Source organism: Rhinopithecus roxellana, chromosome 10 (genome assembly GCF_007565055.1).
Source record: "Rhinopithecus roxellana isolate Shanxi Qingling chromosome 10, ASM756505v1, whole genome shotgun sequence".
Lineage (NCBI taxonomy): Eukaryota > Metazoa > Chordata > Mammalia > Primates > Cercopithecidae > Rhinopithecus > Rhinopithecus roxellana.
Genome location: NC_044558.1, coordinates 79,020,899 through 79,092,987, shown reverse-complemented (window position 1 = coordinate 79,092,987; position 72,089 = coordinate 79,020,899). Strand labels below are relative to the sequence as shown.

General features: G+C 40.5%; 1 protein-coding gene and 1 long non-coding RNA gene across 2 annotated transcripts; both read left to right on the top strand.

Annotated features, from left to right (window-relative positions):
• Window positions 1-18,192: 18,192 nt before the first annotated feature.
• Window positions 18,193-26,260, top strand: LOC115900094. The gene is made up of 3 exons (XR_004059775.1): window positions 18,193-18,249; window positions 19,244-19,311; window positions 25,909-26,260. It is a non-coding gene; the product is annotated as an uncharacterized LOC115900094 (long non-coding RNA).
• A 6,085-nt stretch (window positions 26,261-32,345) lies between these two features.
• On the top strand, window positions 32,346-55,593 carry LOC104666367. The gene is given in 7 exon segments (XM_030939704.1): window positions 32,346-32,382; window positions 34,029-34,091; window positions 37,059-37,141; window positions 46,951-47,067; window positions 47,069-47,149; window positions 52,223-52,324; window positions 55,555-55,593. Coding segments are annotated over 7 exon segments (522 nt in total).
• The last annotated feature ends 16,496 nt before the right edge of the window (window positions 55,594-72,089 follow it).

The following is a 72,089-nucleotide window of genomic DNA, read 5'->3' as shown; positions in this document are numbered from 1 at the left end:
TAGAGCTCAAAAGTCTTCAAATCTATTGGCCTCCTGTTTGTCACTGTTTATTGTCTCTTCAACAGGCACTCTCCCCCTTCTTTCTATGACAAGGACCCTGATTTGACAAGGCTGCCCGTGTTCGCAGCGCCAGGGCATAAATGAAGTCAAACCTAAGCCACTCATGACAAACTTGTCTCCTGTGTAATTGGTCTAGGCACAAGCACATGAGCCATTTATAGACAATGAGACAGGACAGGAAGTCTTAAAGCACTGGAAATATTTTTTTCCTTGACACATAGAAAGTAGTCACACCTAGTAAAGACCTTCAACTGTGCTCACAGTCTGTCCTGCTTTGTGGGGACCACGTGATGGTGCCTGAATCTGAGGCAGCCACCTAGGGACCATGAATGACGAAGCCTTAAATAAGCTAAAGAAGGCAGGACAGGATGGAAAAAGACCTCCAGTAATTTCCAAGTCAACCCTGGGAGTGCCCACCATGGTAGGCTAAACAATGGTCTATCAAAGATGCCCGTGTTCTAATTCCCAGGACTGCTAGGTCAGTCCCTCTATATAATTGAACCTCTGTGGAATTGAAGGATCCATGGAAGAAAGATGAAAATCATTTGTTTATGTAAAAGAGAGAGCAAGTATACTAAAATCACAGAGCGGTCACTTAATAGTAGGTTTTGAAAAACTAATTTGCACGGGAAAATACTATACATAGTTTTAAAATCAAATTGATACTGTCTTGGTGCCATTTAAAAAAATCAGAACAGAATTCTAAATTTGCAGATCTGATAACTCTGTAAGTATGGTTTTATGGTAGAGTATGGTATTTCTTTATTCCATACTTTTAAAGCAATAGATAAATACAGTTTCTGTAGTCTATATGGTGAATTATATTAATAGGCATGTATATGTTGTTTACATTATAATTACATTTCCCATATATTATGTCATTGAATCTTTACAAAAACCTGTGTTAAGTATTATATTTCCCAGTGAATTCTAATGCTTAAATGCTTAGTATCTAGAAAAGTTCAGGAAACTTTTTCCGTAAAGAGCCAGAGAGTAAATATTTTATGGTCTCTATTACGACTACTCAACTCTGCTCTTGTAGCAACAAGGCAGCCTAAAAAATATGTAAATGAATGAATGTGGCTGTGTTCTAATAAAAACTATATTTGTAAAAATAAGCAGCTCCCCTAGGCCATCATTTGCCCAACTCTGACCGAGATAATTTATTCCACACTGCTTTGTGTTTGGTGATCTTTTATGTATGGTGATCTTGTATTCTGCCACCTTGCTGAACTCACTTAGTAGTTTTCATCTTTTTTTGTACATTTCTTGGGATTTTCTACATAGACAATTAAATACACACTCCTAAGTGAAATAAACCAAATTCAAAAGGTCAAATGCTGTGTGACTTCACTGCAAAAGGCAAAACTATGGGAACAGGAAATAGATTCGTGGTTGTCAGGAGGTAGAGTAGGGCATGAGGGAGGTTTTGGAGGGATGAAACTAACCCCATGTCTTTGTAGAGGTGGTTAATTTACATACGGTGAAATTCACTGTTTTAATGTATGGTTCTGCAAAATATATCAAATTTGTCAAATTTTGTAGAACCAAACATTAAAACGATATATTTCACCGTATGTAAATTATATTCTAATTGAAAATTAATTCAAAAATCAGATCAATTGACTTGTTCTGTTCTGTTCTTGGATAAAATCACAGGCACAGTTCAGAGTCTTGCTGTTTATTTTTATTACATAAAAAATCTCATTGTAGTAATTGGAGTCTTGTGCAGTATAATACCAAAATTCTGCCTTTTCATTCAATTTAACGTCTCTTTTTTTTCCATTTCAGGCCCTTGTTGAATTAGAACACTGCTGCCAAAATCGAAAGCATGGTGAGTTTTTCTCTTTCTCATTCCTTCTCCATGTCCCCTTCCTATAAAATTGGATAAGAGGAGAGAAAAGGAGGTAAGTGAGCAGAACATGTCTTACTTCACCTGCACAGTAATGACCTGGTGTCAGCACCTCTTAGCTAAAGTGAACTCACCTTTTCTCTTGTTATATGCTTTTGTGAGTTTCTGGAAGAGCATTATGCAATCTCTGGACGTTTTGAGAAAAGTCAATCAACATGTGTTTAGGGGAATCCCACTGTGGTGGGTCATCCTCAAAGGCGGCTCCAACCTCTCCTCCTGCCATGTATGCTCACCCCGCTCCTCTGATTGAGACAGGGAGTCTCGTGCCCCTCCCATAAAACTTATACTGTCAGTTTTCAAATTTAAATTGTATTTCATTAAAGTTACAAATTAAGTGTCTCAATTGCACTAGCATCATTTCCAGTGCACCATTTCCGGTATTCAATCTACCTTATAAATATAGATGTTCAGTGTCTACCTTATTGAGGCAGATGTACCAACATCTTCCTGGAAGAGCAGGAACTCACAAAAGTAGTTTTGTGTCTAGGAGGATCACAAGTAATACCTTGGAATTCCAGTAGAGAGGCTCCTTGGAGTTTCTAGTGTGATGGCCACACACAGCATTCGACTAGCATTGTTGATGGAGGTTTTTCCATAAGGCAATTCCTCTTCACAGAACTCCAGTTATTTTGAAAATTTCTGCAGCCCAGGGTTCAAGCTGGCTCTCTCTGATTTGGGGTCCTACCCCATAATACTTATTTGGCTTGTAAAATCCCTCGGTTCCTTGTCACCATCAAAGTGGAGTGGCTGCAGAGCAGTGACAGTTGTGAGACCTATGAATAGGGGTATTCTGTTGGCAAAGGCAAATGCTGTGTGGTGGAGGTGAGCACAGGTTTCTCATGGAATCCAGATGTCCAGCCTCACAGAGGGATGACTTCCTATAAGACTACCCTTGTAGGGTAGTCTATGTGCAAGGCTTGCTCTATCATCCTCTTCTCCCTGGACATTTGAGCCTTAACCACATCCTCCTTGTGAACAGTTAAGTCCTGAGCTAACTTTAGAGAAACCCCGTGCTTCTCTCCTGAGCAGCCCATGCCTGCCTTGCTCTGTGGACCCCGATGCATTATGGCACTTGGTACTCAAGGAACACATTCTCGGCCATGGGCCATGGGTCACTCATTCAGTTTCTTGGTTGCACTGGTATCATTTCCAAAGCATTGCTTCTGGTGTGTTCAACATCTACGTTATTGGAAAACGCCTGGTTGGAGAGTCACTCATGCTTCTTACAAGTAATGCTATTTAGGTGCTTCCAAGACAGCCATGCCTTGGTCACTCTGCATGGACTTAGAAGACAGGAGCCTGCCAATTACAGAGAGTTTACTTTTGGCAAAAGAAAGTCTATTTTTGTCTTTCCTCTTTCAGTGTTTCTCAGTGTTGACATTTGTTCACCCTAAATACATGTAATATGTAGGCAATTTAGCTCATTTTCATCATTGTCTCATGATTTAAAATGTCTTCCTTGATTGACCAAGTTTGAAAGGGAGAGGCGAAGCAATGCTGTTTGTGTTTGGTTTGTTTTTAGCTCTTAGAAATAGAACCTTTAGAAAGTTAGTGGGTGCTAAACAGACAGGCTCAGTCCTCCACCTTCATATGTTCATATTGTTTCTGTAAACTAAAAGTAAAATCCTAAGCCCTCAAACTGACCAAGCAGTCTTGGCCAAGAGGACCCCAGAGAAATCTGAAAAACATAGTTCTGTATGTATGATGGAAGGTCGGACATACCTCTCTATATCCCCTTTTGGAGTTTAGACAAAACTGACCAGCATTAATGTTAAAATAGAGATTATGTGACCGACAAAACAGACTGTTTGTGGCAATAAGATACCAAATCATAAACAAGACGTAAGACCCTGCAAAGTAAGAGTTAATTTGTGCCTGCAGACCATTAGCCTTGCTATGTATCATCTTTATCTTACAACATTTCCTCTTTGGGAGGCCAAGGCGGTGGATGGGTTGAGCCCAGGAGTTTGAGACTAGTCTGAGCAACATAGTACAACCCTGTCTTTATAAAAAATTTTAAAAAATTGGCTTGGGGTGGTGGCACATGCCTGTAGTCCTAGCTACTTGGGAGGTGTAGGTGGGAGGATTGCTTGAGCCCAGGAGGTCGAGGCTGCCATGAACTGTGATTGCACCACTGCACTCCAGCCTGAGCGACATAGCAAGACCTTGTCTTAAAGACAAAATGAACAAACAACAACAAAAAAAATCTTTTTTTCAGACGTCTCTTTCTAAAAAGAGCCTTACTCCTTTAACCCATTGCAAACTGAAGAATCTCTGAATCCACCTTATAATCTATAACCACCCCCCACTTCAAGCTATCCTATCTTTTAGGGCAGAACAAATGTATACCTTCCAAGTATTGATTTATATCTTTGCCTGTAACTCCTGCCTCCTTGAAATGTAAAAAATATACTGTAATTCAGGCAGGGCATTGTGGCTCATGCCTGTAATCCCAGCACTTTGGGAGGCTGAGGTGGGCAGATCACCTGAGGTATCGAGTTTGATACCAGCCTGGCCAACATGGTGAAACTACTTCTCTACTAAAAATACAAAAATTAGCCAGGGGTGGTGGCACGCACCTGGAATCTCAGCTACTCGGAAGGCTGAGGATGAGAATAGCTTGAACCCGGGAAGCAGAGTTGCAGTGAGCCGAGAATGTGCCACTGCACTCCAGCCTGGGTGACAGAGCAAGACTCTTTTGTTCTGTAAAAAAACAAAACAGAAAACAAAAAAACTGTAAAGTGACCTGCCTTCGTTGAGACTGTGGTTCCCAGGGCCATGGTCACTCATACGGGCTCAGAATAAACCTCTGTAAAACATTTTACAAAGTTTATTTTGTCTTTAATATTTTCATTCTCAGAGGATCCCCAGGAACCTATGTCAGTAATTCCCTGAAGCCTGTTCTGAAGTTTTATGGAATCACCCCTGTTGGCTCCATGTAGGAGAATGACACAAGGGCAAGCTACTGTAAAACAGAGACATAGAGTCTTCTCTCTACCTGGGATGCAGCCCCACACCCATCAAGGCCTCCCCTTGGGGAACGAAGCCAGGCAAATATGCAACAACCTTCTTTGTGAGTTTAGATGAATGATGTGGGTCAGTCTCCTTCTGCCTGGCTAAAACCAGAGAGTCATTTACTTGTTTGGAGCAGTAGAAACAAAGGCAATTTTGAGCTACTGGAGTGTGAGATTTTGACTTCCTGTTAACACCGATCTCTTCCCAAGTTGCATCCCCATGCTCCTGTTAAGATGCTTAGATTGATCTCTGAGAGGAAGGCACAGCAGGTCCTTCATTTCATTTTCGCAGAGCAACTTGAGAGCACTGTTGTGAGTGGATGAGGAGGTAAGAGTGAGTTTGGCTCTCATTCCCATGGGCTATGTTTGTGTGTGACTATAGAGGCTGGATGTGTGCAGTTGCCCTTGCTGGAACATAAACCTGTCCAGGGGTGGTCAATTCTTCAAGTGTGATCTGACACAGAGTTGTTAGAGTTCTGACACAAGAGTGATCTGACACAGGGTTGTTAGAGTTCTAACTAAGAAAATGTATAAAGTGGAGAAACTTGGAAAACTGAATGTTTGAAACTAGATACATGTTGGTTTCATTGAATTTTCCTTTGCTCTTTTTTTTTGGAGGAATTTAGATTTTTAAAGCAAAGCAGAAGAACAGAAAATGTCTGTCATGGAGAAGAAAAATAAGAGAGAAGTTCAAAATAAAGTGATGGGGAAAGGGTCAACTTCTGCAGCACAATGGCCAGGATTATCACTGAGAGAAGGCAGTGAAGGTCTCTCCCTTTGACCTCTATTACACAGACAGCATCCAGAGGGACAGTCAGTAAGGAAAGGTGAAAAGCTGAGAGACACACGATTGGGCTAGGTACAACGATCTCTGCAACTGAAGGTTAGGAACACGATTTCACTGACACTCTTATGAGGACTAGAACAAGTAGATGAGGTAACACCATTTTGGAAAACTATGTGTCACTATTAACTAACAGCAAAGCAATATTATCCAACACCTGCAGTTAGAATCTATTCATCAGTACTACTCGCGATTATTGGCCAAGAAAAATGGGTGCATATGTCCATCAAAACACATGCACAAAACATGTTTATAGCAGCCATATTCATAACACCTATACCTAGAAATAATCCAAATCACCACTTAAAGTTGAATGGATAAAAAATGTTGTGGTGTAATACTATGGTGGAATACTGTGCTGGAATTAAAAGTAAAAAGTTAAAAATGTGTTATTGATATACACATAGCAACCTGGATGATCACAGAGAAATAATGTGCAAAAGATGTCACCCAAGGGCCAGGATTTGTATTGTTTCATTAGTAAGAGATTTAAGAACAGGTAACAATAAAAAACATGGCGATAGACGTGAGTGCTGAGAAGATAGAGTGCTGAGTATTTAAAAGGGCAATAAGGAGCCTTCTGGGGTGTTTGTGTGTGTGGCTGTGTATATATATGTATGTGTGTGTATATATGTATGCATATGTATATATTTGTATATACGCATGTGTGTATATATGTGTATACGTGTGTGTATGTGTACATATGTGTGTGCATATATGCATGTGCATATGTGTATGCATGTGTGTATATATGCATGCATATATGTATGTGTATATGTATATATGTGTATGTATGTGTGCATATATATGTGTATATGTGCATGTGTGTTTTGTATTTGTGTGCATATATGTGTATGCATATGTGTATATATGTATATATGTGTATATATGCATGTGTGTATTATGTATATGTACATGTCTGTGTTTATACATAAGTATATATAAATATATACATAATATATACACATATATTTAGAAATACACTTGAGATTCCACCGTACATATATTATACATTTATACATTAATAACTTTGTTAAATAGTGAATTTTCTTTTGAATTAGAAAAATAAGCAGTAATAAAAATAGGCCATAGCTAAGAATTATTGAATCTTTATGATGTCAGGCATTTTATATTTATTTGCTCATTTTCTCCAAACAATAAACTTATAATGTACTGAATTTTAATCCCTATTGTATAACGAGGAGACCATGGCTCATGAAGGCTAGTAAAGAATTTGTCCAAGACTTATCCACAGCAGATGAAGTAGCAATGTCGACACTTGAACTAGCACTTCACAGCAGAGTCTGAGAAGGAAAGAGACTGAAGCAGAGGGAATACTAAGAAGGATATTATATAGAGGAAAAAAGACGAAAAGGAAAGTGGAAGGAGGGTGTCAACTCTGCCCCCGTGTTTGCAAATCTCTTCCAAGGTGCTTTAAAAATCCCGTTCTAGGATGGCCAGCCATCCAGGTGTGGCATTGAAAGTTCCACATCCTTGGAAATCCTCCTCAGGCTGTGAACAATCCTGAATTTTACTAACGGGTGTAAAAGACTTTGGAGGACAGTATAAGACTCATATGGCAGCCCCCAAATGGGTGAATGAACAGTACTGATTTGAGTATCAAAGGGTCTCAGCATGGCTTATCCACCTCTGCCATGGCTGTCTCTTTTCCTTCGCCAGACCACCCTGGGTGCTGGCAACCATCGTCTGAGGTTCACACTAAGGGATCATTCATTATTCCATTTCCCTCTCTCCCCATGATGCAACTTCAGTGCATCGAAGTCGTCAGCACTAATGGTTCTCTTTAACTTTGCCTGTGGATTAACTACTGTGCTTTTTATAGAAATAGTGCTCATTTATTTTTTTAACATGGTGACTATTGTGACCATGTTTTGTAAAAGTACAGATCATAAAAATGAGAATGAGTATGATACTAACACCATCATGGCCCAGGCACAATGTTTTAAAAAGGTGCTATTTCAATGGCAGACACATAAAAATAGATAGGGAGATAAGTCACCAAAACAAAGCACCCTGTACATTATGCAGAAAAGGATTGGACATGGGCATTGTAGAAAAGAGGATGTGATCCAACGCATGGAGACTGAATCTCACAAGTCTTGGATGGGACAGGTAAGCACTTGTAAATCAATCACATTTTCTCATCTCCTCAAAAGACACTATTGTCAATTGAAAAGAGTGGCTACTGAGTGAGCCTGGCAGATGCCACAAATGAACATACCTGGTTTTATGGTTCCCTTGTCCTGTCTAAGAAACTGACTAATGTTCCATATCTCAATCCAATGGTTGAGACTACAATGGCTTACAGGCAAACGAACAGGGGAGTCTGATGACCAACGTATGGGCCCTCACCTGTAGAGCCGATTCTGTCAGCTCTCATCAAAGGTCCTGCTTTCTAAGCTACGTCAAGAGATGTGGCCAATTGCAAAGACGAAAAAATGTTCCCCTTAGCTCTTAGGTACATTGCTTTGAAAAATGGAAGCTCAGATGTCTTTTTGATTCCACAAAGATTTTTTTAAAACTGTGGAAGATATTAAATATATGTATTACATACATACATACACACATACATCATGTTCAGATGCAAACTAGAATTTCCTAACTTAACTACATATTTGCACAAGAGTGCAAATGTAAATCTTGGTGAATCCCATTCTATCTATAAAGATCTTACGGTAAATATCCAGTATGTTCCATGCACACTGATACGTAGGGATGTGCTTTGCCTACCTATAATATGAGGTTTCCAAAATGAAAGTGTCAGTCTATTTTTCTGTTTCTTTAAAATGTGCTGAAGGACTTAAGGAGATTATTTTACTTTATAGAAATGGAAGGACACAGCCTTCTTAGATATTTACCTACAAGATGGCTATTAGGCTTGCTCTAGAAAAGGTGTGAAATTTTTGGCTTGCCATGAAATAATATTTTCAAAATGTAGGAGAAAAAGTATGTTTTTCTCTAATGTGGAAATACATAGGGATGAGAACAGAGAGAACTATCATTTAAACAATCTATATGTTGTTTCTCTAAAGCTGTTTGATGCGATTTAAGAAAGCCATGGGAGCTAGAAAAAATGAATTGATCCACCTGAAATATTTTTGTTCTATTTGTAGCTTGCAACAAAAACTCATACAGTGAAATAAATGTCGCCTATTTTTGGAAATAAGCATGATTCGGAGCTACAGATTAAATAAAAGAGCAAAGCATAAAAGGTCATCTGTAGTATACTACCATCATGTAAGAAGTGAATATAAGAAAATATGCATGAATATGTCATTTGTACAAAAGAACTACAGGAAGGAACAACTCGAAATAAATGAGGTTGTCTGCAGGGTGAGGGTAGAAGCAGAACGTGATGAATGGAGGATGAGGATGAGATTGCAGGTATCAGGAGAAGTGGCGTTCCTCTGAGTACACTGTTTTTTAATTGCCGCCCTGTAGAACAAAGGTAGTGTTTTACGTACTTCCTAAATAAACAAAAAATAAAATAAAATCAACCAAAATGTGTGTGGTTGGTGGGGAAGGGCAGAAAGAAAGGAATGCAAACAGTACATAGAGACATCCATATTACAAATGAAAAACATCAACCTACTGAGAGTGAAAATGCAAAGAGCTAACCTAAGCAACCTGGAAAACAGCATTTTCACAGTGCACTAAAAGGCTGAAGACTAAAAGAACTGTACACAGATGTTTTCATATAGCAGTACCTTTGTTTCTCACAAAGGTGTAAGTTAGCAATTCTGAAAACTATCTATGAATTCTGAAGCAACTTTATATGTATACTAGGATTGCACACACGTGTAAATATATGGTAGAGCCAGGTTTCTCAACAATGGAGGAAAACTACACATATGGAAATGGAGAAGGCTAGAGTGAACCCAGGCATGTTAGATCAGAATGTGAGGTATTAGAGCAATTGCCCTTGAACCTGTGTGGGTTCACTCATATGCAGAATATTTTCAACCAAAGATAAAAACAATATTCATGGGATGTGAAATTCAGGTATGTGGAGGGCTGACTTTTCCTATATGTAGGTTTCATGGAGCCAATTGCAGGACTTGAGTATGTGGAAATGTAGTATATGCAGGAGTCCTGGATCCAATTCCTTACCTATATCTAAAGGCAACTGTATTAACTCACACACATACACACAAACACACACCCACGTGCAGATGAATAGATACATAAAGATGCATGTACACATGACTTAATATACACGCATATATTCCCTAGCCCTGTCTTTTAAGAGGACCTAAGAAATGGCACCCCAGTAACAATGAGACCTCCTATTTCCCAGATCTTGGTCTCTAATACCATATTCCAATAACAGAAATCAGAGTTTCCTGGAAAAAAAAAAAAAAGGTGATTATTGGGCACAATAATCACAATTTGAACAAAATGTGGTAGTATTGAATAACTCAAGAAGAAAATATGACATTAATGTTAATCAATAAATCAATAGTGGGGAAAATAGAGCTTTTTAAGGAGTAGAATTCACCATGAAAATGCAGAAAAAATATGTGAAATGAGAAATCATCTTGAGACCAATTGTACAGTAACAAAATTATTGGCTAATGTCAGTATACTTTTGACTTTTAAAGTTGAAAGTTTGAAGAGAAACGTAGTATTTGCCAAGGCTCAAAGTATCTGTCTACAAGACATTTATTCATTACAAAGAGAGGCCAGTAATTTCAAATGAAGACACTTGGCAGATACCACTTTAAAGCAATTCAACTTAGCATCACTAATAAAGCAAAATATTGGCTGGGCACGATGGCTCATGCCTGTAATCCCAGCACTTTGGAAGGCCAAGGGGGAGCGGATCACTTGAAGTCAGAAGTTCGAGACCAGCCTGGCCAATATGGCGAAACCTTGTCTCTACTAAAAATACAAAAAATGAGCTGGGCATGGTGGTGGGTGCCTGTAATCCAAGCTACTTGGGAGGCTGAGGCAGCAGCATTACCTGAACCCGGGAGGTGGAGGTTGCAGTGAGCTGGGATCGCATCACTGCTCTTCAGCCTGGGCAACAGAGAGAGACTCTGTCTAAAAAAAAAAAAAAAAAAATCAATGCCCTGCACCACCAGATATGATGCACTGAGAATGGCACAACCTCTGTTACGTGGATTTATATCAAGATAAACAAGACATGGGAAAAAAGCAAATTGAGGGCCATTCTTCAAAGCAATTGACCAGTACTCTTCAATAGTGACAGGCCATGAAAGATAAAGCAGTGTGTGGAGCTACCACAGATTGGATGAGACCAGGGAAATATCATAAACTTAGTCCAAAATGGATCCTGAACCAGAAAAAAAAAGCTGGTGTGGGAGGGAAAGTAAACTTGTGAAATTTTGATAAAGTTTACTGATTAGTTAATAGTATTGCATCAATGTAAATTTCCTGATTCTAAGCATCAAATATGATTATGTAAGTAACATCAGGAGAAATTGGATGAAGAATATTTTGGAACTCTCTGTACTAATTTTTAAGCTTTTCTGGGAGTCTGAACTTCTTTAAAAAGTGATTTATGCTATTTGGTATGAGCTCTTCCAAAGATTCAATGCTCTTTAAAGTTGGTGTATCTCTGGGTCTCGAATAATTCAGTGGCTGGGTTTGAGTTACATTTTACCTGAATTTGCAAGAGCTATACGATTTTTAACACAGAATATGAAATGGGGTATGAATTTATGTTTTTGTTGCTATGGTGATTTATATTGTTACTATTTTAATAACCTCATCAAATGCAGGCGTTCCATGGCAATATGGCACCTCTACATAATTTAACACCAAATCATGCATAACAAAGTGTGGCACCATTTGCAAGATAAAATGAGGAAATTAAAAGCAAATAGAAGTATATTACCCAAGTCCAAAACCTATAAATAATTGAACAGTAAGTGTGAACACTCTATAAAGGAGATTTATTGATAAGAATTGATATGTATAGTAAATAGTGCAAAACTTTTATTACTAATAAAGGAAATACCTTTGAACACCCACTTTTCAAAATCTCTAACTCTCTACTAGAAAGAAAGGAACACATTTTGGCTAATTTTCAGGACATGTGGCAGGGAGAGGTTTTACACAGAGTTTAGTGATGAATGTTTAAATCATTGACTACTGGAGTATTAGCTTTTGGTAAGAATATTGTCATATAAATATTATCATTTACTGCAGACTGAATCTTTATCCAAAAAATTCCAACCGGTTAAATCAGATGGTTGATGTAGCTTTCTTGTAATTTTCTTATTTTAGTTATTTTTCACTTAATTCAAATGTCTACTATTAAGAAAACTGCATCAACATTTTTCTCTGTTGTTTCATTAACACAGAGAATCATGGGGAAGTTGTTTTGCTTTTATTAATGAGGAATTTCCACTGCTATTGGTGCTTTTCTGGGTCAGGGGAACTGCACTGATGTAACCAAGGGAAGTTTGTTTTCCCTGGAGCCCAATTTGAGGAGGAAATGTGGCCTGGAATGAATTTCAGAATTAGATCAGAAACCAGTTCTTTATCATTCCATGAACAAATCCTTTTCCAAATTGCACATCACAAGCCACATTCATATATCAGGCTCTCAGTCAGCTCCTTAATGGAAGTATTTCCTAGGAGAAGAAAGTTGTCAAGGGCAACAAACTTTCCATATGCAGACATTTCAAGGTAGGATTTTCTAATTGCCCTGTGGTACTGTGAGAATTGTCACTGTTGGCATGCAAATTAAAGTACGAGTGAATTCCCATATTAATTCAACAAGCCTTTGTGGAATGGTTACTAAATATAAGGCTGTAAACTTGGTGTTTTTGGATAAGCTCTTAATCTCTCTGTACCTCATTTTTCTTACATATGAAATGATAACAGTAATACCCACCTTAATACAAGTTAACTGCTTATATCGGTTCCTGGCACTGGAACTTCATGCATGGTGGGTTGTCATGCAGCAACAGAACATTAACACAATTATTAACTATTATTGTCATGATGATGATGATGATGATGATTCTATACTCCCCTCCCTTTTCTATGTGGATGAAATTTGTTACCATATTTAACAAAAGGGAGATTATCCGGGTGGTCTAATCTAATTGCAGGAGCCCTTTAAAAGCAGAGAGTTTTCTCTAGCTGAGAGCAGAAGAGGAAGTCAGTGACTCCAAGCCCGTGGGGGATTTGATATGCCATTGTTGTTCTGAAGGCCAAGAGGGGCCAAGGAATGTGAGCAGCCTTTAGAAATCGAGAGTGGTCCCTGGCTGATGGCTAAGAAAGAGACAGGGACCTCAGTCCTACATTTTCAAGGACAAGATTTTAACCAAGAACCTGAATGTCACTGCAAGCATATTCAACCCCAGTGCCTCCAGAAGGGAGCCCAAGTAACTGACCAGCATTTCGATTTTGGCCTTATGATTCCCTGGGACGGATCCAGTGGCGCCCCCTTCAGACTTGTAACCTACAGCACTGTGTCATCATAAATAAGTGTTGTTTAAACTACTGAATTTGCGGGAATTTTCTAGGTATCATTTAGAAAAATCATATAGTAATGATGCTACACGCTACTTTAGGAGGGATTGAAATGACAGTTTATCACTGTGAACACATATTGAACATGTACATCTACCAGACCCTGTGATAAGTGTTTTGCTTGAATTGTTTTATTTAATCTCTCCACAATGGCATAGGGTGGGTTCTCTTACTAATACCATTTGATGTAAGTGAGGCACAGATAGGTTGGGTCACATGAGGAACGTGAAGTAACTAGCAGGAAGCTGAGCAGGAATGTGGATTCAAGAGTGCCTGGTCCGGGGCGCACATTCTCAATCTTTGGGCAATATGGACCCATCTTTGTCTTTACTGGAATTTGAAGTCCAGGAGGCCAAATATGACAAGCATTATGTGAGGCATACAGGCAAAGTGAGGCAAGAATTCACAGGGGTCTTGGGCTTTTCTTGGGGCACAAATAGGAAGATGCTGTTATTTTTGGAAAAAATTTATAAGGCAGTGTATTTCAAATTGCATTTTTTGTTTTGTTTTTTGAGACGGAGTTTTGCTTTTGTTGCCCAGGCTAGAGTGCAGTGGCGCGATCTCGGCTCACCAAAGTCTCCACCTCCCGGGTTCAAGCGATTCATTCGCCTCAGCCTCCCAGGTAGCTGGGATGACAGGCATGAGCCACCACATCCAGATAATTTTGTATTTTTAGTAGACATGGGGTTTCTCCATGTTGGTCAGGCTGGTCTCAAACTCCCGACCTCAGGTGATCTCTGCCTGCCTCGGCCTCCCAAAGTGCTGGGATTACAGGCGTGAGCCACCGCCCCCAGCTCAAATTGCATTTTAAAGACTGCAAGCAAAAATTGCTTTATTTGGGAGTTTCCATTTTGATGACACAGCAAAAATCTTAGTGTATCCCCTACCATCTGGTTCAACACCACCTGACTGAGTCCAGCCCATTTTAGCATGGGGCATTGAGTGTGTTTTTATAACTGTTATCAAGAAGTATTTTTATATGCTTCACACTAATTAAAAGATGATAAAATTTGATATGAGACATTAAATGACATATTTGTGCTGGGTAATATTCCAGTGGCCTCTTGGCACGTAATATGGCTAATATTTCATTGTGTTCAATTAGAGAAAGGGTGTAAGAGAGTTGAGTCACTAAAACATGCACAGGGCTCTAGACTAGCAGAACTAAAAATAGCAAACAAGCAGCATAATGGCCACAACCACAATCATATTGCAAGCAGTAGACAAGTTTCAGAAAAAGCAATACCATTATCATGTTTAAATTGAACTGAAATTGCTGTGCAGTTTGGTTTTGCATTTAATTTTTAAATACATCCTAGTTGTATACTTCTGTAAGGGCAATAAACATGAGATATCTACTCCCAATTATATGGGTATAAAGATTAGGTACTATAACAATTTCAAGGCACAATTAGGGTCTATACAATTTTTCATTTTTGTAAATTCATGGGGTACACATGCAATGTTGTTACATGCATAGATTTCATAGTGGTCAAGTAAGGGTATTAAGGCATCCATCACTCAAATAACACACATTGTACCCACTGAGCAATTTCTCATTATCTTCCCTCCTCCCACCCCCTCATCCTTTCTAGTTTCATCTAGTCCATCATTCTTTACGTCCAACTGTGTACATTTTTTAGCACCCATTTATGAGTGAGAACCTGCAATATTTGACATTCTGTTTCTGGCTTGTTTCAGTTAAGATAATGACCTCCAGTTCCATCCATCTTGCTGTAAAAGACATAATTTAATAACATTCCATTGTGTGCATATACTGCATTTTCTTTATCCATTTTCCCCTGGATGGACACTTACGTTGATTCTTGATTCCGTATCTTTGTTATTGTGAATAGTTTTGCAGCAAACATATGTGTGCAGGTATCTTTTTGATGTAATGATGTATAATTTGATATAATAATTTATTTTCCTTTGAATAGATATCTAGTAGTAGGATTGCTGGATGGAATGGTAGTTCTATTTTTAGTTCTCTGAAAAATCTTCATACTGTTTTTTGTGGATTTTGTACTAATTTACATTCTGACCAACAGTGTATAAGGATTTCCTTTTGTCTGCATCTTCATCAATATCTGTTGTTTTTTGTCTTTTTAATAATAATCATCAGGGAAATGCAAATGAAAACAAAAAATGAGATATCATCTTATTACCTCTGTCAAAATGGCAACTAGAATTTTTTTGAGGGGAGTACTGATGCATTTAAAAGAAGGATGAAGTAAATGGCTTTAGACACAGGTCCACAAAATCAGGTGCTTCTGAGCAGGGCCAGGACTGTGCCCATTTCTCATCTTGTCTCCTTCACTAGAAATACGCTTTCATCCTGCTTGATCAGGGGCCTGGGCTTGCCACAGTTAAAATTAAAGTGATGGTAGGTTAGCAGCCAATCGAATGTAGGGCCCTCCAGGATAGACTACAGAGTGGGAGGCAGGAGAGGGGAATGGAAGTGGGTGGAATAGGGAGCTTAGAGTAAGGTGGCCTGATGAGTCACAACTGCAACTGACAAATCTATTCACAGCCGTTCCCAGTACTTCCTGCAAGCTAAAATCACCCAGAAAGATTAAAGAAATCCCATAACCAAAGTTGTATCAGTCAGAGTTCTCTAGAGGGAAAGAACTAAGAAGATAGATGTACATATGAAAAAATGTTTATTAAGGAAAATTGACTCACGCAATCACAAGGTGAAATCCCACCATAGGCCATCTGTAAGTTGAGGAGCCAGGAAGCCAGTAGTGGATCTGCCCAAGTCCCAAAACCTCAAAAGTAAGGAAGCTGACAGTATAGCCCTCAGTCTGTGGCTAAAGGCCCCAGAGCCCTGGCAAACCACTAATAATAAGTCCAAAAGCCCAAAAGCCAAAGAACTTGGAGTCTGATGTTCGAGGGCAGGGAGTATTGAGCACAGGAGAAAGATGGAGGCCGGAAGACTCAGCAAGTCAAGTCCTTCCAGCTTCTTCCGCCTGCTGTATTCTAGCTGCACTGGCAGCTGATTGAATGGTGCCCACGAGGGTGGGTCTGCCTCTCCTAGTCCACTGACTCAAATGTTAATCTCCTTTGGCAACACCCTCACACTAAATAGCACTTGAGCAGTGTGCTTGGGGGTCATTTATAACAGTAAAACCATCAACAGAAAGCATAAAAATGAAAAAAAAAAGTGACATTAGATAGATCACAAAAAGACATTTATGTACGCCGTGAAAGCTTAAACAAGAAGGCTGAGTTTCGCCTTATTCAAAGATAGTGATCTTGGGGTTACAAATAAATTTTAGCATGTAGGCAAATTTGCAAATGCAGAATCCATAAATAATGAGGATCAGTGGGTAGGCCAATTATAGGGAAAGCCAAAATGCAGTATCCTGAGCACAAGAGCAGTAAGGAACATTGTTGTCATCCCTAGTTCTAAAGGGACAAGGGCTCAGGGAAATTTCTGGAACCAGGAGAAGAGGACCATAAAGACAGTGCTGTGTAGACAGGGCCACCTGGTGGGAGCTGGCCATGATTCAGTCAGGAGATAAAGTCAGCTTGGGTGACTAATCCCCCAGTGAAATATAAATGTTATTATGAATCCCATTCTACGTGTGAGTAATCAAGACACAGAGAGATTGAATAAATTATCTAAGGTCTCACACTGAGCCAGGAAGTTACAGAATAAACACAGAAACCCAGGCAATCAGGCTCTGAACAAAACCCTCTTAATAACTCCATTGATAGAATTGTGCAGTCTCTGGGAAAACAAGAAATGGTGAGTGGAGACACACACACAAGACCCCTTTAAATGACCCATGGCAGCCACAGGAAGATGTCTGTTAGGTTTTGAAGGGAAGGTAGGGGTTAAAGAAAGGCACAGAGAGAGAGTTGGAGGCTCTGCGAAAAGTGCAGGTGCTATGTCCAGCATCAGACTGGCAGGGGTGGGGGACCAGCTTAATGCCCACTGCTGCTTACAGGCTGGGGCAGTTATAGGCCTGGATGAGAGGGCTCTCGGAGAGGAAGGGGCATGGTCTGCTGCCTGGAAAAATGTTGATAACGAGTGCCCATGATGAGGCGGTTTGGCCCCTGTTCTGACAGAAGGTGATGTTCCTTGGACTTTTTCCCCTCCAGAATGTGACAAAGTCAGGCAGTTGGGCAAGCTGTTATAGCCCGAACCCCTGTGGAATGTTTCACTTTGACCAAGGTCTGTGAAATGGTGGGGGTCGGGGGGTGCTTAGAAAATGGTGCAGCTTAGACTAGAAGTGTTTCCCTATTGGTTTGGGAGCAACGCATTGACATCCCCATTAAAATTTATTGAGTATTTTGAATTGTTAATATCTAAGAAGGTAGAAAAAAGCAAAACCAACAACATATATTTTTTCTTCTCATCACAGGGGCTTTCATTTATGCATGGACACATTCATTATTGAATCCCACTTATGTGCCATGCACTTTGCCAGGCGCTCAGTAAACATGCTAATAAAGCAGGCATGGTTTATCCCCTCAGACCACGTGAACTGAGAAGAGGCTCGTATTTTCCAGCAGGAGCACAGTTCACCTCAGCACTCGTTCAGCATGGGCCAATTCCATGCCCTGATATTGCAGGACACTGCAGGAGATTGCAAAGCCTCCACCTGGGTCACAATGACCCTCGGTACCTGTTGATTTATGCACCTTCATCATGAACTCGGAGTATTAAACAACAAATGAGGCTTCCTGTAGTCATTAAGGATCACAATTCTAAATAAACCTGGGAAGCTCAGTAACAGAGGTCCCCCGCACCGGGAGCAGTCCTCGATGTCTGTAACAAGGCTTCACATCATCTGGCATTAAACTACGGGGCTGCTTGAAGGCAAAATTTATCTTATTCTGACGTAGGATGACCAAAACATCTGGAGAAACAAATTGGGGTGAGCCCTCTCCAAGTGCGTTAATGAAATACTAGTTGTCAGGATAAGACAGGCAACAAGGCAAGGTCAGCAAGGCCTGGGGCTTAATGGATTTGTCTTCCAGGAAATTAAGGCAGTGAGCACAGGGACTCGCACCCAGATATCAGGTGGAGCAGTCATTAAAAGCCTATTAGAGGAAGAGATCCAGTCAAAAGACCCAAAATAAGCAAAGAGAGAGGATAAAATTGTTCCACCATAAGCTCTGTCTCAATCTACTTCCTCATACAAACATCTTTTTTGTTTTACTGTGCTTGAAATAATTAATAACTTGAAGTGCAAAAATTCCTGTGTCTGAAGCCAGAGGCTACTGTATAAATGAGAGAAAATCAAGTTCTCAAACTCTAGATTCTAGAATCTAGAAGACTGAAAGGGATTTCTTCTCCAGGCACAAGATTTATTCCAGGTGAGATGTTAGAATTCATATGATTGCCGAGTGTGGAGGCTCACACCTGTAATCCCAGCACTTTGGGAGGCCGAGGCAGGAGGATTGCTTGAGCCCAGGAGTTCAAGACCAGCCTGAGCAACATAGTAAGACCCTGTCTCTAAAAAAACATATTAAAAAGTAGCCTGGCAGAGCAGTGCATGCCTGTGGTTCCATCTACTCAGGAGGTTGAGACGGGAGGATCATTTGAGCCCAAGAGGTAATGGTTGCAGTGAGCTGTAATCACAACATTGTACTCAGCCTGGGCAATAGGGCAAGATCCTGTCTCAAAACAAACAAACAGACAAAAAAACATTAGAATGTGTTTTATAACGTCTCAATATCTGGAAATGTGTGGCAGGGATAGAAACATACACATATCAATGAGATCTGTATTTCTCAGATTCACCCACAGCTAAACTGGGGGTCACGTGACTCACTCTGGGAGAGCAAGTGACACCTACCACTTCTGGAATGAGGTATTTAAAAGCTGGTGTACTTTTTTGTCTCTCTCTCTTTTCCCTTGCTACAAAGACCCAGAAGCCACTTGCTCTATGTCTGCAGTTACAAGGCAGAACACAGTTGCCAGCACCAAGCTACAGGTACTACTATGAATTTAGTGTGTATTGGTAGTTAGGGATAAACACCCTGACTAATCCAAAATATGTCTTTCCACATCCTTCTCAAAAGCCCAAACCAGTAATATAGAAATGGCTGTTTTTCCAGGACACAATCCAGAAATATAGTTTCTCTGTTTCGGCCCGAGGCTACTGTATAGGTGGCAGAAATGTTTGTTACCAGATTCTAAAATAGTAACGATACATCCATGGTGGCACAATTCCCAAATCTGATGGAAGGTCGGAGCTCTCTGGGCTTGTAGTGATGAATTATGTTCACACGAGCTAAGCAGATTCAATAAATCACAAGAAGATTCTATTGACTATACTGTGAATAGAGCTTGAGCGAGAAGCCTGACATTCTATACAACTTAAACTAAGAATAATAGTTCTTTCTCTGGTCATTTATCCGATAGGTAGAATAAAACATCAGAGGTGAAGGAGCTTTCAAAAATGATCCTAATGAATCCCCTTGGTTTAGTCCAAAGATTTATTATGTTCCATGTGCTTTGATGGACACGGAGATAAAGGATACATGACACTCAACACCTTTCCGCAAGCTTATAGTTTACATAAAGCAAATTCAGAAACATTGACAGATGCATACATTAGGTTTATATAAAGGGTACTATGCAGATTTGGAAGAGGGGTACCTAGCTCAGCTTGGAGTTCAGATAAAACTTCCAGAAAGAATGAGAACCAAGTTAGATTATGAAGAACGTCAGGCAGAAAATATAGAGATTTTCCAGAAAAGGCAATCTGTGAGTGAAGGAGTAAAACTATGAAACAGCATGGCATAGAAACATCAAATGCAGGCATGGCCCTTTCTGTGTGTCACAGGTTGATCTCAATTCTTTCTACATCATGTTTATTTGGATATTGCTCAAGTGTAAAATGGAGAAATAGTGGTGTACAAAGTTGGATAATATAGACCCGAAGGGAAATCTACTTAGTGAAGGTAGGCTATTAGCGAATGTTTTATTTGTTTAAAGGGCTTTAGAGGCATTAGTATGTGGTAATATAAGAAACCTAGTATAATTTTAAATAGAGTGTATTACATTAGTAGGTTTAGGGGAAGACATCTTAGTGAGAAATGATATGAAAATACAGGCAAGAAAATAAAGAAGCAATATTGGGGAGACTACACCCTTCTAAGGACAAAATTTACCGGATACAAGTATGTTAGTTGAGTCTAACCTGGTGGGTGAAGATACCTCAGGATGAGTAGTTACGTCTACATCAGCTTCACTTAAAAGATCCCCTCCTCGTGATAATGATATTATACACCAACCCCAATGCACAGGAAATAAATAAAAGTGAGTGGTGCCATGATACCTGGTGTTGCAGGTTCCACTTTGGAAGAGGGTCTCAGCTAAAGTTTGGGAAGGGTTTTTGCAAAAGATAGAGAGTGAATTCCTATGCAAAAGAGCCTGGGTAGTCAAGGCATGAGATGCACCAAGCCTGTGAGCCTAGGAGCGTTTGGACCTGGCCTTTGGAAATCACAGGGGGATCCAGAGGTGTCAACCAAGGACAGGAAAGTCTACGAGGCTGAACCGTGAACTCTCACAGAGTCCTGATGGAAAAATTTACCCTAAACTCTTAGATGACTTAGCAACAGCTCTTCAGTGACAGGCATCCCAGACTAGATATGTGTGTGACACCATTGGGCTCCACAAAGTAATTTCAGGGTGAGGAAGGCTCAGTTGTGCCCTGGGGAAAGGAAGATTTTAATCTGATTTTGTATTTTCCTCATGCTTCCGTTTTATCCCTGTGACCTTGTTTTTTCTTATCACTGAAATGAGATATATTCACTTTGTACAAGTAGCAATGTTGCATGTAAGAGCATCTCTGATCATCTACAGATGGCCTGATTCTCGAATTGCAGGCTTTAATTTTTGAATAAAATGTCATGCATTTCAAATCTTGGAACATTTTCAATAAAAAGAAAATCATTTTGAGAAATAGTGTGTGCATATGGTTAAATATTAAATCTGTGTTAAGATGGGATTTTAGGTATTTTCAAATATGGTATAGAATAGTAATCTTTCAATAATATCCTAAATATGTAAAGAACTCTTAGAAATGAAAAAGAAACAAACAAAACAAAGTTTAAAATGTGAGTAGGTATTTCTTCTTTATCAAAGAAGAAATAGAACTGAAAAATAAACCTCAACCTTTCCAATAACAGAACACATTAAAGATACACTTATACTCATAATATTTTAAAATTAGATATATAATTTTATGTACAGAATAATAATGCAAGCTTGAAAAATACATTGATTAGTAGTACAAACTGCTGGGGTGCATTAGTCTTTTCTCATGTCCCTAATAAAGACATACACAAGACTGGGTAATTTATAAAGGAAAGAGGTTTAATTGACCCACCAGTTCCACATAGCTGGGGAGGCCTCACAATCATGGTGGAAGGCAAAGGAGAAGCAAAGGCATGTCTTACATGGCAGCAGGCGAGACAGTCTGTGCAGGGGAACTGCCATTTATGAAACCATCAGATTGTGAGACACTTATTCACTGTCACAGGAACGGCATGGGAAAAATCCGCTCTCATGAATCAATTACCTCACACTAGGTCCCTCCCAGGACACATGGGGATTACAGGAGCTACAATTCAAGATGAGATTTGGGTGGGGACACAGCCAAATCATAACATGGGGAGATTGTATAGTAGTCAAACTTTTCCTAAGGCAGTTTTGCAATATATTTTAAAAACTTGAACAATATATAACCTTTAATCTAGCTGTCTTATATTTTTGATATTAACCTTAAGATTTTATTCACATATTTCAGCTCAAATATTCTCATTTTTACATTGCTTAAAATAATAAAAATTGGAAACAAACGAAGTGTCTAAAATTCATGAAATAATTAAATTTGAGTTAAATTCATACGAGGGTTGCAAACTGGAAGTTAGGAGGACAACGCAGCCTAGAGGCATTTTTTCTGTGGCCAACTCAGTGATTTTTTTTTTAAGTTCATTCACTTGCCAATATTTATAAATACGCTTTTAAAATAAAACCTGGAATGTTGGGTTCCCTCGAAACACCAGAACATCCATAAACACTGCACCTTAGCATGACAGAAATTGGCCACGGTAAAATAGGAATTGCTTTCCTTAGACTGTATAAGCATTTTCCTGTTTATCCCAGTACCCATCACTCTATTGATCTATACTTAATCATTACTTCAATCATTTCCATCACATGTCTGAATATTGAAGTATTTAAGTTCATGGTTCCTGATGTATATAAAACATAGCTCATTTATATGATATAATATTAGCCAGCCACTAAAAAGAAGGTACTGCTGAAAAATACTAATAGAAAAAGATATACATGATATTAAAGAACAAATGTGTTATCAACTATTGTTTACAACAGAATTATTTTCTTGACTCCAAAAGACTGGAAGATTTGCATCCAAATCATAACAGAGGCTGTCTCCAACTGTTAGAACAGCTGACAGTTTGTCTTTTCTTCCTTCTCCTTATCTGTGATTTCCAAATGTTCCACAATGTGTACCTTTGCCTTTATCTCCTTTTGCTCCTCATCTCCCGCCTCTATGCACTCACCCCAGGGCCTTGGCTGCTCTCTGGAGTGCTCTGCTACAGGTCTCTGTTTTGACCTGTCTTGGCTCCAGTGACATCCTACATCTGACCCCATGGAAGCCGATAGTTAAGAGCAAAGGCTTGTTGGCAGTGTCCAGTTCTGCTCCTCCACCTTGGAGCTCAACTCTCTGAGTCTCCATTACTTAATTTTAGCTTGAGTATTGTGAAACCTTAATAATAGGCTGCAAGACTCAGAGATCTGAAATGTGTAACAAGATTATCTGTTGGGAAGTAATTGTAATAGGACATGGAAGAGAGAGAAAGCGAGACTCAGAGAGAGAGAAAAATATATTGCTCTTACCATCTTCATTGTATCCACGACTGGCATACAATTTTGATAGATAAAAATCTTTCTGCAGGGAATTTCCCCCTGGCCTGCTGAGAGGATAAAGCACATGTGTCCTAGGTGTGTAAATAATTGCATCCTTTGCTTCTCTAGAGAGTCAGCAACGTGGCATTTCATTTCTAATTATGGGCACTGAGGTCAGTCCTCCCTGGGTTTCCAAAACACCACCTCAGTGGGCTCCCAATGGTAGGATGAAAGCCCCGAAAAAAAATTAATTCTCACATTTCCCCTTCTTGTTTGGGCTTATATTCTAATGACCTTATAAAATAGAGGATGCTTTTACTAATCCCACTTTACATATGACTGTGAAAATGCACAGTTACCTTAGAGCAGCGAGGGAAAAAAAGAAAAGATTAAAATGAAGAAATTTTCCTCCTTTGCAGGGAAAACTTTTTAAAATACCTCAGGGTCATGTTTTTTAACCATAAGCAAATATTCTATTTTAATTAAAACCACCACCATTTCTCCTCCCTCAAAAGTACTTCTACAAGAATCAATGGCCTCTTTTGCACTCTAGCCTGCTGGAAGTGAACTCACAATTCTGCAAAGGTCTTTTCTCTACCTTGGCTTTTTCAGCAGACATCCCTGTTGCTATGTGTCTGAAGAGACGCCACAGCTGCTGATATGCTAATTCCTGCTTACTTCCAAATAGGCCTGGGTTTATTTTGTACTTCATCAGCTGTCAACAAAGACATTTGAGAAATAACTCCAGGACTTCACAAAGAGAAGACAGTAGCGTCTTACCGTGGGCTTTTGAAACATCAGCCGAGAGAGGAGCTCTGTGGAGAGCACATGTTGCGCCCAGCCCTTGGGACTCCATTCCCGGGCTCAATGAAGATGGGTTACTTTTGCAATTAGAAAAAGACAAAAGAGGCAAAAGATTAATACATGTAAGCTCTTTAGCCTAGGAGGCAAAAAATTGTCGTTTGATGATTTTTATCCCATTGTTCTCACTTATGGAAAATAAGAGATACTAAGTCCACACACACAGACAGACACTCACAAATACATGGCTTCTTTTGAAATACTGGAATATGGCAATACTAAGTTCACATTTCCCATGGGCACATCTACGGGAGCTGAGTAACAGGCATCCTTTCGGCGGCATGAATGTTCAAGTTCACCAGCATCCCCCGTTTAGAGGTCCATGTTGCTGCACCGTGTACTTGCACTCATGTTATCTACTGAGCAATTGTAGACATTTGTCGTGTTGATTTTTTTTTTTTTTTTTTAGAAAGGATATCCCACTGTCACTCAAGCTGGAGCGCAGTGGTGCGATCACAGCTCACTGCAGCCTCGACCTCCCAGGCTCAAGCTGATCCCCCTCAGCCTCCTGAGTACTGGGACCACAGGTGCATGCCACCCCTCCTGGATAATATTTTAATGATTTTAGTAGAGACAGGGTCTCCCTATGTTACTCAGGCTGATCTTGAGCTCCTGGACTCGAGCAATCCTCCTCCCTGGCCTCTGTAGACATAAGAATGTGTACATTTTTGATAAATTTTTGAACATGTTTTGTTAATTTAATTAGAATAGAAAGTTAAGAAATTTGCAGAGCACAATAACTCTGGACACCAAGCCGATACTCTATTCCTGATGATTGCCAGAAACTACCTTCTTAGTAATGATACCACGGTGCTATTTGCTCTTTTACTCTTTCTCCCATGAGTGTGCAGAGGAGTTTCTCAGAGGCTACAAGACACTGCAACAGAATGAATACACACACAGCTGCTTCCTATTAAGCTGGACAAAGACAAGAGTAGCAAACATGCAAAATACTTTCATTCTCCTCCCTCAGTTTTTGGAATAATGTAGTTATTTCTGTAAAAATATACTCTTTATATTACCATGTAATGGATTTAGTATTTTTAAAAACAGGCATCAAAGGCATTTCTGTTTTAATTTCTAATATAATAAATATTGATGGATAGGACCATCAATAAATAAAAGTCCTTAAGAGGTATTAATAATATTTAACAGTATAAAGGGGTCCTGGGGCTCAAATAATTGACAATTACTGATTTACGGTCATATGAGAATGGTAACTACTTTCTTTCAGTGCCTTTCTCTGAACTTAAGATTATCTGAACATTCCAAGCTATTTGCAATTTGCACATGTGCTAAAAAATTCTTCTTTATTACACAAGCATTTTATTTTTTATTTTTATTTTAAGCTCAGCGGTACAAGTGCAAGTTTGTTACATAGATAAACTTGTGTCATGGGGGTTTGTTGCACAGATTATTTTATTGCCCAGGTATTAAGCCTAGTACCCGTTAGTTATTTTTCCTGATCCCCTCCCTCTCCCAACCCTTCACCCTCTGAAAGACACAAACATTTTAATAAGCAGGTTCTTATTGAGACAAATATGTATGTATGCATGTATGTGCATATGTGTATATATGTATATATGCACATGTATATGTGTACTCACACACACATGCACACACACACACACCCTTCTTTGCAATTCTGCAAACTTAGTTCTGGATTCATAAAGCCTGTTACTTTCTCTTTATGTTGCTCTTATTCAGTTCATCCTCCTCCCTGAAATTACAGATGTTAGAGATGGAAAGTAATGAATACAGTTCACCATAGTCTTTTATTTTACAGATGGGGAAGCTGAGGCCAGGAGTAACCAGTCATATTGCTTCCATGCTGGGAACTCTCCAATGACATCTCACACAATACAGAGTCAACTTCGAGTCCCCCACCATAGACCACAAGGCCTTGCAAGTTCTAACCTTGCCCAATCTCCTTTATGCTCCCTCAGTCCAAGTGCCTCTGTGATGATGAATGGAGTCCTTCTTGGCTTCCTCCAAAGGGGCAGAACTGCTCTGGAAGGTTCCTCATGGCATTGGCAATGATCTTATTCTGTGCTTGTTAAAGAGGTTAAGTTGATTTTACTTTTGTTATATAATTAATGGTTAAGAATAAAATTCTGAACATTTTCAAGGAAACTTTTGATCCTAAAGAAGGTTTTGTGTGCCTAAGCTTTGGTATGTTTTCCCACTCAACACACAGAAATAAGCAGGGAACTTTCTAAAACAAATAACTGTGTTATTCTTTGTCCCCCCAGGACTTACTTATATTTTATCTATAAATTGATTTGTATTTTAGTTTAGTTTATTTAGGTAGAATTAAAGTAGTTTTAACTTAGTTTTCCCAGTGAAATTAGATTTTAGATACATGAGAAAAAGATTAGTAAATCAAAGACCATTTAATTTCCATTGATAGAGGTGGTCATTATTGTCATCTACCCTCTCAGCCAACTTTGTCTTTATTTAATGGGTGTTGAATGAAATCTCTCAAACGTACAGGAAAGTCTTTTGATACTCATAGCTTGTCTACTGAAACAATGCATTGGATCTTGCGTTCCCACAATGGCCTGGTTTGCATCTTAAATCCGGATTTACTGTACTCAGTGAAGAAGAAGAGCACATTCATTCACCCTCTGGTGCTTTTCTCTGCCCATTGTTTCCTCAGTTTATATTTTCCTGCCCACCCAGCAGAAAAGGCGACAGCAACTGCCCATCCTCTAAAGCACTGAATGCGTTTTCTCTGCCAGTCCCTGGATCGTGATAGATGGTTACACTCTAGCCCTGCTCACCTGTGCATCCAGATCCTGCAGCTTCTCATTGCAGGATATCTCGTTCTGTCACGCACACAACTCAGCCCCCTTCTCCTGGGCTTCCCCAGCCCCATCACTGAGAGCCTGGCAAAAACAAACCAAAAAACAACAAACAGAAATACACCAAAAACAAACAAAATAAAAAGTAATAAAACATACAGGCACAATAATATTTGTGATATTTGTGAGAGCATCATTAATATAGAAAACTAGGGGAAAAAACTATGCAAATGCAGTTGGGACTACCCGTATTTTCTCACGGTGCCTGGTTTTCCCCAGAGAGAAAGCAAAAGCTGTTGGACCTCTTATAGACTGTGACTGGAATCATCATAGTGACGCGTTACTACCTTCTCTTGTTCAAGGTAAGTTATAGCGCTAGCCCAGGGAAGAGAAATTGACTCCCTTTCTTGATGATTTGAGTGTAATGTGCATAGAAAGAAGAACAATATTTATGATAACCATCTCTGGAAACTATCATAACAATTAGATCTCTTATTTAAAAATTAATATAAGCATTTGATTAAAAAATTCAACTCGTGTAGATATATCTACTGCATCCAATGCTAAGAGATCTTTGGGATTTATGCACTGTGCATCTGCATTGCTTATAGAGAGAGAAGATGGGGGTTTTTATTTTTATTTTTTTCCCAAATAGAAACATACTATACATGTTCTTCCACACTTTACTTTTATATGGGGACAGGATGTAGGTCTGATTAATTTTTGCATTTCTGCTATAGTGCCCAGTCTATTTGTGGAAATGTGTTTTTTATTCATGTTTTCCAAAGGTATTAAAATAGGGGGCACAAACTCCAATGCCCATAGCAGCCTGAGAAGTGACATAAATGAGTGTCAGAAACCAGGCTAAGGCAATTGGAAGTGGTGGGGACTGTGGTGTCCTGAAGATCTAATGCTGCCTCTAATGGAAGCAGCTGCTACTCTGCTCCTGGCCTTTGCTGCTATGCAGAAACACAGGCCCAGCATTGCCCATCTTCTAAACTTTTAAGAGTAGCCTGAAACCCAGGACCCTGCTATAAAACCCCCTGAACTTTGACTGTTGAAAACCAATTTTAAAAACAATGATGTGTATGCCAAGAAAACATACCTCTAGGCTGTGTTCAGCCTTGAGCCCACCAATTTACACCTTCTGCAACATTCTCATTGAGGAACCCCAATGGGTACCATGACTCTCTCCTTCTAAGCTCTCTCCCGTAGATTTCATCTTCCCACATATGGGCAATGTTAGAGGCACTTCTGCCTCATTTTACAAAATTTGCCCATTTTCTACCAGGCCTTAAAGAGAAGAAGAGATGGAGTTAAGTGAGAAAAATATGGCTATGTGAGGAGTAAAGTGAATATTCCAAAAGTAAGTATCCTCTGGGCTTGAGGAAAGAACGAAGCGGACAATTATTCAAGTGTCTCCTCAGTCTAAACTGGCCTTGGGTAAGAAAATCTGCCCATAGCCTGCTCTGTATTTTTCTTCTCTGGGTGGCCTAGCAGCTTACCTGGCCCAGGTCATGACTTTCAGGGACTACACTTTAGCTGGGCAAAGCACAGCTTTTCTGGGTTGTTATGCACAATTTCAGACTAACCTTCAAAGTCTTCCCAGGATGATTCATCTTGAAATAACTTCAGACGCCATTTATTATTTCTAGGAGCTTCGGAAGATCTTCAGATCCATTGATGGGAACACTGACTCCTGAACACAGTCATTTGAGGTGTCTTTAAACAGAAAAGTTCAATGTTATCTCAGTTAGGACACACTTTTTCAGAAAGCATGATCTGTTGCCAAGAATAATAATAGGATTTCATATTGCAGAGTGAATTCAGAGGATCCACATCTAGGAGCCTTCGGATGTTTGATTATTGGGCCATCCTGTCTGGCTGCATAAGATGCATCCATGATATTTATTTGGTGCCCAAAATATTCCAGGATTGTCCTAATTGCTTATACGTATTTGTTCTAATTCTACTGGTGTGTAAAGGAGCCCTTGCCATCTTTCTGCTTGAAGATGAGATTGAAAGTTGTTTCAGCTCAGATCTGAACTAAACACTTTTTATGAACTAAAAGTTTCCACCCATGGGGCTTAAGAGTTGCATTGACCTAATTACTTTTAGCCTAATGAAAACTGTGTCATTTTCTACTTGATTGATCGATTCTGTGTTCTTTAAAACTTGTTTTTGGTATGACACAACTATTTGAACTATGTCTAGCTCTGTTTATACTCTGACTTGGAGGAATTCTGGGAGCCACATCATAGCTAAAGGTGTGAATCTTCACTAATCAAAATGGGCAGAATTTTCTGTAAAGATGTAATCTGGCTTGAATGTGTCCAGTTATTGCTCCTGAATCCTAACTGCAGTGAGTGGAAGGCAGGGCAGTGTACTACGTGAGAGGGTGGGCCTTGAAAACTAGATATCCCTGGGTGCTAGCCCTATGTCGAAACTCTTTCTTGTGCAGATTTTGACAAATATTTATTTCTGCACTTTAGTTTCCTGATCTGTAAAATGAATATGATAATAATTATGTTTACTTATAGTATAAACCTCTTCAATGACTAGAAGCAGTGAGAGACTTAGTATAAGTACTCAACACATGCTGAATGTCTCAGAAGTCATCTTAGAACATTAGTGTAATGTAATTTTTATAGTTTGATTTAAAATTCACAAATAGTCATTGTATATATTTATGGCATACAATGTGATGTTTTGATACCTGTATACATGGCAGAATGATCCAATTAGGCAACTTAGCATATCATCACCTCAACTGTGTATCATTTCTTTGTTATATGAACATTATGTGTTTTTGAACTAAGTGAAACGGAGACTGTTTGGAAAGCCATAGAAAGTAGCCACCCTCTTTTTATCCTCATACCAAAGAAAAGCCAGCCACTTGCTAACCAGCCCGCTTATTTCACCTTATAGTAAATTGAATCTGGAACCCTGAATCATTCTATGACATTTTCCAAAAATCTAGTAAAAGCCTGGGCACCGTGGGTCACAGCTGTAATCCCAGCACTTTGGGAGGCCAAGGCACCTGAGGTCAGGAGTTCGAGACCAGCCTGGCCAACATGGTGAAACCCTGTCTCTACTAAAAATACAAAAATGAGCTCGGCGTGGTGGCGGGTGCCTGTAATCCCAGCTACACGGGAGGCTGAGGCAGGAGAATAGTATGGACCCAGGAGGCAGAGGTCGCAGTGAGCTGAGATCCTGCCATTGCACTCCAGCCTGGGTGACGACAGTGAAACACCATCTCAGAATAATAATAATAATAATAAAAATTAAAATCCAGTGAGAAAGCAAACTCCAGGAAGTCCTGGCTTCATGATTTTGCTTTGTTGTTCCTAAGCACTGCCTCACCTGCTCTAATGTGGGAGCTGAGTTGTCGAGGGGAAAGTCAATGAAATTGCTCTGAGTTGTCATCTCTCCAGGCATTGTTCTGTAATAACTGTCACCGCTAACAGAAGAGGCCACCCTCCTGCAGTGGGAATACCAGGGCACTGTCAAGATACCCAACTTTGACTTCAAATGCCACCCAGAGAGACAACTGCTCGCTTTCAGAGCAGGAGCAGGAGGCCAGTGGAGAGCGTGAGTATAACATCTGCACAGCGAGAAGTCCGGAAGAAGCAAAAATGAGATCCAGGCTGGAGTGGCTGTGCTGGAGTAACTGTTCCAGCGCGTGTTGGGCAGGGTCCTCCAAAAAGACTTTTACCTGAACTGAATGGGAAATAACAGAAAATAGAAGCAAGAGACTGTCACTTTATAATAGGTTCTGTTATGACCTCCTACAACAATGTGTTAGAAATTAGATACAGATAGACATATAGTTAGATAACTAGATAAAGAGACAGATTTGAGGTAGGTATACTTATGGATATAGATATCGATATCATAGATAAACATGTTCTTTGTTTTTATATTGTCAATGTTTGTGTTGCTGGAAAAAGGGGTTCCTATGATCCAGACCTCAAGAGAGGGTTCCTTGGCCTCGCGCAGAAAGGGATTCATGGCGAGTCATAGAGTGCAGTGAGAAGAGATCGTTTACTGAAAATTGTTCAGATTCAGAGTAGGGTGTCCTCAGAAAGCAACAGGAGGAATGCCCTGTCTTTGGTTTAAACTATTCTTACACAGGGGTCATATCTATGTAAAAGCTGAGCTATCTCTGTGTGGGGGTGGGCTGACAGTGTGACAAGATTTAGTACTTTGGCCATTTAAAGAAAGTTATCCTTGGCATTTTAGTTTACAAGTACATGAAAGCATGATTATACATTTCTTAAAAGTGTGTGTTGTTACGTGATATTGGGACATCTGAACTTTCTGCTGCAGTAGGAGTTTGTCCTTGCAGGCATTGCCAAGCTGTTTCCTCAGCAGTAAATATTTTATGACCATGGGTCATGATTGGCAAGGAATGTGTGTTGCAAGTTTAAAGATGGAGTTAATTTTAAAATGGTGACACCTGGCTCTCCTAGGCTCCTGCTTTTCTAACATTTCTATGTATAAACCTAATCTTTCTTGCTAGGTCACAACCTCCAATGATCTATTTTTCATCTGCAGTTGTCCCAAGCGCCAGCTTATTCTGCGAGTGTTTCGTGGTCATGGAAAACTGATAAAGCAGAGCATGAGAGATTCAATGGATAAGAAATTATAAAGAATCACTAAGGCCGGGCGCGGTGGCTCAAGCCTGTAATCCCAGCACTTTGGGAGGCCGAGACAGGCGGATCACGAGGTCAGGAGATCGAGACCTTCCTGGCTAATACGGTGAAACCCCGTCTCTACTAAAAAATACAAAAAACTAGCCGGGCGAGGTGGCGGGCACCTGTAGTCCCAGCTACTCGGGAGGCTGAGGCAGGAGAATGGCGTAAACCTGGGGGGTGGAGCTTGCAGTGAGCTGAGATCTGGCCACTGCACTCCAGCCTGGGTGACAGAGCGAGACTCTGTCTCAAAAAAAAAAAAAAAAAAAAAAAGAATCACTAAGTTTGCATAAGTGCTTTGATTGTGACCTTGTGACCTACCGAGGAAGGAAGTGGAGAGGGTGTGTGGGAGGGAGGACAGCAGACGTGTAGACATGGCTTCATTTGCCTCCCACTGGGAATTTTGCCTGAGACTTACGGAGAGAATGGCCATTGGCAGAGGCTGAAAGAGTTGATTTAACAAATGGTTCTATGAGGCCTGATGTACTTGCTGAATTGTTTTGGGGTCATTGTTGCATTAGGATAGGGGCTTTTTTCCATTTTTTTTTTTTTTTTTTTTTTTGGTCAAATGTCGTGTTTCATGTTTCAACCAAGACTTTGGGAAACCAGGACTACTTGAAACCCTGATGGACTGCAGTGTTCAGAGAGGGAGGGAATAAAACCCTCCGGAAACCTCTGGAATTAGTGGCTAGGAAATAGCCCTCAGGTTGTTCTACGGACAGCCGATGTCCTGGACAGAGCCAGAGCCTAAGAACATGGGAGGTTTTAAGTCTCTAATCCATCTTGAATTAATCTTCGTATAAGGGGTAAGGAAAGGATCCAGTTTCAGCTTTCTACTTATGGCTAGCCAGTTGTCCCAGCACCATTTATTAAATAGGGAATCCTTTCCCCATTTCTTGTTTCTCTCAGGTTTGTCAAAGATCAGATGGCTGTAGATGTGCGGTATTATTTCTGAGGACTCTGTTCTGTTCCATTGGTCTATCTCTGTTTTGGTACCAGTACCATGCTGTTTTGGTTACTGTAGCCTTGTAGTATAGTTTGAAGTCAAAGACACATGCACACGTATGTTTATTGCGGCACTATTCACAATAGCAAAGACTTGGAATCAACCCAAATGTCCATCTGTGACAGACTGGATTAAGAAAATGTGGCACATATACACCATGGAATACTATGCAGCCATAAAAAAGGATGAGTTTGCGTCCTTTGTAGGGACATGGATGCAGCTGGAAACCATCATTCTTAGCAAACTATCACAAGAACAGAAAACCAAACACCGCATGTTCTCACTCATAGGTGGGAACTGAACAATGAGATCACTTGGACTCGGGAAGGGGAACATCACGCACTGGGGCCTATTATGGGGAGGGGGGAGGAGGGAGGGAGTGCATTGGGGAGTTATACGTGATATAAATGATGAATTGATGGGTGCTGACGAGTTGATGGGTGCAGCACACCAACATGGCATAAGTTTACATATGTAACAAACCTGCACGTTATGCACATGTACCCTAGAACTTAAAATATAATAAAAAAAATAAATAAATAAATAAATAAAATAAAAAAAAGAACATGGGAGGTTTTTTCGTTGTCGTTTTTGTTTCTGTTCTGAGACAGGGTCTCGCTCTGACACTCAGGCTGGAGTGCAATGGCATGATCTCTGCTCATTGCAATCTCTACTTCCTAGGTTTCAGCGATTCTCACGCCTCAGCCTCGTGAGTAGCTGGGATTACAGGCGCCCACCACCACGCCTGGCTAATTTTTATTTTTTATAAAAATGGGGTTTCACCATGTTGGCTAGGCTGGTCTCAAACCCCTGACCTCAAGTGATCCACCTGCCTTGGCCTCCCAAAGTGCTGGGATTACAGAGCCGCTGCGCCCGGCCAACATGGGAGGTTTTTAAATGGCTGTGTTTCCACAATGAACCGGTGAGTCTTTGAAGGCTTTGTATGACCAGGACTGGACACAAGTCAACCAGAATAATTTGCAGACAAGCTGTTTGTATGCAGTGGATCAATAGCAACCTGTTATAGCTTTCCATCTTTCTTTAAGGAAATGTCCTATCTCCAATACTACTGTGAAATTCTAGAGCATAAGAGAATAAAGTCTTGATGTAGGGTTTGGTTGGCAGCCAGAGCTCCACCCCACCACCTCCTTGGTGACAGAGACCCACTCGTGAGAAGGGTACTCTCTTCCCTGGTATTAGTGTTACCTAGTGTAATGCCTACATGACAAAGCTGAATTTCTATCCAATCCTAACTCTGTTACTCTTTAAGGATGCCTGCAATAAAATGTTCCCTTGGTAACCAGACCAGCTGAAACTGGTTAGAGCCAAGAAAGCCAACCAAATGACTTCAAGAAGACCTCAGGCTTCATTATCATCTCATTTCCATTCTAAAAATACCTAGAGCAATGGGAAATATTGGGCACTTCATCAGGCGACTTCAGGTGTATTTCTAGAGATTGTCCAGGTGAGTCAAAGAGCAAATGCCATGAAGTAGCCTCAGCCCTTTGGGTCATGAGCAACCATTTTTGAAATAATATTACATAGTTGTCAGAGTTTGAGCTGGGCAAGGGATTAGGCTTTTCTCCAACTTCACAATCAGATTAAGAGGAAACAAAGTGTTAGCAAAGTCTAGCACAAATTCTGCCATACACGTGAGTATTTGATAATACATATTATCAATCAGGAACATAGCGGTCCATACATTCTGTAGACTGTACGATACCCAGATCCTGTATCCTTGTAAGTGATCTAACCACACATTCTGTAATGGTCTCTGAGGTTGCAATAACAAAATGACACAGCCTGGATGGATTGAACAGCAGAAAGGTATTTCTCACAGTTGTGGAGGCTGGAGGTCAAAGACGAAAGTGTGGTGCTGGCTGGCTCAGTTTCTTCTGAGGTCCCTCTCCTTGGCGTGCAGATGCCACCTTCGCACTGTGTCCCCGCTTGGTCTTTTTTCAGTGTGCACATCTCTCATGTCTCTTCCTCTTCTCCTAGGAACACAAATCAAACTGGATTAGGCTCAATTTTTACGACCTCAGTTAATCTTCATTAGTGCTTTAAAGGCCCTATATCCAAGTACAGTCACATTGGAGGTTCAGACTTCAAAACATGAGGCTTGGCGTGGTGGCTCACGTCTCTAATCCCAGCATTTTGGGAGGCCAACGCAGGTGGATCACCTGAGGTCAGGAGTTCGAGACCAGCCTGGCCAACATGGTGAAACCCTGTTTCTACTAAAAATACAAAAATTAGCTGGGTGTGGCGACACATGTCTGCAATCCCAGCTACTTGGGAGGCTAAGGCCGGAGACTCGCTTGAACCTGGGAGGTGGAAGTTCCAATGAGGGGAGACCGCCTCACTGCACTCCAGCCTGGGCAACAGAGCAAAACTTCATCTCAAACAACAACAATAACAACAACCACAACAACAACAAAACAAAGACTTCAACACATGAGTCTTGGGGAACACGATTCAGTCCATAACACATGCCCTAAAAGAGTCCCGTGAGACAGCTATGACAACGTTCTAAAAGAAGAAATCCATCACAGTTGGTATCTGGCAACCAGAATTTGCCATCTCAGTGACTGGATGGAGTGTGGTTTAGGCATTTGACTTCATGTGTATTCCCTACAAGTACAGGGTGTGGGGTTTATGAGACGGCGAGACCTTGTTTTGCAGGTGTGGGGAGTGACTGATTCAGTTTATTCCATCCGCCTTTCTCGTCAGTGAAAGCCCATTTTCTACATCCATGTTGCTAGAGAACACACCACTAAACTTTCCAAGGAAAAAGCACTTCTAGACAAATTACACTAGCTAGTGAGCCCTCCAGTGTTGAGCAGACATAGAAAATGACAGCTGACAGGCTTTAGTGAGAACTTCTGGAGTGTGGACTTTCTGATTAGGCATTTGCTAATCAATGCAGGAATGTGAGTGTTTGATTACTGAAACTGCTACCCCTAGGAGGTGGATTAAAACTAATTACCTTCATAGAAGCAGAGAGTATAAGGATGGTTGCCAGGGGCTGCAGGGAGAGGAAAATAAGGAGATATTGGTCAAAGGGTACAAAATCTCACTTATGTAGGATAAGTAAGTTCTGGAGATCTATGTACTGCATTATACATAGTACCATAGGTAATAGTGCTGTATTATAGACTAGAAATTTGCTAAGGATTGAAATATTAAATGCTCTCACTAAACACACACACACACACACACACACACACACACACAATGGTAATTATGTGAGATGGGATATGTTCAACAGCTCGATTGTGGTAATTACTCCACAATGTATACTTATATCCAAACATCATATTGTACACCTTAATTGTCTACAATTTTATTTATCAGTTGTAACTGAATAAAGATGGAAATTTAAATAAAATATATACTCTTTTATATCACATCGACAGAACTAAAGAAGAAAGGTTCCAACATCATGACGTGAGCTGTTTTCTGATGATGTCTAAATCTCCTCGCAATTCCAACATCAGTTCCACTTTCCTTGAGAAAAGTAAACCAGAATCTTTGTTTGGCTGTAATGTTTCTGACAGTCTGAAAAAGAAGGGACTATCTTATTAATAGCATCCAGAATTTTAGTTTTGCATATTAAGAAAGGCGCTGAACACCCTAATCTCTCTTTTTATGTGGATTATGGACCCAGGGAATTTGATACCTATTCTGAGAATTTATGTAAAATCGAGTAATTTCAATTAGGTCTTTAAATTGAACAATGGTGTCAACACTAGCTCTTTCCCCCTAGTAAAATAAACAAAGGAATATTTAAAGAAGGAGGATGCTTTTGTGGTAGAAGTTTTTAATAAATTATTTTAGGCAGATAGAGAGAAAAAGAGGTCCTTGGGAAATTTTCATTTTTAAAGACGTTTCTTGTCTAGCTGGAAAGCCCCAGCTCTTAGAGCCAAACAGGCAACCTTTGATATGCAAATGTGAGCCATTAGAAACTAGGTCCACCCAAACATGGAGAATCCCTCTGCCTTCTCGCCCTTGCGCCCTTGCCCCAGGTGTTCCTGGCAACATGGCCACCCCACCCATCCCCAAGTGTGTGGAACATCATGGCGGCCTGCATTTGCATATTAAAAGACTAGGGTGGGAGGATCAGTTTTTTCCAGGGCCATGTAAATGATATGCCTGGTCAAACTAATCCCCTAAGCAAATCAGACACCACCTCCTCCAGCCTCTACATATGCCTGGCGGGTATCCATCTCACTTGGGGTTTCCTCTTTTGGATTTGGAGACCCCCCTGTCTGTCTCTGCACAGAGCTTCTTCCTTTTGTCTTCTCCCTTCCTTCTTGCCTATTAAACTCTCTGCTCCTTAAAACTACTCCACGTGTGTCTGTATCATTTTTTTCTAATTGGACTTGAGATGAAGAACCTGGTGTTCCTCCACGAATCGGAGCTGTATCGTTTTCATGGGCTGGTAACAAGAATAGAGAGTCATCCATAGCCACAAGACGCAGAACCTCTTCTGGCGAAACGGTCCTGCCTCACCCAGAGGTAATTAGTGGCTATCAGGGCAGACAATTGTTGTTGATGTTGTTCGTGTGCTAACTCATTTGTTAGGCTCACAGTACCAAATTTTATTTACATTTAGTTATTTTTATTACCTGGGAATCGTAATGAGGTTTTTCCTTCTGACCAATTAAAGCATCAAAAACCCACCCTCTTCCCTGCTGCTGTCGTTAGGAACCAGGAGGCACATGACTGGGGCTTCTCCAGTCCTCTTCACTCCATCCCTCTGAACATAGTGGCCACAGTTAAGTGTTGGGATTTTGAATAGGTTGAGCTGATTATTATGAATTTTCAAGAGGTGGAGCTGATTATTAGTGTGAGTTCTGGGACTCCTAAGAAGTTATCAGATACAGATACTACATTTTTTCCTCAGGTATCAGTAACATATGGATCATAGAAGCCTGAGATGGTGAGTGGAATCTGAAAATGAAATCTAACATTTACCAAAGACACAGAGAAGGAGAGAGAGACTGGATTCATTATTCCGGCCCCTACGTCTAGTCAGTCAGTTCTACTCTTGGGCTTTGTAGTTCTATTCATCAGTGACTTCTTCTGTTTTGTTGAAAGCAGATTGAGCAGGGCTTCCAGAAACCTGCACCCTAAGGAGCATCAGCTGGTACAGAGAACTCGGCCAAACCCACCACTGTGTTTGACTGTGAATGAGAGTGGGCACACGGAGAGGGCAGCCCACCAGGCAGGTGTGGCTCACATCACTGAGGAGCCCTTTTCATTCAAAGATGATCAGCTTATAAAACACCAGTGATGGGAAGTCCCAGGCAGGTCCCCCAGGACCTACAGCAGGGGCCAGCCAAGAATGGCCAGCCATCTCTCTACTGGGTCAGAAAGAAATAACGAAAGGGGCTGAACTTGGCCGTGTGAGCTGTCGGCATGGACACCAGACCAGACCAAAATCCAGATTCCGACGGCTGCTCCCTATAGCAGTGGAAACCCCCAACATAGAGAAGACTAAGCAACAAAGCAACTTCCTTACCTAGACCACTGGCAGCCCCAGTCCTTCTCCATCCCTCAGATTACTTGGTTACTGGACATTCGCTTTGACTATGCTCCATTCGAGAAAGTTAGAATGAAAATTTGGGTAAATAGTGAAGGAATTCAAGGAAAAGAAAATGCACCCACCATGTTTACGTTACAATACCAAGCTGGACCAGACATTTTCTCATTCAAGGATGAATGTGTTACTGGGGGTCCTTGCTCCTAGAGCTCCCAACATGGTGGCGGCCACTTCCAAGGTGGTGGCAAGCCTTGTGTTCTCTGACCTGGGGTTCTTGGCCTCACAGATTCCAAGGAATGGAATCTTGGGCCATGCAGTGAGTGTTATAGCGCTATGAGAAGCCGTGGGTCATGGAAGAGAACTATGAAACCCACTAACTAGTGTTTAGCTCCATTAGGACGAACCCAGGCACTTAGCCGTGTGGGAACAATGGCGAGCCTTTATCCCGATCGGGAGTGGCAATGGGCACCTTGCTGGATCAGGAACACAGAGGACACCCTGCTGGATCCAGAGGGATGGAAGTCAGCCACGGGTATGCAATGGCGGCCAGCAGCAGTGGTGGACGGTGAGCAAAAGCTCAGTTCCAGCCGTAACAAACACAGACCAGAAAAGTGCAGTTGCAAGATTTAATAGAGTGAAAACAGAGCTCCCATACAAAGGGAAGGGACCCCCAAGGGGGTTGCCGTTGCCAGCTCGAATGCCTGGGTTTATATCCCGATCATTGTCCCTCCCGCTGTGCTCTCAGGCAGTAGACAATTGGTTATTTCTTTACCTGCTGTTTTTGCCTAATTCACATTTTAGTGAAGTCTCTTTACTATCTGATTGGTCGGGTGTGAGCTAAGTTGCAAGCCCCGTGTTTAAAGCTGGAAGGGTCACCTTCCCAGCTAGGCTTAGGGATTCTTAGTCGGCCTAGGAAATCCAGCCAGTCCTGTCTCTCAAATGGATGTGGGCCATCAGAAAGTTTCACCAACATGACAGGAAGGAAAATATACAGCCTTAAGATGCAATGGGAGATGTTTCAACAAGGATTTTTACTAAAGGAAACTTCTTTTTTCCTTTAGTGTAAAATTTCTGTGAACCCAGAAAATCTGAGACAGGTCTCAGTTAATTTACACAGTTTATTTTGCCACAGTTTATTTATTACACCAAGACACGCTGGTGACAGCCTCGGGAGTCCTGATGACATGTGCCCAAGGTGGTCCGGGCACAGCTTGGTTTGACACATTTTAGGGAGACATGAGCTGTCAATCAATATACGTAAGAAGTACATTAGATCCATCCAGAAAGACAGGGACAACTCAAAGCAAGCTTCCCCCTCCCGCACTGAGAGCTTTCAGGTCACAGGTAGGTGAGAGACAAACGGTTGCATTCTTTTGGGTTTCTGAGAAGTTTTTCCAAAGGAGGCAATCAGATATGCATCTATTTCTGTGAGCAGAGGGGTGACTTTGAATAGAATGGGAGGCAGGTTTGCCTTAAGCCGTTCCCAGCTTGAAAAGGCCCAAGATATTTTCCTTTCGCGTTGCTTAGACAGCCCAGACTTTATACCTACAAATAGGCTGGCCCTGTGGGGAGAGGTAAGAGAGTTTTCATTCTTTTCACTGAGGCACCTGAGCAGCTTAGGTGTAAATACAAATATCGTCTTTGGCCCACAGCTATTTTGGAATTGAAGGAATTAAGGAGAAGAACCTGGGAAAAAATGTAAGAAGCTGAAAACAGTAAGTTGAGTGACAGTGCTCCATTTCTCCAGTCTCCTGTGTGTATTATTAAAGCAAAAGGTTGAGGTAGATGAAAGCATTCACTCTGGCCCAGAAACTCTCGTTCTTGTGACAGTGAATAAGTCTCATGAGATCTATAGAGAGAGTTTTATAAAGGGGGGTTCCCCTGCACATGCTTTCTCTTGCCTGCTGCCATGTAAGACATGCCTTTCGCCTTCTGCCATGATTGTGAGGCCTTTCCAGCCACGTGGAACTGTGAGTCCATTATCCTCTTTTTCTTTATAAATTACCCAGTCTTGGGTATGTCCTTATTAGCAGCGTGAGAAGAGACTAATACATCCCCTCCACCCCCTCTCTTGCCTGATTTTTCACCAATATCCTGTCTTGAAGGCTTCACAAAGCATAAAATTGATTCTTCCAAAGGCATGGGTTATATATACCATATAGTTAAGAGGAAAGAGAAGGTAGGGAGGAGAGTGTTTTCTCAAAAATTAGCACATCTCAGAAAACGTGTAAGAAATGAATACAGAGATACCCAGAACATCTGCAGTGAAGCTTGTTTAGAAACTTAATCAGGAAAGTTCTCCATGGAAAGAATTTCTGGAGTCAGGCAGGCATTTTTTTTTTTTCCTCCCAATAATGGTGCCTCTTATTCCAGAGACAAATGGAATTTTTCTTTGGGGTTCTAAGGCCAAGGTGAACTCCATGCCTTAGGATCAGGCATTGCCATTAATGTCAACAGCAAAGACGGATTTATTATTAATGCTTCCATAAATATTTAAAGTTCAGAAGTCAGACAACTAAGACAACCCTTAAAAAATCTCCATGCTGTCAAGCTAGCACTTAGACATTTTCCCTCTTTGGTTACCATCGTGAAAAAAAAAAAAAAAATCTCAAAATAGCTACAAAATAGCTGCACCGGCGGAGTGCGATGGCTCCCGCCTGTAATCCCAGCACTCAAAGTATCAATAATTAACATTAAAAATGGATTCCAGAAGTCAACTTCTGATTATTAAGGTGGCTTATTTAGCTGGCTTATTTCATCCTGGTGTACCCTTTCTCCCATTTTTTTTTTTCTTCTTTTTTCTTTTCTTGCTCTCTTCAAGGCTGGCCACAATGCTCTGTCATAATCGGTAACTGTTTTTTGTGTGTGTACTTTAATCCTTTTCTGTGCAACCTCACTTAAGTCTTTGGCAGTTAATTAGCAATTCAGATGCAGACCACCTGTAACGAGCTCAGCATGGAACAGGTGCTCCATGAATATGAACTGTTATTATATACATATGCATGCTTCAAGAAATAGCCGGCTCTTGACCTGCATGGTGGCTCACGCCTGTAATCCTAGCACTTTGGGAGGCCTCGGGCTATGGGTGGATCGCCTGAGGTTGGGAGTTTGAGACCAGCCTGGCCAACATGGTGAAATCCAGTCTGTACTAAAAATACAAAAAAAGAAAAAAAAATAGCCAGGTGTGGTGGTGCCTGCCTATAGTCCCAGCTACTCAGGAGGCTGGAGCAGGAGAATCACTTGAACCCGGGAGGTGGAGGTTGCAGTGAGCTGAGATCACAGACTGGGTAACAGAGTAAGACTCCATCTCATAAAAATAAATGAATAAATAAAAAAGAAATAGCCAGTTTTAGTAAGAAAGTGGAACTTGTTCTTTCCCTGAAATCATTGTTGGTTATTCTCTGATGAAGAAATGTTGAAATTCAAAACATGGTTCACAGAAATCATAGTAAAACAAATACAACTGCAATTCAGCCCACTCAAGTGGACATTTGAGGAGTTGAGATGATGCTGATGAGTTTCACAGGGCAAATTGTGAGCTCACATATTCTATAATGTCCAGTATGTTAGTTATTTGTTAGTTCTGACGTTGGCTTGAAAGTAATAATGCCTCATTTTCAGTATTTCTCTATATTCTGTTTGCCACATGCATTGCCTTTTTCAAGAGGCTGTGTAGTGTAGTGAATTGACTTTCCAGATCTGCCATTTACTGTCTGAGGGATCCTGGATAAAGCATACAGATCTTCTAAGCCTGGTTTTCTCACCTGCACCGTAAGAACTAGAACAGCACCGGCCGGGCTCGGTGGCTCACGCCTGTAATCCCAGCACTTTGAGAGGCCAAGATGGGCGGATTACAAGGTCAACAGATTGAGACCATCCTGGCTAACATGATGAAACCCTGTCTCTACTAAAAATGCAAAAATTAGCCGGGCGTGGTGGCACTTGCCTGTAATCCCAGCTACTCGGGAGGCTGAGGCAGGAGAATTGCTTGAACCAGGGAGGTGGAGGTTGCCGTGAGCTGAGATTGCACCATTGCACTCCAGCCTGGGTGACAAAGTGAGACTCCATCTCAAAAATGAATAAATAAAAAAGAACTAGAACAGCACCTGTTCACAGGGTGAAGCACACAAAGCATGGTGCCTATCCAGAGCCCACAGTTATGAGGCCCTGTTACTATTCTTCATGATAGTCGTATCACCAGCTTATTTTTTAACCATGCTAAGAAACAAGTTGCCAGCTCTTTAGCGCGGCGGCAATACCCTCCGTGCTAACACCTGCCCATGTATCCATGAGTAGGTGCAACTCTTCTATTTTCCTGCTTACTCCTTTGAATCCCAAAATTTGGTACCATTCAGGTACTGCCTGCGGCCATGCCATTCCATGCCTTGTCTGGAAGCCACTCCTACTGTTGTCTTTGGGACACTGTTACTCATCCTACAAGGCCTCAATCAAGAATCTTAGGAGGTCGTTGGTGCCTACCTGCCCAGGGCAGAGACCACTAACCCCTTCTGAGAGCTGCCACAATGCTGCTTTCTAACATGTCTACGCTAGCTCCTCACAGTGTGCTGTGATTGTTGGGTGACAGCTCTGTTCCTCACAGTGAATGGGTGCCATCTGCAAGGGATACCACATGCCTTTCTTGTCCTTGGATCCTTAGCGATCAGCAGTATCTGCCTGCCTCTGGTAGAAACTCAGAGGCTTACTGAGTGGACTTACATTGACAACTAATATTCTCCAACTTTCTGTTTGATCCTGCTCCAAGGCTTTTTCCTCCTTTTTCTTAGCAGTGTTAGAAATGCTTGTTTCTTGATGTTGCAAAGAAGTAGCATTTGAACATAAATATAATTTTCTTAGCAAGACTGTTTTTTACTTTCTGCAGAAAGAGTACACTCGCCAGCAATTTTGCCACGAGAGGACACTGAACACAGGAGACAGGGTCATTTATAACCTGACGCGTCCACCCTGCTGCTATGTCCATTTTCTGTTTGCTGGAACGGGACCTCACATTCTGTGTCTGTCCCGATTGGCTAGTTAGTAACTTAGAATTTTTTAAAAGAGGCAAAGGCAGAGGAGAACAAAGGAGGGCGGAAGTAACTTTTGGAATGCTGAGAAAGATAAAAACACCTCCAAATAAGGAAGAGGAACAGGCTACGACCTAATGCTTGCTTGGTCCAGTATAAGTATGCCAGGGGAAATATTTAGGCTAAATTGTGGGAGCTAAGAACGTAAAGTACACTGATTTCTTCATTAAGGCTAGCAGATATTTAAGAATGTTAGCACAGGTCTTTGAATAAAGTTTGCTTCTAAGAGAAGTTACTATTTATTCCTAGTTAGATGGGGAGGAAAGTCTCTTTGAAGAGGAACCTCTACTTTAGTTTTTACAGCAGCGTGCACCCCATCCTTCCTCTGACCTCATGGAGGAACCCGGCCCAACCTGGACAGTCTTAGCTGCCTATTCCCCCAGGATAGATTCAGGATAGGCATGGAAACCGATCCAGGCCTGAGACTCTCTCTAGATTTTTAAAAGTTTAAAACTGGAGTGAAAGCCTTGCCACCAGAGACAAAGGCTGGAGAGAGAGATGGGTGCTGTTTAACCTTGTGGAGAAGACTTTGCTGTGGGAACAGAGGAGTCCAAACCAAGACCAGACAAGCTGAGATCTACAGGGAGGAAGACAAAGGCACTGGCTTCGTTCTAGTCCTTGGGACTCAGGTCCCTGCCTTCCCCACCTCCACCCCCAACACCCAGCCTCCCAGAAACAGCCCCAGACAACTTCTGCTCTCACTTGGTTCCTGCTGCAATTCTGTCCTTAAGATGAAAAAAAAAAAAAAAAAAAAAAATCCTAAATGATAGGATAAAACTCAGCCACCAACTGTCAGTGTTTACAATCTTCAAGGCATTGTTCTTTATTACTATTTTATTTATACTTCCTCCAGATCATGTATTTAGTAAATCTCCCCTCCCCGAGCCCCACTGCTCATAAAAGCTGAACCTAGGATGTGGATCCAGCAGCAGTCTTTTCAATGCAGGGTATTGAAAATATTTCTATTCACCAAATTGACCCCCTTGTCACAATCTGAAGCCTGAAAGTAAAATGTAAAAAGTATTTGAAACTGACTTGTAGGAAGCTGAGGGAGACATTAATATACATCAGACTTCTTAATATCTTCAAAATGTTTTAAGGGGGATTTTCTTTGTAATAAGCCAGAGGGATTATGTTTTTGTTGTAAAGAAGAATTAGATGAATGAAAACATTTACACGAATGCTTTGAACTTTAAACAACCTGTGTTCAGTAAGCTGAAGTCATATCATAGTTGTATTTCTTAAAGAAAGTGATTCACACAGTATTTTGTAAGTATTGGTTAATAGGAGGAACGGAAACACAAGAAAATCACTAGTAATAAGTACACTGAAGATGCAATTTATGGGATATCATTAAAATGCAATTATTCTGTCTCCTTGAGCCCTTCAATTTTCTCCAATGAGTTAATCCTTCCTGTAAATGGATGAAAATTTCAGCTAGCCCAGGACTTGCCACCACCTCTCTTAGGGTCAGTAGTAGTCCTGTGTTCCCCAAAAAGTTGCAAACAGTCTAAATTAGAATAATCAATTCAAAATATCGTGGAAAATTTCCAATACAATTCTACATTAAATTATTTCCTTTCCCAGCTCTAGCTGGAAGACTTTGGCAGGAAATGGTGGAAAAAGTTTCTCTTCTCTCTCCCCTCTCTTCTTTCCAGGATTTCTAATCTTTCCAGGGTTGGTGAGGGGGAGGGGAAGGAAAGGGAAGAAACGACACAAAAGAGATAGGAGAGATTGTGACATACTGTCTTCAGCTGGCTTGAGGTCTCTGGTCTGGTGGAAGTTTCAGTCTGATTCGTTCTCTGGGCTCCTGGAAGGTACCCTGTCGGGCATTCAGATGGCGATCCCCCTGAGCTATGCGTAGTGTACTTCTGCAGACCCCTCCTGAACCTCCACAACTGCTTTTATTTGTTCATCCACCCCACTCTGACTCTGCCCAGGCTGCATTGCCCTCCAAGGGTGCCCTTTCAATGGCTCCAGGCTGGTTCTCTGCATGGCTAGAGGACCACAGAGTTCTGATTGCCTGGCGTAACTCCCAGCCTTGTCTATTTTTTATGCATAATTATCAATAGCAAACATGCTCATATTCAAACACATCTCTCTTTGGACAATAAATGCCAAATGTCACAGTCAGCTCAGGACTTACCCATTTCTGGTGCACAGGACATGAAGCCTCCTTCCTCCAGTGCCTTCTGAGAGCCCAGGTCCCTTCTAAGATTAGAAGCACCTCCCAGCTCTGATACCCAACAGGAAACCAGCCCTTCTGGGCCTCACACATCCTAAGCAGGACTCAGATCCCAGCCCACAGTGCCCATGAGTTTCAAGATTGCCTTTAAACACAAAGATGACTCTTCACCATGCTCTGTCCAAAGAAACTTTTTCTTGCTCACTTCTCTTGACACTTCTCTGTTCTAGAAAAGGGGGAGATCCTTTAAGCATTAAAGAACCACTTTTCAAAGGTTTTGTTTGAAAATCTGCCTTTTGATTTTGTACCTGATTTTGGAATTCTTGATGCTTTAAAAAAAACTTAGATGTTCATACCTTGCCTCACATGGTTTTGTAGCATGAAAGGATAATTAAAGCACCAGCATTAAAACTCAGTCCTTAGCAAGGTGTTGTCTATGATCTCCTTAATCTTCACAACAAGATAATCTAGGATTGTCTGCTGAGGTCAGCAGCGGAACCCAATGGAGTCAACCCTGCAGGCAAGAAGGAACACGCGTGGCTTCTCCAGTATGCCGGATTCATGATAAGGACTGGACAGCTTCTTACCTATTTGTGTGTTGTTTTCTCTTTCATTAAATTTTTGGTCTAACTCAGTGACTTTCAACACTTTGAGAGGCATAGTTATTACTTAAAAGGATTATATACACAAATACATGCATACTCTATAATTTACAGTTGATTTAAAGGAATTTCAAGAGGAATTTTGACCTCCAATAATTTTCCTCTTATACGCTAAATGTGGAAATGAGATATGTATTTAACATATAATTAAATTTTGCCAGATGTATGAAATCTTCTGTGAAAATATTCTAAAATAAATGAAATGCCATCCCTTCATTTGTACTAAAATGTATTTTAGTCTGATGAGAGTGAAGTTTATATAGACTGATGATTCAAAGAACTATGATTTTTACAATTATAATTTTAAAAGCAAATATCTATCAAACTATGATAATACATCGATTTTCTAACTTATTTGTCTATATGAGCTCACTTTTTAATAACTAGTTTTTGCTTTATTCTACAGTTTGCAGACAACTCCAAACTCCACACTTGGATTTTCTCTTCTGCCTTTGTTATTCTTTAAATATCTACACTAACAGAGGCTATTTCTCCCCCAAAGAGACCATTTTTCCCAATAGTACATGCAGGTGGACCCTTACCTGGCACACACAGGCCCTCCTGGCCCTCCAGCACTGGTACTTGGGCTCTACCATTTGACTGCACCCATGTCTGTCTGTGCTGGGGCTCGTCCTGGTCGTGTCACCCCTGAGGTGTCCTTAGGGCACAGGGATGCCAAAGAGCCTCATGTGATCTGTCAACTCTGAGTAAACTCAAGAGGCTCCTTGGGGTGCCCATTAGCAGTTTTTGGAAGGTGTATCTAGGGGGACAAACTCAGAAAGGGACGAGGCACATGGTCCATCCCTGCCTTAGATGGCTGCTTTTCTATCAGGCTGCACTGTCTCACCGGCCAGGTGGCCGAGGAGGCCGTTGGAGGACCACAAAGCTGCAAGTGGCTTTCCTGGGGCCTGCAGGTAACAGCTGGAGGAGGCTTGGAAGGGCACCCACATTGGGTCTCACAGGAGTCTGCACCCTGCAGGTCACGCTGGCATTAGCCCCTCATCCTCTGCAGTTCATCTCGTCCAGGCGAAGACAGCTAGCTGGCCTCAGAGGGTGAGACACAGCTCGAGGGTAAAAACATTTTTACAAGACATGGACACAAAAGTGGCCTTTACTTCTGGATAAGCTTTTAAAACTTCCCATTCACACGAAAAGGTGTACTTTCTGTGTGCCACCAAGAAACCTACACTGAGTAAATGGACTGTTTCACTTTAATCAAGTTCCAGAATGAGGGTCCCCAGCTCTGAAAAGCACTGTTGCAGGAGGAGATTTGAGGGTGCGTGCAAAGCAGTGTTTCTAGAAAATACCAAAGGAAACGGACATTACTCCAATGTGGACTCCCGCTTCCCAAAGCTGCTGCTGCATCCCCAGGGCGGAGGCCACGTCGTCCAGCTGGCTGCCGGAACCTCGTCATGCTCCTGGAGTGTGTGTAGCAGGTGTCAGCTGAAGTCTTCCATGCTCTGCCTGGAGGTTTTGGATGCTTTCTTCAGGATCCTCTCCATTTGTTCTGCAGATTCTTGAAGGCCACCTGGGCTGGGGTCCGCTTGTCCCGGCCACACCTGCTTCTGCTCCTTCATCTTTTTGCTCATTCCATCACTTCCTTGAGTTTCACCTTGTCTTGGCCTTTCTTTTTCTTCTTCTGCTTGGTTATGCTGAGCTCTGCGATGCTTTTAAGCTTCAGGGGTCTTTTTTGGGTCTGCTCGTGGGCCACCATGACATCCGCCTGCAGTTCTGTGGGTGGACTATGTATTAGCTCATTTAATCCTCCTAACAACATTATGGGGTAAGGGCTATTATGCTTTCTATTTGTATAGGTGAGAAAACAGTACTACAGAAAGTGAGCACCTTGCCCAAAGTTATGCAGTAAGTGAAAAAACAAGAATTCTAACCCAGACAAGTAAGTTCTGTAAGCAAATGCAGCTAATAGAGATATCAACCAGGTGTTCAAAGGGTTATAGTTACTTCTGGAAGTGAGGTGAGGCTGTGTAATAGCTAAGAGGTGAAACTGGTTCTCCAGGGTAGAGACAAGAGGCAACAAGAGAAGGGATTCTGCAAAGAAACCAGCAATAGGGGGGAACACGGGGATGGAGAGCAGCCACGAGTTTACCTACGTTGAATTTGGAAAATCTGTGCATAGAAAGATGCAGGGCCCACTGGGCTCGGTGGCTCACACCTGTAATCCCAGCACTTTGGGACACCGAGGCAGGCAGATCACATGAGCCCAGGAGTTTGAGACCAGCCTGGGCAACATGGTAAGAACCCATATCTACAAAAGCTACAAAAATTAGCTGCGCATGGTGACATGCACCTGTGGTCCCAGCTACTTGGGAGGCTGAGGTGGAAGAATTGCTTGAACCTAGGAGATGGAGGTTGCAGAGGGCCATGATCATATCACCGTACTCTAACCTGAGCAACAGAGTGAGACCCTGTCTCAAGAGAAAGAGAGAAAGAGAGAGAGAAAGAAAGAAAGAGAAAGAAAAAAGAAAGGAAGAAAAAAAGAAAGAGAGAGAGAGAAAGAAAGGAAGGAAGGAAGGAGGAAGGGAGGGAAGGAAGGAAGGAGAAAGAAAGAAAAAAGGAAGGAAGGAAGGAAAGAAAGAAAGAGAAAGAAAGAAGAAACAAAGAAAGAAAAGAAGGAAAGAAAGAGAAGGAAAGAAAGGTGGAAGGGAAGGAGGGAACGAAGGAAGGAAGGAAGGAGAAAGAAGGAAAAAAGAAGGAAGGAAGGAAGAAAAGAAAGAAAAAAGAATCACCCAGCTCCTTTATTCCCCAGACATTCACTGAGCACTTAGTGTGTCATATGCAGGAGTTTAGGTTGAGGGTCCTGGGAAATGACACAGACAAGACAGTCTCCTCCTTCATTGAACTTGTATGAGTGGGGCGGACAACAAACAAATCATCCAGGTCATTTCAGATAGCGATGAGTGTTTGGAGAGCACTAAGCAGAATGATCTGAGGTTGCAAAGGGCATTGCAATGCCTGCTGGGCTCCTTACCCCTCAGGACCTTTCCACCAGCTGCTCTCGAAGGCTAAAAAACCTTTGCCCTGTTGCTGCAGGGCCAGATTCTTTTCATGCAGGATTCCTTTGGCTAAACTGTCACCTTGTCAAAGAGGTCTGATGCCGACTAAACGTTCTCTGTCACTGGATGTGCAGAGAGAAACCCATTGTGGCTGTAGGGATGGAGGAAGGAGAAGAGCACGAAGTGGACAGCAGAAGCAGGAGCTGTCACACAGGCCTGGCCCATCGTGGTGGAGAGTTTGGATTTCATTCTAAGCAAAATGGGAAGTCATGTTGCTTCTAAGCACGAGAACAACATGATTTAATTTATGCTATAAATTAACCACTTTGCCTGCCCAGTTTCTCAATTAGATAGTTGAGATATATAGATATATAGGTTGGTAGGTAGGCAGGTAGATAGACAGACAGACAGACAGACAGATAGATGATATGTAGGTAGATAGGTAAATAGATAGAGAGATGAATAGGTAGGAAGGCAGATAGATAGATGCATACATACATAGACAGGTATATAGGTAGGCAGGTAGATAGAAAGAGACAGATGTATAGGTAGATGTGTAGGTAGGTAGATAGATAGGTGTATAGGTAGGCAGATAGATAGATAGATAGATGGATAGATAGATAGATAGATGTATAGGTAGGCAGATAGATAGATAGATGGATGTATGCACAGTTGGATGGACAGATGGACAGAGGGATGGAGGGATGGATGGCTAGATAGATAGATAGATAGATAGATAGATAGATAGATAGATAGATACATACATACATACATACATAGACAGGTATATAGGTAGGCAGGTAGATAGATAGATATATAGGTAGATAGATGTGTAGGTAGATAGATAGATAGATGTATAGGTAGATAGATGTGTAGGTAGGTAGGTAGATAGATAGATCGATAGATGTATAGGTAGGCAGATAGATAGATAGATAGATAGATAGATAGATAGATAGATAGATAGATAGATAGATAGATAGATGTATAGGTAGGCAGATAGATAGATAGATGGATGTATGCACAGTTGGATGGACAGATGGACAGAGGGATGGAGGGATGGATGGCTAGACAGACAGATAGATAGATAGATAGGTAGATAGATAGATAGATAGATAGATAGATAGATAGATAGATAGATAGATAGATTTATGAATATAGATACCTATCTGTCTCTCTCTAGCTAGAGATAAAATAGACAAGTGGCTTGATGCATCAGTAGCATTGAAAGACACCTCGAATGTGACCTTACTTCGAGGTGATGGAATTTCTTTTTAAGCTCAACTTCTACTTCCCTTCTGAGGAAGTTCATACTAGGGAGCTGCTGCAATAGATGCAACTTTAAACTCTAATATCCCAATAATGCAAACACACTGATCAACTCAGCAGGATTTAAGGTGAGATCTCTCCTCAAGAAGAATTATGAGAAACATTTTAAATTCTTAGCCATCAATTTCACTGCCAGTCAAACTCCATTCTCAGAGGTGAAAAAAATGCCCAGCAGGTAATTTTTGAAGTGGCGAAACTGCACTATTTCTATATTTACAAGCAAGCCACATTTGAAAGGATTGTTTTTTTTTTTTTTGGCTCCAAAATCCTTTTTTGGCTCTGTCCACCATTGAGCCCATAACAGGATTTATAAAGTGGAGAACCGAAAAACTTACATAGATGGAGAAATACAGATTTAGATACAGATGTAAAATATATAAAGTAGATACATCTGTAGAATACACAAACACAAATATGAATGAACGTATAAATATAGAAAAGGTATGAATGTAGATATAGAAGACAGATACAGGAGAGATAGGCAGGTAAATCAATAGATAGATGATAGAAGATAGATAGATAGATAGATAGATAGATAGATAGATAGATAGATAGATAGATAGATGTGAATGCATAGAAGAGACATAAATGTAGATAGAGAATGGATGTCATTTTTGTGCTTACGAGCCCAGCCATTCACCTGCCCCTTTATCTCCCCCCAAAAGAGCAATATTGGGGAGTATACAAATATTATAAATAAAGCAGATAAAAGTAGAAAGATGTTAAAGTCTCAGAGACAATCACCAACTGCTAAAAGATTCTCAATGGAAAAAAAAATCTTAAAACAAAAAGCTGTGTTTTGCATTAAATTAACCGGTTTAATTATCCTGAAAGATTTACAGACCTCACCCACCTGTCTTAGAAAGAATACTCCATAGAGATATTTGGTTACTACCTGGTTCCAACTCATTTTCCTGGGTCAGAAATTGATTTCTAATTTTAAGAATTGACTTCTCTATTGCAAGGTCCATGTCACATTAATTTATGCTGCAACTTGTAGAGATTTCTTCTCCGTGGCACGTGAGCCATTTGGACTCTTTTTTTCAGAGAGGAGCCTGCAAACCAAGAAAGATATGTGTAAGTGTTCCCGGCATTTTACACTAATTCTCTTGCAAACATTTTGCTGTTTGTGTTCTGGGTGTGTTGTTATCTGCTTGGATAGTTTAAAAAGTATTAGCAGAAAACATATGTATTTCTAACAGGGACCCAAATGTCAAGCCTTGAGGTGAATGTGTACAAAATTGTGTATTTTTAAGACACTATCATACGTATTAAGTATAGATCTGTGGTTTACCGGAAAAAAAAAGTTCATAGATATCCAGTTCTCTAAATTGTCCTTATAGGAATGTCCACTGGATGAGTACAGAATGTTCTAAAGTATAGAAATTAGACGACAAAACTTGTTAGAGAATCTCAGATTAAGAGAATACTCAGAAAATGCAAAGGAGACGAAAGCACTATTAGAAGTGATATGAGGCAGGCTTTAAAGGGAAATTTTTCTGGAACAAAATCCATGTTCTGGAAGTCAGAGAGTGTAACTGAAGATGAAATAGTCATTTGGAGAAAATCAGAATTAGAGAATGCTATTATTTGTTTTAGACAATATTTATCTATTTGTTTTTTCTATTGATTTGATTGAATTAAGGAGATAAATATTGATTTTTTTACATGCATTCTGTCAGTGTGGACACTGACGCTTAAAGAGACAAGGTCTTGCTTAAAGTCACACAGATAGTAAGAGGCAGAGAAGAAATCTCACCTTGATTTGTTTGATCTCCATGCCTAGGTCTCATCCGCTGAGCGGTACCTCCTCCCGATTGAGCACATCCCTGGTGCCGACTTTTTGCTTGTGTTCACTTTGAGGATGCATTGTGGGCCTGCAAGAAATGTGAAAATGCAGTGTCTGCTCTTCAGCATCTTACAGTCAGGTTTGGGGTCAAAAACCTAGAAAGGTACAGACCCTGAAAACAGCATCAAGTAATGCCAAAGTGAGATTCCAAAGCAGGGTTTTAATGAGCGCACCATAGAATGTCTTAATATTCAGGGCTTTAGGAAATGAATCATATGCATAAACATCTTAGTCTAAAATAAACTTCTTTTCAGACCCAAGAATAAAGACTTTGCTATTTCTGTCAACAGAAATTAATCCATATCTGTCTGAGAATTCAGAAGCTGGTGAAGCATTGATTTTGCAATAATAGGGAGCTCTTACAAATCACCAACTGTCATTAATCAACACGAATTCTTTGCTCTTATATTTTCATTTCAAAGGGTGAATGCATTTTAAAGTAGTATAATGTGTTTTATTCTATATCTAGAATGTGACTTTTATGCTTCCCTTAAGATATCTTTACTTTTCACATTAAGTGTATAAAACTGATAGCTCATCAGATCTAGTAAATTATTTTATGTATAATTTTATACATAAAATGTATAATTATTTTATGTATTTTATGTATAAAATGGTATCTAGTAGGTGTTTCATCCATGTCTGTAGAAGAAATTTATTCAACAAATTTTTCTTGTTCACCCTCTATGTACTAGGCACTCTTATACATGTTGGAGATATGGCAAAAAATAAATAACAAAGTTCCTGAGAGTTGATAATATGGTGGAAGGGGCTATAAACAATGAATTATCAGGTTGTGATGACTGTGCCGATGTATATAAAACAAGGCAGGGACAATAGAGAGTGAGGGGAAGTGCTTGCACTTGATTTAGTTTACACAGAGAAGGCCTGTCTCCCAGGTGATGTTTGAACACCTGAAGAACATGAGTGAGAAAGGCGTGGGTCATCTGGGGAAAGTAACTTTCTGCAGAGGGAATAGCAAGTGAAAAAGTCCTAAGGAAGGAGGATGCTTGGTGTGCTTGAGGAGCAGAAAAGAGGCCAGCAAAAGAAGAAAGGGGGAAGGAAGAATGAAAGAGACGAGGAGACGCTGATTGCAACCTTGTACATTTGTATAGAATGCTACGGTCGGCTTGCTCCTGAAGCCTCTCTTCAGGAGTGAGGAGAGGGAGTGATGGCACATCTGAAAAACCTTTCCTACATCCCTTGGGATGTCTTTACCCCTTCTGGCTTTTGAATTATATCACTTAGGATACCTTGACTGCAAGACATGGCACACCTAACAAACAGGTTAATGATAGTTATGGTTGCTGGGTACTTAACAGCAAATGCAAAGGCAGGTCAATGCAAGTTGTGTCCACAGATCTCTGGCGTCATCAGGAAACCAGACTTTCCTTTTCAATCGGGGTATTTTGGGATTCTGGCTTTCTATTCATTCTTGTCTCTTCAGGGTCAAATGTGGCTGCCGAAATTCCAGATATCATGTCCACACCTGAAAACTTCCAATCTATAGTGAGAGCAGCACAAAAATATTTCCGTTGTGCAGTTCTCTCTCTCTCTCTTTTTTTCTGGACATGGTCTCACTCTCCTACCCAGGATGGAGTGTGCAATGATGCAATCATAGCTCATGGCAACCTCAAACTCCAGGGCTCAAGCAATCTTCCTGCCTTAGTTTCCCAAGTAGCTGGGACCACAGGCATGTACCACCATGCCCCCTTAACTATTTTGGTATTTCTTCTGTAGAGACAGGGGTCTCACTATGTTGCCCAGAATGGTATCAAACTCCTGAGCTCAAGCGATCCTTCTGCCTCAGGCTCCCGAAGTGCTTGGGTTACAGACAGGAGCCACCATGACCAGTCATCTCTCTCTTTTTAAAGAGAGACAACTATTTCCCAGAAGTAGCTGGCAGACCTTCTTTTATTCTTTTATTACTTTTTGGCAAGTCAGCCAAGAGAAAAATGGCAAATAAAATGGTATTCCACTGATCAGTTTATTGCAGTTATAATTTATTGCGTTAACCCATAATTCAGGCCCTTACATTGTGTCTAGTACTTTTCTAATCACTTTATATATAATGTTATTTATTTCACACTATGGCACCCTTAGGTAGGAGCTATTATTATCCCAATTTTGCAGGTGACAAAACTGAAAAACAAGGAGTTTAAATAGCTTACTCATAACAGAAGAAAATAGATAAGCCAGGCGCGGTGGCTCAAGCCTGTAATCCCAGCACTTTGGGAGGCCGAGATGGGCGGATCACGAGGTCAGGAGATCGAGACCATCCTGGCTAACACAGTGAAACTCCGTCTCTACTAAAAATACAAAAACTAGCCGGGCGAGGTGGCGGGCGCCTGTAGTCCCGGCTACTCGGGAGGCTGAGGCGGGAGAATGGCGCAAACCCGGGAGGCGGAGTTTGCAGTGAGCTGAGATCCGGCCACTGCACTCCAGTCCGGGCGACAGAGCGAGACTCCGCCTCAAAAAAAAAAAAAAATAGATAAAACTCAGGACGTCTGTCTCCAGATGAGGGTGCCACAGAGGGTATCAACTCCCTTTAGGAAAAGAGTTCAATGATCAATGGGTTAAAAGTATCTACATTCATTTCATAGAGGCTGCATTTCCAAGAAAAAGTAACATATAAGGCAATATGTTAGCCCAAATAATCAGTAGAAAAGGAGAAAACATTATTCTTTATAACATTAACATTACAAGATATTAATTAACATTGCTAAAATACTTTGGAAAATTATTAGGCATTACCTACTAAAGCTGAATATATGTACACCTGACAACCAACATTTCATCCTTACATATTTGCCAACATGAATGAGAACATATGTTCACTAAAAGACAGGTTCTAAGATTGGTTTACTATTTAGTTATAAGTCATTGCAAAATCAAATGCTTTGAAAACTGCAATTTTCTTGCTGAGAAAAAGAAATTAGGCAGTGGAATACTGAAAAACTTTTAAAAATAATGTATGTCTATTTGTCATTGTATTCAGGTACCAAACTGTATGTAGTGTGCCTTCTGACGACCAATTTAATCTCCATGGGTTTTACTAAAAGTTGAAAGCAAAGCAAACACAAATCAAAATTTTAATTTATAATCTTTACCAATGGAAACTGTATATTTCACTGTCCATTATGTTGCCCTACTCAGTGGAAGATACTCAAATCGAATTACTTTACTGTTAGAGTAAGATTAATTAGTACAATGAATTTATCCACACTTAGCAGGGTCACTTGTCAGAAATCTTTCACTTTTTGTTGCAGCTGTTTGAGGCTTTATTAAATTCAAATTCCAGCTGTTAAATCAAGGCTCTCAGACTCCTGCTGCCTGGCCAGTGGAGAAATCAAGTTTCACATATGGCTTTGGGGTTTCTCTCTGTCATCAAGTTTCACATATGGCTTTGGGGTTTCTCTCTGTCATCCTGGTCGACGTGTTCTCTCATTTTTCTGAAGTCTGGGACCTCAACACAGACATCTGGGTGAAGGCCTTGACAGCAGGGCTGGTGCAAAATGAATTGTCACATCACACCCAACGTTCTCAACCTTTAGAAACTATAAGTAAGAAAAACACCTCAAACGCAAGTATTGCATTTTTACATTCTCCTCTCAGATTTCAAGTGAAGTGTCTTTTTATATTCTGTGTAGTTAGCTGATCATTTCTCAGCTGCTTTAGCCATTGATATTTAAAATTTCATCTCACCCATGTGAGTAGAAGTTCAAGACAGAATCACATTTTTACACTTTGATATTCTTATATAGAGATATGAGGGATAGAAAACTGTGCACCCACAAACAGGTCTCTGAATCCTTTCTGATACCCTGACCTCTTTTGTTACCTGAATTGGGGAAATCTATTATGCCTTCTTATCAAAAGTTGAATAATTACTCTCAACACAGGGTCAGCAAAACTGTTATTTCTTTCAGTCTGAGGAGCTTGTACATTGGCTTAGGAAAAGTCCATCAGGGAAATGGGGACACATATGCCTAGACCACACTTACGTTAGAAATCCAGTTGGCTTTTTGTAAGCAAACATGAAGTAATCTAAAAATGGACACACCAAAAGTAGTAGACGATCTCTCTTGACTCCTGACCCCGTAAAATTAAGTCTTTATGCATATCTTTGTTTTTAGGAAACATTAAAGATTGAATAATTCAAGGCACTATGCTTGGTGCTGAAGAAGGTCTAAAGAGGTCTACACCACAGAGGCTGCACCCACTCCTCAGCCTTCCTGAGCCACACCATTGTCATCTCTACAGCATCCACCTCTCTTGGCTCTTGTAAGGATTGAGACATGCCACCAGGCTTCCTGTAAGCACTGAACAACTGTGAGGCTTTGATGCTGTCCCATTGCCATACTAAGGGGCAAGTTTTCTGGACTTGCCTAGACCTTATAGCAGAATAAGTACTTTTACTTCACTGAACAAAGTTTAGAGATCCTTTTACACCATTGAACAAAGTTTAGAGATTTGGAGATTATTCGTTTTTAATTTCTATGGATCTGCTTATACTTCTCTTTTGCAAATTGAAACATCATAGAAGATTTTTTGGAACTTAGGTTGAGAGTTGTACATGGCTTCAAAGTTGCTGTGGAATTCTATTTCCATGGGGCTGTCTGTCTATATAACGGTCATGTACTTCCCACAGCCTGCTTCCGTACCTGCTGTACTATGGCCAGTCTGCCAATATTGTTGACCAACAGATGGCTTTTGATGGCAGATAAACTTCTATTTAGCAAGTGTTCCTTTTGTCCTTAAACTTTTCCACCTGTTGCTTGCATCAGCAACTCCCATGGCAAATGTGAAAAAGCAAAGAATAAGGAATATTACCAGATGGGACTAACATCAAAATGTGTGTTTTCATCAAACATGATCAAGAACGTACTGACAATTGAAGGTATCTAAAACCAAAGGAGTCCCTTAGATAAGATGTTGCAAATCATTCCGAAGGGGTGGTGGGAAGGGGACATGGGATTTGAGGAGAGGTACAAAAGAGAACTTGTCTATAAACTTATTTAATCCTTAATAAAAATGTACACTTTAGATATTATTATTAGTATTCTACAGATAAGGGACCAACCTTCAGGAGTTTACGTATCTTGCCCAAGGTCATGAAATCTCAGGGCAGGGACTCTGCCTTGTTGTTGCTGAAGCCTTAGTTCTGAGAACAGCCTGGACTACAGTTCTGTGTTTCATATTTTTTAAGTAATTAATAATAAATATATTAGGTAGGGAAGTGGACCCTTTAAAACAGGGTTTCTCCACTGTATGAGTCTGTTCTCACACTGCTATGAAGAACTCCCTGAGACTGAGTAATTTAGAAAGAAAAGAGGTTTAATTGACTCACAGTTCTGCGTGGCTCGGGAGGCCTCAGGAAACTTACAATTATGGCATAAGGCACCTATTTATAGGGTGTCAGGAGAGAGAATGAGTGCAAACAGAGGAAATGCTAGACACTTATAAAACTATCAGATCTCTTGAGACTCACTATCATGAGAACAGCATGGGGAAGGCACCCCAATTATCCAATTATCTCCACCTGGTCCCACCATTGACAAGTGGGGATTATTACAATTCAAGGTGAGATTTAGGTGGGGACACAGAGCCAAATCATATCATCCACCTTGATATGATTGACATTTTGCATCAGATGATTCATCATCCTGGGAGGCCATCCTGTACACTGCAGAATGATTGACAGCATCTCGACCTCTACTCGCTAGACTCCAGTAGCATCCTGTCCAGTTATAGTAACTAAAGATGTTTCCACACATTTTCAAATGTCCCTGCTGCGGTAGGAGGAGGCAAAATTAGTGCTTGAGAATCACTGCATTAATTCAGGAGATTCTTTAAAATGTTCCCTGTGATATTACACAGGCTTCTCAGAGCCAGTATCTCATGGCCTGAGTGTTGACTTTCACAGTGAAACGTGCTTTAAAACACTGCACAAAGCCTAGCGTGTAGAGGGCAGAGTGGCTGGGTGTGGCTCTGTGATGCATTCCAGGGTAACCAAGTGGGCCTCAGCAGGGATGTGTCTAGATTAGAGTTGCTGTTGAATTTTACCATCTTATGAAGTATTTCGTGAGGGAACTCACGGTGTGTCCAATCCCACAAACATGCCAGAGGAAGGCTGCATTCATTCAGGTTGATTATAATGAATAACAATTTATTCTGGAATACCAATTAAATGAGTGTATGTGTTGTTGCTGGTTTTTTTTTTTTTTTTTTTTTTAGACCAACTTTTGAATAAAAATATGTGGTCCCTGAAGAATTATTCCTGATTTAATTTTTATCCAGTGTTGCAAACCAGGTTTCATATGTGACTCTTTTGTAAGGAGTTTCAGTACATCCCTTCTGCAACCCATGCCTATCTTATTTATCCCCAAGCTTCTAAGGTCAATATAGGATCCTACTTTTTTCAAGTGCTATTGATTAGTTGCCTGTTTAGACTTTTGCTATATGAATTATAATTTTAAAAATGATAATCAAAATATAATATTGAACACAATTTAGGGCATTATGTCATAAATATTTACTAAGACAATGTTTGCATTTCATAATCTATAATACATATTGATTTTAGTATCACATTTACAGTTTGATTCTGACTAATTAGCACAGATTTATAAAAGAAACTTTATGGGATGCTGAGACATGAATAAAAACAACTTTATTCCTTTGGGAAGGACAGCCCACATGCTAAGAAGATGATACTGCACATTGTTATAGCCCGAAGGGCCCTCTTTCCACAGGGGAGCAGTGAAGCGTAGAGGTTGCCCATGTGGATTCCCAGGTCAGATAGATATGGATTCAGATCCAAGATCTGCTGCTTGCTACCCAAGAGACCATGGACTGTAGATTCTTTAGGTCTCAGGGTTTTTGTTTGTTGTCTGTTTTCCATTTCCAAAACCAGAAAATGGTAGGATATTTTCTGTAAGACGGCGGTGGTGAGTAAATGTAATTATATGTCTAAAGCTTTGAGCATGAAAGCTTGGCACACATTTAAGTAAGTGCTTGATAAACGTTAATTCTTACAAATATTAGTCTCATTTAGATTTAGATTGCTGAGTTAGTTGGAAATCATCATGTGAGGAATCTCTGTTCTCAAAAGAGGTTATTATCATTAGAATGCGAACTGTTTTCAAAACAGCTAATTGACCATTTTATTCAGAAGCACCATCTGCTACTCATTAGGGTCTAGGTTGTTCTCAGCTCAGGGGTGCCCATATATGAGTTGATAACCCTATTTCAGTCTTGGTTGTTGAATCCTCAGTGTCTGGTGTTGACTATCAGGTATCTGCATCTCTGAAAGTAATTTTCAGTAGTGAGTTTTTAGTTAGGTTCTCTGGTTACAGTTCTGGATAATTAACACTAAAATGACACTTGTTGGGAAGGCTTTGGCTCAGATAATTGAGAGAAGTGAATGTTGAACAAGATTCAAGAAGGGAAGAGCTGGGAGACCCCAATGTCTGGATTTCATGTGCCTTTTCTCCAAGCACATCCATTGTGTGTCTTGGTCTCAATCCCCTAGATGTCTTCAACATAATCTTCAATTGTCAGGAGAAGAGAACTTGATGAACCTTGCTTGGACCAAATGCCTTCACCGCTAGCTCAGTCAGCTATGGCGGTAAGTCAAGGACCTTGTAGTTTTACAGAAAAGGCCCCTGGTCAAATGTTTGTGAATGAAGCAACCATTCTGATGTTCAACAACGGGGTAAGTGCTGGCTTATGATGTCATTTTCGTCCATCCTGTGGCTCCCATACATCAGTGATCTTATTAGATACCTGCGATTTAAACCCACTACATCAGAATTCTATAGGAATGGGTTGTTTTTAAAGTTCTTCAGAGTTAATTTGGATGCTCAGTCATTGTAAAGAACTATCTTCATCCTACAAAGACTAGTGTTTTTTCTTTCCTTATCTTGGAATTTTTTCCAATTGCGACCCTGAAAACTGTTTCCAATAATGTTAGAATTTGCTTAAAAGATTGTGAAAGACGATAATCTGGATTGTAATACTGGGTCAAAGAGACCATACCAGGAGCCAACCATGCTAAATCTACAGAATTTGTAAAATGCCAAACTTTAAAATGCTGAATTACAGTGTTAAAACAAGTTCCATAATGTGACAAGGTCTACATGGTACTTATTATTTTACACACATTTTCCTACACTTAGTATAACTGTCTGCTAATTAAACACAATTGTTTTAAATTAGCTGATGTGTGTTTTATGTGATATAGCTTTATATCCTAAGCCAGAAAAAAAAAATTCTGAGAGTGACAGTCTTTCTTCATTATTTCATCTCTTGTCCTACATAATTTTGTTTTTAAGTTAGATTTTTATATTCAATTGGTTAAATAAGTTAAAGCAAAAAACGAACACTAGGAAAACAAAATGAGGGAGATGGCTTCAGACCAATTTATCCCAACAAGCAAAAACACTACCTGTTTTTTTTTTAAAGCTTTTAAAAACAGTGACATGCAGGCTCTTCCATTTCTGTCTAGAATGCACCAATTTATACTAAACTATCTTTACTATTGAGAACAACAAAAGTATCTGACCAAAAACACAAAAGAGTGACATTTTAAAAGACAGCAAGGAACTCTCAAGGCTTCCAGAGCTGGAAAGATCAAGAAAGAGAGAATGCAACTTCATTAAGGTGAACCTAGAATTTTATGTTGTTGTTTTTTTCCTAAGACAGATATTAGATTTGTAAGTGGTGCAGGCCAGAGACGCTGAATAGAAAATGTATAAAATGTAGAGTAGATGAGCAGAGATTTCAGTCATCTCACAGTGGTGGGAACAAAATTGAGGTTATGGTAGCCATGGTAGGAATGAATTGAGGGGCCAACATAGGACAAACAGGAGGACTCCCTGTTTAATAAACAGTGGTGTGATAACTGGCTACTCATATGCCAAAGAACAACACTGGACCCCTACCTCGCACCATCTACAAAAATAACTCAAGATGTATTAAACATTTAAATGTAAGACCTCAAACTATAAAAATCCTAGAAGAAAACCTAGGAAATACCATTCTGGACATCAGCACTGACAAAGAATTTATGACTAAGTCCCCAAAAGCAATTATAATAGAAACAAAAATTGATAAGTGGGACCTTATTAAACTAAAGAGTTTCTGTGCAGCAAAAGAAACTATCAACAGAGTAAACAGACAACCCACAGAATGAGAGAAAATATTCACAAACTATTAATTCAGCAAATGTCTAATATCCAGAATCTATAAGAAAGTTAAGACAACAAGCAAAAAACAAGTAACCCCATTAAAAAAGTAAGCAAAGGACATAAACAGACACTTCTCAAAAGAAGACATACAAGTGGTCACAAAGCATATAACTCAGTATCACTGATCATCAGCAAAATGCAAACCTAAACCACAATGAGATACCATCTCATGCCAGTCAGAATGGTGGTTATTAAAAAGACAAAGAAAATAATAGACGCTGGTGAGGCTACAGAGAAAAGGGAATGCTTGTACACTGTTTGTTGGAATGTAAATTAGTTCAGTCACTGTGGAAGGCCAGTTTGGAGATTTCTTAAAGAGTTAAAAACAGAACTACCATTTGACCCAGCAATCTCATTACTGGGTATACACCCAAGGGAAAATAAATAATTCTACAAAATTCTGTGGTATTAGCAGCATGCATATATGTTAATCACAGCAAGGACATGGAATCAACCTAGGTGTACATCAATGGTAGATTGGATTTTTAAAAAGTGGTATATACACACCATGGAATACTACCCAGCCATAAAAAAGAACAAAATCATGTCCTTTGCAGTAACATGGGTGCAACTTGAGGCTATCATCCTAAGTGAATTAATGCTGTGACAGACAACCAAATACTACATATTCTCACTTGTAACTGGGAGCTAAATATTAGGTAATCATGGACATAAAGATGGCAAAAATAGAAACTGGGGACTTCCAGAAGTGGAAAGGGGAATAAGAGGAAGTGCTGAAAAACTACCTGTTGGGCACTATGCTCACTAGCTGGGTGACAAGAGCATTCGTAAACCAAATCTAAGTGTCACACATTATACCCACGTAACAAATGTGTACATGTACCCCCAAATCTAAAATGAAAGTTAAAATTATTAAAAACAATGCAACTCCACAAGAAGAAAAAGATATATAATCCCCAAACTGTCCAATCAAACAATGGCAAAAGTCCTGAAGAGACACTTTACCAAAGAAGATACAGTGTTTTGGTGGCAAATAGTATATGAAAAGATGTTCAATATCATTCACCATTAAGGAAATGCAAATGAAAATAATGATGCAAGGCAATTATACAACTATTAGGATGGTCTTGTGTTGCTGGTGAGAAGACAAAATGGTACTGCCAATTTTGAGGAAAATTTGGCAGATGCTCAACAAAGTGTAACATAGTCTTATCATTATAACCTAGCTACCATGTTCCTAAGTATTTATCCAAGTGACTTAAAAACGTATTTTTGGCCAGACTCAGTGGCTCATGACTCAGCACTTTGGGAGCCTGAGACAGGTGGATCGACTGAGTTCAGGAGTTCAAAACCAACCTGGGCAACATGGCAAAACCCCATCTCTACAAAAAAGTACAAAAATTAACTGGGCATGATAGTGCATGCCTGTAGTCCCAGCTACTTGGGAGGCTGAAGTGGGAGAATTTCTTGTGCCTTAGAGGCTGAGTTTGCAGTGAGCTGAGATCATGCCACTGCACTCCAGCCTGAGCAACAGAGCAACACCCTGTCTCAAAAAAAATGTATGTTCACACCAAATTTACATATGAATATTTTAATATATTTATTCATATTCAACAGACACTGGAAGTAATGGAGATATTGTTTTATAAATCACTAAACAAACCTGGTACATCCATACAATGGTATATTGTACACCAATGTAAATGACTGAGCTGTTTAGAAACATGAAAATGTGAATGAATGTTAAATGTGTATTGATAACTGAAAAAGGTCAATCTGAAATGGCAACATGTTGTATGAGTCATGAAAAACAAGGAAATTTTGAGGAACTGTCATAGCATAGAGAAGCCTAAGAAGATATGGCTACTAAATGGAATAAGGTATTCTGGATGAGATCCTGAAATAGAAAAAGGACATTCAAGAAAAACTAAGAAACCAAAATTAACCTGAAATAAGTATGGATTTTAATTAATGATTGTATTAGTCCATTCTCATGCTGGTAATAAAGACATACCTGAGACTGGGTAATTTATAAAGGAAAGAGGTTAAATTGACTCACAATTCAGCATGGCTGTGGAGGCCTCAGGAAACTTACAGTCACAGTGGAAGGGGAAGTAAACATGTTCTTCTTCACATGGCAGCAGGAAGGAGAAGTGCAGTGTGAAGCCCCTTATAAAATCATCAGATCTCAAGAGAAATAACTCACTGTCATGAGAACAGGATGGAGAAGGCTGCCCCCATGATTCAATTATCTCCAACTGGTCCCTCCCAAGACATGTGGGCATTATAAGACCTACAGCTCAAGAAGAAATGTAGGTGGGGACACAGTTAAACCATATCAATTATAATGTATTAGTGTTGATTCATTAGTTGTGACAAATGTTTCATATTAATGTAAGATGTTAACACAAAATGAAACTCAGTGTGGGGCATGTGGGCACTCTCCCTATTATCTTTATAATTTCATATATCTAAAGCTATTTTGTTTTATTTCTTTTTTAAAAAGCCTATCAAATTTGTATCTAGACTCTTTGAGGAAGAGAGAATAGGGTAGAAAAAATATTTGAAAAAAATCATGGATAAGAAATATCTAAACTTGATAATGGAAATGTAGGCATAGATTAAAGAATTTCTACTAACCCAGTGCAAGAGGAAAACAAGGAAAATAAAACACCTAGATACACCAGTGCAAATCAATGAAAAGCAAAAATAAAGGGGAAAACACATATTCTATTCAAAGGGGCAATAATAAGAATTTTAGCTAATTTCTTAGCATACAAAATTGGCCAGGCAGAGTGGATGGCTCACACCTATAATGCCAGCACTTTGGGAGGCTGAGACAAGGGGAGGATCTCTTGAGACCATGAGTTCTAGGTCAACCTGGGCAACATTGTAAGATCCTGTCTTTACAAAGGAATAAAAAAAAAATTAGCTGGATGTGGGAGCATAAGCCTGTAGTCCCAGCTACTCAGAAGGCGAAGGTGTGAGGATCACTTGAGTCTGGGAGGTAGAAGCTGTAGTAAGCAGTGATTGCAACACAGCTCTCCAGCCTGAGAGACACAGCAAGGCCCTGTCAAAAACAACACACACAAACACACAGACACACACACACACACACCATGAAACCAAAATTAAGTCTGAAGACAACCAAATTACATAGAGAGTAGAATGATACACACTGGAGACTCGGAAGGGTCAGAGAGTAGGGAGAAGGGGGTGGATGATGAGAAGTTATTTAATGGGTACAATGTGCATTATTCAGATGATGGACACACTAGAAGCCCAGACTTCACCACTAGGCAAAACAACCATTTAATAAAAAATAGCATTTGTGCCGTTAAATTTATAGAAATTAAGAAAAAGAGATAGCTGAAAGAAAATGCCTGTCATCTTTGAATTCTCTATCTAGAAATAACATACCAAAAAAGTTTAACATGAAGCCAAAATGAAAATTTATATAAAAGAAAGACTGAGAGAATTCAGTGCCAACAAATGTACACTAAAAACCATACAATTTGTTAGCGTGTTAGGTTGTTCTTGCATTGCTATAAAGATATATCTAAGGTTGGGGTTCTTTATAAAGAAAAGAAGTTGAACTGGCTGATGGTTCTGCAGACTTTACAGGAAGTGTGGTGCTGGCATCTGCTTCTGGTGAGGCCTCAGGAAGCAACAGGGAGCCAGCACATCACATGGCAAGAGCAGGAGGAAGATAAAAGGGAGCAGGCGCCACGCACTCCTAAACAACCACTTCACTCATCACCAAGGAGATGGTGCTAGGCCACTCATGAGGGATTCAGTCACATGATCCCAGCCCCACCCACCAGGCCCACCTCCAACACTGGGGATTACATTTCAACACAAGATGTAGAGGGACAAGTGCCCAAACCACATCAGTTAGTTTTAGGGGTAAGAAAATCATTTCAGACAGATAAATAGAAATGAAGAAAGGAATAATGAACATAGATTTTTAAAAAATCTGTGATAAGTCTAAACTGCATAAATCAATCATAATAACAATAACATCTTGTGAGTTTCAAAATGTACATAGAATTTAAAAACGTGAATCCAACAAATCAAAACACAGAACAAATGGATTGAATTAAAGTGTCTTAAATTGTTAACACTTTTAAGGTTATGATGAAAGCATTAATTTATATTTAATTATTATGAATTATGAATCAAAGATGCATGCCACAGTCTCCAAGGGAACTGAATAATAACATGCTAATGGAGGATGCTCAATCACAATAATCTGTTAATGCAAGGATTCAAGAGGAGGGAAAAACGAATGCAGCAAACAGAAACAACCCTGAACGCAAACGTATCACTAAAATCATCACATGTAAATTAACCAGCAGCCAGTAAAAATTCAAGCTTTGTCAAGCAAGATAAAATGTACAACTCAGCCACATAATGCTTACACTATAGGAATCTTAAATATGAAGATATTTCTTCATATTTAAAATATGGAAGAATAAAAGTAAAAGTCCAGGCAAGCATTATTCAGACAAGAAACAAAAGTAGGCTGGCATTCTTGTAACAGATTTTACAGCAAAAAGTGCTCCAAAGTATACAATGATATTACGAGAAAGCAAGTCTAAATAGCATACAAAAGTGGAAAGCAAAAATTTGACAGAACCAAAGGAAGAAATATAAGAAGCAGACAATCATAGTGGGAGATTTTAACAAACCTCTCTTAACTGATAGAGCTCTGGCATAAAATGTTTAGGAATCTAGGAGTTTTGCACCTCAGAAATACAGGCTCAGTCCAAATGGCATATTTAGAACGCAGCAGCCAACAATCACAGAACATGGAATAAGTACCCAAATTGACCACAAGCTTTACCACCCAGCCAATTGTAAGCCATTCAAAGAATTGAAATCATAGAGTATCTTCTCTTCTTACTGTGGAATGAAACTAGGATGATGATGATGGCAACTGCACCACCCCTAAATGGACAGACCTAAAGAAATCATCTTCTAAATAGAGCATGCCAAAGAAATCATGCTGTAAATTATGAAATACTTTCATCTGAGTAATTATGAAAATACTATATATCAAAGACAGCCAGGCCAGGCACAGTGGCTCACACCTGTAATCCCAGCACTTTGGGAGGCTTAGGTGGGTGGATCACTTGAGGTCAAGAGTTCAAGACCAACCTGGTCAACATGGTGAAATGTTGTCCCTACTAAAAATACAAAAATTAGCCAGGAATAGTGGTTCACACCTGTAATCCCAGCCACTAGGGAGGCTGAGGCCGGAAAACCACTTGAACCCAGGAGGCTGAGGTTGCAGTGAGCCAAGATCGTGCCACTGCACTCCAGCTCGGGTGAGACACTCTGTCTCCAAAAAACAAACAAACAAACAAACAAACAAACAAACAAACAAACAAACGCAGCTAAAGCCATATTAAGCCATATTTGAAAGGAAAATTATAACAATAAATGCACATATTAGAATAGAACCGCCCTGGACTTGGGGACTCAGAGTGACCTCCCTTTCCGCAGCGGCAGACTATCCGGACCCAGCTTCTTTCCTGGCCACGGAAGGGCTTCTGGCCTCCCAGACACACAGCAGGGGCCTCAAGGCTCTGCCCAGAGACCTGGCAGCCAGGCATGGCTCAGCCTGCTTGGGGCGTGGGGCGGGGTGAAGGAGGGAGAAGGAAAAGATGTGGGTTAAGGAACAGAAAGGGATCGTGGCTCTCTCCTGCCTCCTCCCCGGGTTCTGAAGTGCAGTGGGGCTCAAGCCACAATCCCTTAGTCCAACAGAAATCTGTTCCCGTGGCTTAGTGTCTCCCCACACAGGGCAGACTCCACTCCAGACCCTTAGGCTCTCCCTCCTCCGGCACCTGCTGGTTCCTTTCTCACTGCTGAGATCTCTGTACAAAATAGTGAGAAAGGTCAAACCTTGGCATCTATACCCTGGAGCTCTGACACTTGAAGTGGGAATTGCAGTTCTCCCAGCAAGGATCTTACCGAGGACACTTTCCTCTTATTTGTTTACCTATTTATTTTTGAAACAGGGTCTCCCTCTGTTGCCCAGGCTGGAGTACAGTGGCACAGTCATAACTCACTGCAACCCTGATCTCCTGTGCTCAAGCTATCCTTCTGCCTCAGTCTTCTGAGTAGCTAGGACCACAGGCCCATGTTACCACATCCAACTATAAATATATATTTTGGTAGAGATGGAGTCTTGCTATGTTGCCCAGTCTGGTCTCGAACTCCTGGCCACAAGCAGTCCTCCTATCTTGAACTCCCAAAGTGCTGGGATTACAGATATGAGCCACCTCAACCAATCCCCTTCCTCTTAAATTGGCCTCACCGTCCCTCCCTGGAAGCCACAGCCTTTTGGTCACACATTCATCCCACAGATATTTGCCAGGTATCAACTCAGGTAAGGCCCTGGGCTGAGAAATTGGGAAAATGTCAGCCCACCCCTCCAACCCCCTTCTCTGCATGACGACCTTCAGAAGAGGGCTTCAGAAGTGTGGCAGTTTGCAATCCACAGTGAGATGGAGAAGAGGAGTAGGGGAGAAGAAAAGGATTCCAGAGGAGTAGGGGGCTATGTGACCCAGGAGGGGCACCATGGAGAGACAAAAGCCTGCACAGAGGAGGTGGCAAGAGAACCCCAGGCTCGGGTCAGAACTCTCCCACCTATGCACATAACATGGGTGCCTTTCATTGCATAATTACACTCACTAAAGTTGACTACAAACAAGCCCTGGAGAAAACACGTAGAGGATCTTTTCTTGGCTAATAGTAGATTAAACAAGCTCCAAGCCACACATATTTTCTATGCATTTTGTCCAGTTTTCAGAACATGCATGAGATGTTTCTTTTAAACATCATTTTTTTCGTTGAAAATTCTTAAACTTCCCCAGAGACCTAGAGATGGAAATCCTCCCACAAACGCATTCACTGATTTGGAACTTAGTGGCCACTCCTCTTTTTCCTTGGAAATGCTTATTTACCTCATCCCCTGCACAGCAGGGCTCAAGATAAACGAGATCATCTTTCCTCAAGTCTCTTGCAACAAGAAGGAGGAGAAGGAAAATCAATATGTGTGATCATCATTCTTCTCCATCCGCCATAAATAGGTTGAGGAGGGTCATTATTCATCTCCGCTGGCAGAGATTGGATTATAAGTGCTGGGGAAGCTGAAAGCCAATTTCAAGACCAAAATATGTTCCTTCCTCCATGGCTGAACTGCCTGCTGAGGGATTTTTAATTGCATATGCCCATTTCAAGATGTACGGCGTGATTCCAGGCTTGGATCTTGGGTCTGTAGTTTCTAGACTGTCATTCTTATCTTTTAATCAGTTATTAAAATGACTGTATATCAACTTTCCTATATAGAATTCGTGGTTATTATTAGAGTATCATTATCATTATTATTATTATTATTAGAGGAAAGCATGGAATTATATATGAAAAGACATATTTTCTGGTACAGCTTTGCCACCAGCCAAAAAAATGCAAAGAGCCCCTGCAGACATGTATGAAATTGTCCAGTTCCCAATGCCCTCAACCCAGTGCCCAAGAATGAATTAATCCCACAGCACCCTTGTGAAGAAAGACAAAGCAAGCAAAGTTTAACTGGGCCTGGACATGAGGTTAAAGAATTAATACTATGTGACGGTTGGGTTGGCAGAAGCACAGAATACACGTGGACTCTATTTACACCAGCACTGTGATGGAATGGCCTTTAGTTGCAACCCAAGTGCCTGGGGCATCCTTGGTGACACAGGCAGGTGAACGCAGCATAGACCATGTGGCATTCACCGTGCACCCAAGTCTATGTTACTGTGTTGGTTTCCGAGAAAAAATAAAAAGATACGTGCTACCACTCGAAAAGTTTGCAGCCTTGGCTGGGAAGACAAGGCACAGTCATTTAGAAAGTGTAGGTCTGTGGGCTATTCTTTTTATAAAGGTGATGCTTTGTACCATATTCTGCTTATATTTACTCACTCCCCAACATGCACACACTCCCATGCTCACACTCTTCCTTCCACTTGAGTTAAACTAGACATAATGTATGGTGTCTTCGTCATGATCTATATTGAAATTATAGTGACACATTACCAAGATTCAGGGTCTGCATTCCTCTTGCTGTGGTGAGAGAGAATCTTGATTAGGTACAAGGCGGTATTTTCTGTCTTCACATTCTTGCCGTCAAAGCAGAGCGCACAAGTGACTGACAGCACTTTGAAGGTAAAAGCAGACTGCCTGTCTTCACTATTTCACAGAACTCGGTCCTTCTGTCAACAAGATATTAAACTTTCTCTGGCTTACTTTTAAAACTTCTGCTATGTTTTAAGTGCCTTATTTGGAAATCAACAAATAAAAGTTTCCCTAGCTTTTTTCTCCTATTATTTCCCTCCCCAAATTGTTTTATTTAAGACAGTTATGCCAGAACTGCCTTATGATGTTGGGTTTTCCAGAGAGGAATTCAGTAAGAGATGAATTGCCCTTGAGCTCTATCTGTAGGTCCTTCCTCCCTCCCTCTCTCCTTTCTCCCTCTCTCCTTTCTCCCTCTTCCCTCCCTCCCTCCCTCCCTCCCTCCCTTCCTTCCTTCCTTCCTGCCTTCCTTCCTTCCTTCCTTCCTTCCTTCCTTCCTTCCTTCCTTCCTTCCTTCCTTCCTTCCTTCCTTCCTTCCTTCCTCATGATGCCTACTGGGAGCTGGGCCCCTTCCTAGTGCCTGGGAAACCAGTGTTGAAAGAGACAGCTTAGGATCCTGGTCTCATGCAGCTTACAGCCTAATGCAGGGATTCAGTCAATAAAACAGTGAAACAGACTATTTTCAGACTGTGATAATGCCGGGGTGGAAGGGTAAAAAGAAGCCAATATGATGGAGACAGACTAGAATGGGGGTGGTTGGGCTACCTTATTATGGTGAACAGAGAAGGCTTCTCCTAGGAGGTGACAAAAGGAATCCTTCTTCTAAAGGAAAAGGACAAAAAAAGAGCCCAACCATACGCAGAGGGTTCAGGCAGAAGTCGCAGCAAGTTCAAAGGTCCTAAAGTGGGATGGGCATGGACTGATTAAAAAACGAAGGACAGGCTTCAATAGTGTCAGTAGCTTGACCATAGTGATTACTTACTACCTGGCCAATTATCAAAAAAGCTGTTTATTGATAATATTGAGAAAAACCAAAGCATAAGCTCAGATAATAGGGATATATCGGTTTGCTTATATTTCTTCTCTAACAAGCCTTATCTTTATTTTCATAGGAATATAGAAATATTATCCTAAACTACTGATGGTTTAATAAAAACTTTGCTGAAACAGCTTAGACCCTTGTTTCAAACCATTTTCATTCCAGAAACAACCTACACACAAACTATTTGCTTTGTTAGTCAGAACAGAACAGAACTGGAATTAGTCACACTCATGATAGGTGTGAGTCACTTATAAACCTGTTTTTCTTTTTCCTATTTGTATCTGAGATAATCAGATGAAAATCAACCCCAGCATTATCCAAGCAATTCTGTAAATTAAGAAGATATTTATACTTGTTCTTTCCCTAGTGATAGTGGTTCTCACCTCTGTTAGTGTTCATGCATATTTTCATTCTTTCAAAAGCTGATTTCATTTCTTCCAGTCAAATGCCTTTATTTTTCCACCAAGCTGCTAATATGTTTGCCTTTTAAACCAAGCTTAGCCTGGTTTTTACCTGGACCATTGAATTGTATAACATGTGTCTTGCAATAAAACAAGCTCTGCCAGAAAAGGCAGCTTCAGAAACTCAGGCAAAGATATACCTAGTGTTAGGATTTGCTGAGTACAGTGAGAACAAAGGGGAATGAAAGGCTGGGATACTAATTTATAAGAGAAATTAAATCCACACATGACATGTTAATGGCTCTAAAACAGGCTTCCTGCCAGGCATGGTGGCTCAAGCCTGTAATCCCAGAACTTTGGAAGGTGGAGGTGGGCGGACCACTTGAAGTCAGGAGTTTGAGACCAGCCTGGCCAACATGCTGAAACCCTGTCTCTATTAAAAATACAAAAAAAGAAAAGAAAAAATTAGCTGGGCATGGTGGTGCACATCTGTAGTCCCAGCTACTCAGAGGCTGAGGCATGAGAATCACTTGACCTAAAAGGCGGAGGTTGCAGTGAGCCGAGATAGTGCCACTGCACTCCAGCCTGGGCGATCGAGGCTGACTCCGTCTCAAAAACAAAATAAAGTAAAATAAAACAAAACAGGCTTCCATAATTGGAGAATTTGAATACTTACTGCATAGTTGATGATAATAAAGAATTATTATTACTATATCTGTAAAATAATATTTTGGTTTTTAAAAAACACTTTTTTAAGAGAGATGCCCATTAAATATCTGTGGGTCATGTGGACAACCACAAACAAATTAGACAGGATTTTCAAACTTTGAAAAAATCTTCAGGTGAAATTTTGTTTCCAAGAATTTATTTTCCCTTCAGATAAGAACAGTGACCTGACAATGATTATATTTGGCACCCAATTTATCAGTGTCACAACTACACAGGAAGTGTGTGTAGTCTTTACACCTTTTAATGCCTCTTCCTCCGGAGTGTGCCAACCTTTTGTTTACAGCGTTGCTTTTGAATGTGCA